At 39.7% G+C, this 59,689-nt stretch overlaps 1 protein-coding gene across 1 annotated transcript; it reads left to right on the forward strand.

The window, feature by feature from the left end:
* Positions 1-20,049: 20,049 nt before the first annotated feature.
* Positions 20,050-27,815, forward strand: PLAU (plasminogen activator, urokinase). The gene is made up of 10 exons (XM_082308171.1): positions 20,050-20,139; positions 21,288-21,342; positions 21,521-21,625; positions 22,187-22,352; positions 22,704-22,789; positions 22,902-23,091; positions 23,731-23,885; positions 25,018-25,158; positions 25,741-25,889; positions 26,755-27,815. The coding sequence occupies exons 1-10, from the start codon at positions 20,080-20,082 to the stop codon at positions 26,947-26,949; spliced, it is 1,302 nt and encodes a 433-aa protein (XP_082164297.1). The 5' UTR covers positions 20,050-20,079; the 3' UTR covers positions 26,950-27,815.
* The last annotated feature ends 31,874 nt before the right edge of the window (positions 27,816-59,689 follow it).

A 59,689-nucleotide genomic window follows, 5' to 3' on the forward strand; every position in this document is an offset into this window, starting at 1 on the left:
TTGAAGTGGACTACAATTTTACAGTGTGAAACTCATTCCTGCCTGATCACCTCCAAAGCTGAAGAGGTTTCAGGATGTCTGGCACCTTCTAGTTCTCGTAAAGTCAAAACTATCAACTCTTTGCCCCATGTTTTGAAACTGGATGTTTGTAAGCATTTATAAATGGAACCTGGAAACAGAGCTCAATTCTGCCAAGTTAGAGAAAACAGAGAAAAAGAGTCAAAATTGGACTTTAATTTCTAACGTTTTGTTTTGAAACAATGACAATGAAAAGGAACTACATTTCTATCAAGTTCCATTAGAGACAATGAACTTGTCTTAACTTCTAATATCATCCATTCTAAATGGTTTGACTTTTTATCCATGAAACACGGACAATCGAAGGATTATGAACTCTTCAGGAATATCCTGATCAAGTGAAATCACGCCTCAATATGGAGCTTGCCCTACACTTAGTTTCTTTCATAGCTGCTGTCACATGCCTACCTCTCATTCACATTCATGACCTCCCTAGCAACCCATGGGAACTCATAGCAACCCACAGGAAAGTGCAGCATGGGATATGAATAAATGTCTGTAATGCTAAAGATATGGTTGTTTCCAGCAGCTTCAAGAAAATTAATGCTCCCTGTCTTTGCTATCTATGGTACTCCTTATAATTGCTGATGGGTACATATACCCAGTGGGCCTGAAAATTACTTATTCTCCCCTGAAGTCTGAGGAAAAGGTGGAGGGGAGATGGTTGACCTTTGCTTCCATTTCTTTGGCTTCTCTGTATGTGTTCACATTGCAAGGTGTCAACGGTTTTCAGGTTTTTTTGAGGCAGCTGGAAACAACAGAATGAGGACCTGTACTAAATAATAACCCAGCCCTTCTTCAGGCAGCAGTTTGGGAAACCTCTGGCTTAAAATTCATACACTAAAATAAAAGGCAGGTCTCTGTCCTACTCTTCACCCTGACTGCTTATGACCTTGAAAAACTTACTTTCCCCCTGCATTTATAGATAAGAAGTTAAGGCAAATAAACGTGTGAGGCAGAGTCAGGTAAGACGCTCCTATATGACCGCCTTCAGCTAGATGACAAGTAATATGCATGACAGAGGTCTACATCTGGTGGCTATGCCTACTGCCACATACTTCAGAAAGAAATCTCACGGCTAGAAAGGGAACTGTGAAAATGTAATGATGTTACCCTGCACCTGCGAACAACATCAATTAGCTGCTTTCAGAGAAGAGCTGACAATCATTTCTCACCAGGGTGAACCACTGGGGAAGAATCTGCTAGCAGAGCTTTGTTTGCTACAGGAAAGAAAGAATGAAGAGAAGTTCTTTCCCAGGAAGTAAAAAAACCAGAAACTTCTGGCTGCCACTAAGCCTGATGTTCTTGTTTATGTATCTGAAGGAAACGGGGAAGTTGCCCTGATAGACCTAAAAAGACGTTTGGGTAAAAGACATGCTTCTCCTCAATATTTGACCTTCAGTCTCTCTGAATCTTAGAACAGAATCATAAAATCATTTAGGTTGGAAAAGACCTTTAAGATCATTAAGTCCAACCATTAACCTAGCACTGCCAAGTCCACCACTAAGCCATTTCCCTAAGCGTCACATCTACGTGTTTTTTAAATACCTCCAGGGATGGAGACTCAACCACTTCCCTGGGCAGCCTGTTCCAATGCTTATAACCCTTTCAGTGAAGAAATTTTTCCTAATATCCAATCTAAACTTCCCCTGGAGCAACTTAAGGCTGTTTCCTCTTGTCCTATCACTTGTTACTTGGGAGAAAAGACCGACCCCCACCTCGCTACAACCTCCTTTCAGGTAGTTGTAGAGAGCGATAAGGTCTCCCCTCAGCCTCCTCTTCTCCAGGCTAAACAACCCCAGTTCCCTCAGCCGCTCCTCACAAGACTTGTGCTCTAGACCCTTCACCAGCTTTGTTGCCCTTCATCCCACAGAGCTGTGTGTACCCTGGCTAAAACTCTTACAGTTAGGTGAGACAGCATCTACTTTTTGCTTGCTGATCAGGCTGCATAAAGCAAAGAGGTCCACTGTAAGCAAGTGAGTTGTATAAGAGCAACGTAAGCAGACATCAAGGAGTGACGCCAGATACTCATCTCCTTGCAAAACTCAGTGAATGCTCACCAACCGTAAGCACTGACACATGCTTGAATTCTCAAGCAGTAAAAAGCCCTGTCTTAGGCATTTTATCTTCAACCTGCAGTTCCAAGGACAGGGTGAAATAAGCCTGCCCTTTCAATTCTTAATCAGATACATGACAGTTTTGCCTGTTCACGATCCCATGAGGCTCAGAAATAGCAGAGTGCAGGAAGTGGCAACAAATCCTATTCATGAACCAGGTTTAGTACAGGAAGGGACAATGCCTTTTGTTTGCTCAATGATTTTTCACTGATAACCCGTAAAAAATCTCCCTAAAGCTAAAGTTAGAAGGGATTTGAGCTGCCTAGTTACTTGGCAATGTAAGACCTTTCCAGTAAGTCTTCAACCACTAACCCTTCCCCATGACCTGAAATGAATAACTGCTTCAGCATGATATCTGTATCTTCACAGTTCTGCAAAGGCTAGGAAAGATGTAGTGAAGTCATAAAATCTCAAAATGTTACTATTTTTTTCAGTTGTCTTTTGCTAGTCCCTAAGAGCAGAATTTGTCAGGAAGCTGGAGTGCTTGCAGAGGGACTCCACTGTCCATGATCCCACAGCTCTCACCAACTAGCCCAACTCATCATCTGTACTCTGTGAGCTTCCACACTATGGCAATACAGGTATAAAATACCAGCATTTCTGACTGAAGAGCTTTTTAAAGTTTTTAATTTTCTGCACTGTGTAAGTCTTTTCAGCATTATGAAGTAAGAAAGAGCAATACGCCTACAAAAACCCAACGTGCTCACAAACAGGTTGCTTGGCTTCTGTAGTTGTTCACAGAACTACTGGTAGAAAATGTGCTAGTTGAAGAAATACCCTAAAAGCAACACTTAAAACAAGCAAAATTTGAAAAATTAAATGAAAAACTGCTTAACTTAGGATGGGCTAACATGAAATAGATTAACTTATGTTTGCACAGTACAAAGACCAACAATTATTTGATTTTTTAAATAAGCAGATGCTAATATACACATGCAATGTACACCAATATGGTAACTGGATATGACACAATCCATTTCTTTTGTTCTTGTATGTTTTTTAAACTGTCAGAATGTAGGCAGCCTAAATCATCATACCTGAGGGGGAGAGAGAAGCCACAAAGAAAGGTGCTGCAAACAGGCAGGATATGACAGATGAAGGCATCAGTAAGGATTCTGATCAAAATGGAGTTATGGTCAACTAGTGAGCTTCAGCATGGGCAGGCTGGTATGTGGGTGGACTGCAGGGTGAAGGGATACCAGGAATTCCATAACAACTGGCATTTCTGATTAATACATAGTGAGAACTGGCACTCTATATTATGTTGCTGGCACTTGGTCTCACACAAGGCCACAGACTTTGAAAGCCCCTGTTACTAATGGCATACAATTAAATTGCTTTGCCTATATTATCCCCTTTCCTCATTTCTTTAGAAGTGTTTCAACATATTTCTAGTGCAAAGCCCTGTATTTAGAACCTCGTTTTTCATGGACCATTTCCTTCTCCTCCCCTTTGCTTGACTAAGTGACCCAGCCCTTCCTCTAGCTTTCTCTCCTGATGTAGCATCCAGGCTCCCTCACTTCCTTCATGATCAAGTGGAAAATTTTGTTTTGGAGGGTGAAGGGAAGATAAAGGAAGGGGAAGGAGAGAAACCAGGGTTAATTGGTGTGCTGCGCATGATCAAAGCGTTCTTTATATAACACCAAGAGAACTTCTTGATCATGTTTCACATTGAGTAATATCCTATTCCTCACTCTGATGGAATTATTTACTCCTTTAAGAACAAAGGGGCTTGGACCTGCAAGCCTAGTTCCAGCAGGTGCTCAAAGTTGGTACTATTGTGCCCAGGGAACTGCATTTTGCATGCTTATGTTCCTTTCTCTGCTGTGGAAGCTACTGCATCACCCTTGATGAACCACATCTTCTTGCTAAGATGATACATCTAATGTTTAAACACATTCTCAATATTAATGGAGGTACTCACATGTTGACAAATTCCACATATATCCACCTGCTAAATGAGCTACCTAAAGTTTAATATGTTCCATAACTCCAGAAATAAGTTAACCATTACATAAAGAATACAATGGTTAACTAAATGGTCCAAAACACATCTTCCTGCTACAAAATTTGAACCATTTATATGTAGCTAGTAATGATTTTAACAATAATGCTAGCAGATCTAAAACAAGCATTACTAAGAGTCCTACTAAAATTTCTCTAAAATTAAGTCAAATGCAGGTAGGTATTATTTCATAATTACAAAAAATGAAAATCAGGAAAATGATAAAAAGATTTCTGTGAACAATTAAACATGGAAAATATTTACAATTCTAACCACTATGTCATCAACTACATGCAGGATCACAGCACCTACACTGCCTGTTGGACAACTTCGAATTTGAAGGTGTGATCTTTCACAGCAGCTTCTGGCATTACTTTGCAAATCTGGGTACCAAAATTTGCTGTCACAAACCTTCACATAAATTAGTGTGTGGACGAAAGACATTAGACATTTGTTTTGAGAATTTATTTTTAAATTGTTAAGTTGGGATTTTTTTTTCTATATAACAATGGGATTTAAAAAAAAAAACAGAAAACCTATTGAGTAGAGAACAATTCTGTACTGGACATGTGAAAGCCAGTAGGAAAGATCACATGTGCAGAGCATCTTCAGTTTAAACTTTGCTGAGGTTTATTCAATTCCTATCTATAAATTAAGACTTTGTTTAGAAAAGGCTGTTCTGAGTCATTGTGCACATCTACTGGGTCACGAGTCCTGAGAGGAAATGTACTGCAAATGCCTCAGTGCATCCCTTCAGCTGCAAAATTGAACCAGCTGAAAAAGCTCAGGTTATAGTGATGGTGTCTCCCAGAAAGACAGTCTCCAAGAGGGATAAGTCATGGGATTGCAAAACTGCAGGTGCAAAGCCTGGCACTTCCAGCCATGCCCACAGAAAGACAGACTGCATGTCTGAGCTGTGGCACTCATCCTTCCAACATGCCTAGAGGACGGTGACCAGCTAAGTGCAGGAAAAAGGTACCAGCTTAGAGGAAAGGAGAAGAATAATTCTCCCAATGAAGTATGTGGGGGAAAGTTGTAATTATCCCCGTCTGGAATCTGGGATGTTGCGGTTAATATCCCTGTTCTCGTCAATCTCGTCAGTTCGATGAATTTCCCAGTGGCCACAAACAGTCAGGACTTTAGTTTTATATTCCACACTCTAGAAACACATTCGGACACTGGCTCAACACTGACTCAGTGGGCAAGGTGCCGTCTACTGAATCACAAATACCACTTCCTGCAGGACTGTTTCTGCCTGTAGTATTTCGAAGGAGTGCTTGGCTGGTTAGCTGAGAATCGGCCTCACAACTTAAGACAACAAAGTTGCAGAACATATGCAGTTTGTGTAGCGTTTGAACAAAATACACTATTCCGTCCCACAGACTTTGAATGAGGTTATTCAAATGCAGTAGCATTTCGTATGTGTTGTACGATATTCATTTTTCTCAGGAAGATAAATTAAGTTTTTTCAAATGAAAAAGCAGAAAGCAGGTCTATCTTTATGCTTCCCTTGCTTTGTGTCCTTCTTCAATGGTACTGCAAAACGCTTCATTATAACAGAACGGATATCTTATTGAATAGGATGATTTTCCCTTGTCAGGAAGTCAAGATAGCTAAAACTTTCTGAGAGAGTTGGATTTCCATATCTTAGGCTTTACAACACTTTTAGAAACAGACAAAACCAAACCAAGCAACTCTTAGATCACTGTAATATTACACATTTCAAAAACAAATAAAGTACTAGTGGGGGAATTTTACATGGTACTATTATCAGAAATTACACATATAATATCATGTGCACATATTGCACGTGACTGTCCCAGCTCATAAATTCATTGCTAAGTCTCTGGTCAATAATGCTGGTAAATGTACTTGTCCTTATGACATGCAAAAGAAAGACAGCAGTCTCTTCCTCTTGGTGATAGACTGTTGGCTGCAAGTAGTTAAATGGTTAATTCCTAGTGAGGATCAGTGAGTTTATCATGAGGTCATGCTTGCATGCCAGCACTAACCACTTCAGCTGTACATGGGACAGCAGAGCTGTTTCTGCAACCCAGCCAAGCCTAGGCACTCTCCTACAGTTTTGTGACTCTCCTGCTATGATTTCCATTAGCAAAAGTTTTGGCAAGTTGTGCTTATAAAAATGTTTGTCAAGTACTAGGAATATGCATGAAATAAAGCTGTATCAGAAGTAATGGATGCTTCTGTTTACATTTCTTACTGTTAGCTCAGCTGTAACTATTCTCATTTAAGAGCTTATTTAAAATACATTTGACTACTTACACGCCTGCCAAAGAAGCCAATATTTCACATCAAGTATCTGCTTTAATTGGTAGTAAGCAGTAAGTCACTTTTCATTCTGAGAGTGACCAAAGATTTAATTAGTCTACAGACTCAATTAACCAGGTTTCTGGAGAAGAATGTCCAAAAAGACAGTAGTAGTATGAGAAAACAACAGTATAAGCCTAGCCTTGAACTGCTAACACATTCAAATTTCCTTCCTAAGGTTTGTGCACAAGGAACTGGGACATTATTTTGCTGATAGAGTAACAGCACTGACCTCTCATTCTATCCCTGAATGATGAAGACAAGAACCACTGGGAAACTTGAAAATTCAAATCAGAAATTCTCAGATGACAAAAGCGGGGGCTGCGTATGTGCCAGGCACTAAGATCTGAACCAAATCTTTTGCAGTGGGTATCATTTTTAGCTTATACAGGCAGCCCAAATAGATCCACAGCATTCAGAATATTCCTATACACCCAAAACTTCAGCTTCTAAGTACATTATTGTGGAATTTCCCATAGCCACAATGTTGCTGTACAGGAATCTTAAGAAACCAACAGGATGCTGCAGAAGATTGACCTGCTGTTGGAATACAAGTTTCAGGAGAGATGAGATGGCAATAGTACTATACAAGAACTCATGAGTTCACCGTTTCCTTTGGTTGTTGCATAAGATCTACCATTCTGAGGCTTTGGGATAGAGTATCAGATAAGGACACACTCCTATTGTTAATCACCTGCTTATAAGCAGTGCTTATAAGCAATAAACACTTTTATGTTGTCAAGAAGTAAAACAAAAATACGATGTTGACTTCCAGCTGCTAAGCTTTCTGGCTCCTTCTCTTCCTAGAAAGACTTCTTTAAAAGAAGCATTACTATTGCTTCGAAAGGTAAATCTCATGTCAGGGTTCAGAGAACTACCTGTCACATCAAAGGTGCCTCAGAGCTCCTGATGAGTCACAGCTCCTGGGACTCTACTGGCTCTAACAGCATTCGTCTGTCTAACATCAGAAGAAAGCCTCTCATAACATAAAAGTCAAAACAGGTATTCAGGTATCTATTCTTAGTTTCACTTTTATTAAATTGCTGGAAAATTTCCATGTCATTTATTGATAACCAAACCATAGTTTATAATATTTCTTTTGCCTTTCAAAGTGTCTGTAGATATGTATTACTCAGAGTTTGTTTTTTTTTTTTTTTTTAATAGTTTTTTGAGGATCCTTAAGGCCAAGTTTGCCTGTGTGGCTAGTCTGAAGCTACACAAACTGTTTCAAGTTATAATACTTGATATATATGCTCACACAGACTTGAATGTCACATGCTCAAACTGTGGTTTTCTTATGTTCCTTAAATGATTTTGTCTTCCTCTTTTTCTGCATTTTCTCACTCATTTTTGAGGAATCAGTCTTCTCAGTATATATCACAGCTAGGGAAAAAATGTCAAACATGCCTATAGAAGGCAATGTGGAGAAACACAGAGGTCCAAGTGTGCCAAATTATCTAGCTCCAGAACTGAGAGCTGTGAAACCATAACTGCGGCACTGTCATTTTAATGAACCTCACTTTCCAGAATTATCTCATGTTAATGTAGTGACATGCTTTGAGGATCTGAGGCACTGAATACTATTGTGGAATCACCTACTAATATATCACCAGACTGTCAAAGACAAGATAAATTCCTTTTTCGATATGAATCACACAGTGGGAAGAAATGCAGGCAGAGGAATAGCATTAATCACCTAAAACTATCTGAAGCAAGCAAGTGACCTAGTAGCCTACATTGCCTTTATTGGAATTTAGCTTGAAAATCAGCTAATTTCTACACGTATCAAATTCAGGCATGGAAATATTTAAAAAAAAAAAAAAAAAAAAAGGTTCTTGGCTTGGTTCAGAAGGTAGATATTTGATGTCCTTATGTCCCATGACAGCACCCCTAAAAACATTTAACGTCCTATGGTATATGAGCTCATGCTTTTATAAAATCATTGCACAACAGACATTCAGGCACTGAATGAAACACCTTTTCCCCCCTTAAGATTCATATCAAGTTATCTTCTAAGAGCAGGAGCTTGACAAAAGAGGCAGCAGTAGCAGCACCCACTTTTTGCAGTTACCCTGAGAGGAAAAATTTGGATTGCAGGCTCTTCTCAGCCTAAGGCATGAATTTCTAACTTTTACAGTGAAGAGGGTGGACTAAGGTAGGAGTCATTCTCCACCTTTTCCTGATGAGAAGGAGGCCCTGCAGAGAGACAAACGGGAGATCTATGAGGCCCAAGAGACAATGAGTAACTAGGTAGCTTTCCAGGAAAAGCTGTTCCATGGGGACATATGTTCTACAGTGGGCTTTTGGTATAATTTTGTGGATATATGAAAACAGTAATGAGCTATTATGGGCCAAATACTGATCCCTGTTACACCAGTATAAACATGCTATGGAGTAACTGAGCCTATAGATGTGTATTTCAGAAGAGGGTTTGTGTCTCTGATTTAGTAGGTATTTTGGTACCCAGACCTATTCCATTGAAATGAACAGAAGACAAGGATCTCCCTAAGCTAGTTTTCTTTTAAATAATACTCCGTGCAGCATAAGGTAGTTTTAAGTAATATTCAGTGCAGCATCATACAGTAGCCTAGGATTTGTCCTGATGTTCCTTACTCCCACTGAGTAATGCTTATTCATAGAAGCAGTTCCATACAATGAATTGTATTACACAGACTATATTAGAAATTTCCGTTTATCTCGGGGGAATTCACATAGGCTGGCAAAAGCTTTCCTATTGGACTACAACATGAATGTTCATCACCAGATGCTGGGAGGGAATATCCAATTCTTTCCTGTAGTCTGTCTTACCTTAACAATATCCCACTCTTTACACTATTTGCAACTACTTCATACATTGATCACTTCAGAGCTCACCAAATAAAAACTTAACAGTGGAGTTTCTCCTCCAACTCCCGTTTAGAACTGCTCAGAAGCAGAGCTCTGTCCTTGTTCTCCTAGGCTTGGGACCTCCCTTTGCACATCACTGGCCACGTTCCACAGCTCTCTCCTTCACCGCCTCTCTTCATACTCTTCTAACTCAACACTTCTTGCCTTGAAATGGCTCTCTTTTGGTTCCCTTTTTTCCTTCATTTTAATCTCACTTGGAAACACAAACTAATTAGCCATCTCTATGCAGGTGATGTTACACCTCTACTGTAAACCTCCCTCACTCTGTCAAAGAGTAAATCCGCACATCTGTCTGGCATCACCTTTTGTAAGACCTTTCATAAGATCAAACTCAACTTAATTATAACAGAGCTCCATCTTTCCTGGTCCTTTTGGGTCCAAAAACACTGTCCTCCACCTTCTTTCTCTATTATTGAAAGCAATGCAACGTCTCTGCCTGCCAGAAGCCTTGACAAATGCAATTCCGCTTCTCTTGTCTGCACTCTGAAAAGCTCCTGCAAAGGCTTCTCTTATGGAATTCTCTCTGATCAAGTCATCCTCTATCATCCGCCTGTTCTTCACTGAGTCAACCATCCGTAATTTGTTTTCACTCTTGGAGCACCTCATGACCTGTGCCCTCTAGGCCTATCCTCTCACATTCATCCCTTGGATGCTGACTCCTCCTGAATAACCTGTGTGGCCAACCTCCACTGTCCACTTACTAACTTTTCTGATATTAAGTCCAGGGAGAAGCAGCTTTCAACCTTTTCCAGCACAACCTTCATTTGCTACTGTGTTCTCCTTCCATTTCTGACAACTGCTTACTTAATAACACTTCTTTCTTACCCTTCTCCTGGCTAAACCACAGCAGTTTCTGAAAGGCAAATGACACTTAACACTGCCTCTTCCCCCGCCCTGCCCCTCTGCCACCTTCCACCCTGCCTTTCTGATCATGACTACAACAGTACCAGCACGCAGCCCAAGATGCTGAGCCTTAGAGATTTATTAGCATGGACTCTGCTCTACACCTTGCCTTCTCCATCTCCCCTGCTTCACTCACTTCTTGGTCCAAAGAGGCAAGTGAGCATACTCCTGACTCCTCTTGGTGAACAAAGGGAAGAGGCACTCCAAAGCTGTTTCAAGTCCCAATGAGGGAGGCTTTGGTGTATCTCAATTTGAGATATTTTGCTCAAAAACCACATACATTTCAGAAGAAATAAAACATTGTCATTTCCAACAGTTCTAACCAAAATCACAGAATGGTACAAGTGGTCATCAGTATTGCCAAGAAAAAGCCGTGGAGACAGAGGACGAAGACAGAAAGTAAGTATTTCTGTTTTCTGGCAGGAATACCCTTGGTGGTACTAATGATCAGTCACTATATGCCAGAACCTCCCTCTGGAAGACTTTGCACAAGGATGATAAAAAGGCCTATTTTGCAAACAAAAAGTGTTTTTAAAAGTGTTGGGTTTTTTTTCTGTTGTGCTTATCATATATGAGAAGGCTCTGTAATCAGTCTTTTTTTCTTTTTTTTTTTTGTCCTCTTTGTCCATCAATAAAAGCTGTGACTGCCATAGACAGGATAGGTGTTAAAGTTCCTGCAGGACAGCAAGCACAACTTTCTTTAGAGATGTATTTACTTAAACTCTATAAAATTTAAACAATAACCAGCAAACAAAGATTAGGGAAAGTAGCAGTGTCTATACTAGAAATAAGTTACAGGAAGCTAACTAGAAAAAAAGGAAGACTGCAGCCAAAACATCCGACGGAATGGGAGGGGGAGAAAAGATAAGTACTATTATTAGGGCACCCAAGATACATGCTATTATTAGACTACCCAAGTTAATTCTGTTTCTCCTTTCTTCTCAGCACAGTTTCTTTATGAACTTATGCAGGAAGAATGCTGTTGTTCAACAGCACCCAGGAAGCAACTTATTTTTTCTTCCTTAAAACTCTTTTTCCTCTGAATTGTTCAACAGCTTGTTGAACTTGCAAGCGTATTGAGACTCTGCCTGACACGCTGGGCAGTACTGCCCTATGGGCTCCCTGCACTCCCATCTTTTTGCATTTGGTATCCTTTTCCTTCAGCTGTAAATTCACAAGGGTTTCTTTTTTCTTCAGAGCTTATTCAGTACTTCATAACAGTCCATGACTGGTGTCATCAATGTTATGATTACAGAGTTATTTTTCTGCAGCTTGTATTTATTTAGATAATTAATGCCTTAGAAATTTATACTGCTGCCCACCATTATGGTATCTGGATATTTACAGCCAAAATAATCCTGCATTTAAGGACTGTAGCACAATTCTGTGCCATGGTTGCAGGTGATCTGCATCTCTGGTGAGCAGCAAAGGATACACTCAGCCCACCTGCTACTCTTCGGGCAGACAGGGCTCCCTACCGCTGATCCTACACTCCTGGATTCTACCCGAGAGGTGCGAGACATGCACAACATGCTGTTTTCTCCCTGGAGGCCAAAATGATAAGAGCAGGCAGTGTCACACCCTACTGACAGCAGGAACAATTAATCGTCTCTCCACTAAGACACCTGTTATGGTATTAGTGCTGCTTGGCAGGGCAGCCTGTAAAATCACCACTTCCTTCCCTGTAGGTAGGAACTGTCTATGTTAGTTTAGGCATTTATCTTCCTTCATGAGTAGGAAAGCCAAACACAGAGGAGGAAGGAGTGGAATCCTAAATGATCTTCCCAGGCAGCGTCTTGCAGAGACGGGCAGTGCCAATTTTCTCACCTGGGCTGTACTGCACAGGGGGTTAGGGTACGCTGCTTCCCTGGATACACCATCACCAGGATACAGCATGCAGAACTCATCCCCCAAAATTTGCTTTCTTCCCAGTTTTTAGCAAATCTTTTTTCTCCAGAAGTCTGCCAACTGGCATGCTCTCAGTTTGTTGGTTTTCCTGTGGAATGTGAATCTGATTGACTGACGCACTGCAGAAATAATAATCCAAGCCAGCTGTTTCTGTAAATTTCCAATGTTAGATTTCAATGTGCTATTCCAGAGCAGTAAATGGCAGGCAGACGTAGGATTCCCTTGAAAAATATCCTATTTCAGAACTTAAGATCACCAAAAGAAGCACAGCTTAATCCCTAAAAACCTCTGTATTTGCCTTCTGTCTTCTAGCTTCAGACTCAGAAGTCATCTTTTCTGGGTTTCCCCCAGTGCTACCAGCAACTAGAAACTAAAGATAGGCCTAGACCTAAACACAAACATAATTTTAATCTATTTAGAATCTGGACGCAACATCTGTAGCTCAGATTAATCTTCGTTTTAGATATTAGCAGTCTCAACTGAGCAATTTCAACAAACATCAGAGATTAGTGATTTTCATAATCAATGGACTTTCATAAATGCTAAATGAGATACAAAACATAGTTTAAAAGCAGGTGCACATCAAGCTGATGAAGAAACCCTCAGATGTGATCATTGCTGTTCAAAAAAATATCCGTATCCGGACAGCTCACTGAAACAACAGAACACTGTATACAAAAAAAGAACATTCGTCAAGTAGCTGCTTTCTACGCATGAATGAAATGGGCCCAGTGACAGGGGATTTCACAGGTGCTTAGCCTGTACCTAGAGTCAACTTCTAGGACAGCCAGTTGCTTTGAAGAATGCAGCTGGAGTATCCAACAAAACTGTGCTTGAGAGGCATTATATTGTTTTAAAGCTTCAACCATGTTCTCTCCTAGTGCAATAAAATAGCTGAGCCAACAGCAGTTGGTTTCTTGTTGTGACTAAAGCAAGTTTGCAAGTTTTTGGTTACACTGGCTTAGTTCAGAGATAAAGGCTGGCTACTCCTGCTGCTTGCAAAGCAACAAGTAGTGTCAACAAGCATCCGGAGAGAGTCCAGTGGCTCTCAGCTGATACACTCTGCTACTTCTACCCACACAGATAACACAGATAAGAGAAAAACAGTAGGCAGCAAGGAAAAGGAACAAGATTTTAAATAAACAAAGAAACCTGAGTAGCTGAATTATACCTAAAGGAAATGAGATCACCATTTGCTTCAGATTCCAACCACAAACAACTGACAAGTAATCCAGAGTCATTAAAGTACAAGAATTTTTATGAATCACATTCGACTTAAAATCAGCTACTCTGGAAATTCCTGGGACTCATACAAGCTGTAATCTGAGAGAATAAGATTAAAGAGCGAGCTGTATATTTTTAACTTTATGAATGCTGATAATGTAACATTTGAAATCTATTGGTTTACATTTAAAAATCTATTGGTTTATTCAGTCATACCTGTTATCACCTCAAGAGCTAGAAGTAAACTGATTAAAAAAATTAAGTTGGCTAATATCAAAGGGAGAATACAAAATGTTTTACTGTAAAAGTGCCCGTGTTTTTAAAGGTGAAACTAGAATATTCTAAAACAGCTTTATACTGGAAAATTTCCCTTAAACTTGTAACACATTTTATGACTGCCTTGAAATCCTTTCTGCCATAATCCAAAATTTACTGTAACCCAATACTGTTTGATTTTGAAGCTGCATTCCAATACAAAAAGCAGTTGTAAATATAGCTATATTCTTTACATTCTATACCCATAGCTGGGGCTACTTAATTCAGTGACAAGCTGTTTTGTTAAAAAAACAAAACAAAACCAAAAAAAACCAACAACAAACTATTACCATTATGGAGATGACAAGTCATGTCAAAAAGATCTAGGTGTTTTCTTAGCTTTTGTATTCTTAATCACTAACTAAATACTGAATGTGAGGCTTAACCCTGCTCTTTTATGTGAGATGACAGAGGTACAGGTACACATAACTGCTCATATGCAAATTTAGACCTCCCTGTTCTTAACGCACCGTGAGTAGTGAGGACTTGCAAATGATTTTTCTATTTCATGGGAAGCCATGTTGGCAAAACAGACATAATTCTGATATTATTGATATGTGATACAAACCAGAATGTGCTCCACACAACCACCAGACTTAAGGCAATATAAAGTCTCAGGCGTATCTGAGCCCTGACTCTAAAAGCGCCTTGAGCAGAAGGGACTGCTCCCCCTGCGCTGAGCCCCATTATCTTCAGCGGTGGCTTGCAGAAGTGTCTGCTCACAGAGCCAGGATTTCAGGATTAGGGCAGATTTCAAAGCATAGTCGTAATTTTAAGCGTGTGGCGATTCCTATTAGGCTAGTGAGTTTCCCTGGTGGAGAAAACCAGCGTGGAGTGTCAGGGTACCACAGTAAGTGAAATTTTTCCTGATAGAACAGCACTTCTATTGCAGTTCTTTTACTAATATTTACAGGGTTACTTAACTCTCTGTGAATTCTATCCTCTTGGAGTTTACTGATGGACCACCAGAACCAATGTGTGGTGGATGGTATTTCTCTTTAGTTTTAATATTTTATCATCAGATGTGAAAATGAACACTGGAACTAATAATACCTCCACCCTGGCAACTTCTGCAAAACAATGCGAACCTCACAATCTCTTTCAGCGCACCACCGTTAGATAAAACCCCTGTATTTCTTTAAAAGGGTCAGTGTCCTCATCTAGTTGGAATGGAATGTTATCTTTTCTAAATTTGCTAAGTCAGGCTGGCCGATTAGCCTCAAACATTGAAGTTACTTCAACTATAAATTAAAAGAATCAGCAAGATCTTATCGGCAACTGAAAACTAAATCACAGAATCACAGTAAACCAAGAACCGCCTGACTGGGGGTCTGATCCTACTAGCTCTTCAGGGTTGGATTCACTGCATCTGACCTCTGTTTGAGAGGAGTACTATACGACTGCAAGGGGTTCACAGACTTGGATCACATAAGCAGCTCATAATAGTTGTATGTATTTTCTTTACTCTGTGTTATAATCCAGGTACAGACAAGAGAAATATATAAAGCCCTATTATTAACAGCCCTGGCTATGTAAATGAGAGAATGACTTTAAATTTTGTGAATTGTATTTGCTTGTTTAGATGCTGTACTCCTACTAAGCAGGTAAAGTGTCTTCTACAAGATCACCCATACCACTTCCTGTAGCACCTCTCTTTTCTTCAGAAGTCTTCACCCTTCCATCCTGCCCATGCCTCTGCCAAATTCAGATAAGAGACCAAAGCAATGAAACCACAGATGTGTATAAGGAAAAAGAATTAAACAGTGGAGAGCAGAAAGTGTCTCTCAAAATAGAAAACTTGTTCATGGGGCTGTACAAGAGTTTCTCTCTTAAGCCCCATGGCTTGTCATTAATCAGTATCTACTGGGCACATAAGTTCCACTGAGAGTCTTTTAGTAGGCGTTTCATTTTGTTCACTGTTCTTCCCAAACAACTTTGATTTTGAGTTATTAAGACCTTCTTTTCCTCTGTCCTATCATGATCTTGTTCTGGACAGATAACATGGCTTGTAACAGGGCCCTTCTAAACTCTCAGGACACACAGTAACAAACAAATCCTGACCCTGAAGCTGCTGAAAGTCCCTTGGTAGCAGAACTGGTCCTGTTTCACCCCTCCCTCTCCCTGGGTCTGTGCATTTCCTACCTGCGCAGGCAGGTCCAGCTCTGAGGTCAGGTGGAGGTCTTGCCGGAACTGCCAGGCTCCAGATTTTCCAAGGTTTCTGCCTTAAGGCAGGGCACATAACAAGGGTCCAAGGGTTTATTTCAGCTGCAACCTCACTTCAGATCTCATTGTGCCAGCCATCAGCCAGCTCAGTGAACTCAGGCACTGGAAATTATCTCAGCCATTTCTGCTTCCCTAAGAGTCACTTAATGCTCATGGAGATCATGAAGCCTTGTTTGCTGTGAGATTACTTGCAGTACCAAAGCAAACTCATTTGCAGCTAGCTTGGGTATCTCTCTGCTAAACCATAGTTTCAGTTCAATCATTCAACTATAATTCATTCAGCTATTTAGATGCAAATATTCAGACCAAAGGAATCTGATGGCACTAAAGTGATACTGCAAACACGGCAGAGTTTCTGATCAGTAATTGTTACCAGCCTGATTGAAATACAGCCCAGGTCACTTCTCCTGGTGGCCTTTTAGATATATTCCATCATTGACAATAAAGTAATATGGTATTTCAGTAAAACCTAAGTATATGACAAATGGTAGAAAAAGGGAGTTTTGAATGTTGCTGTATCTTGTGCCAGAGTGAAGACAACAAAAGTTTTTGGCTCTTGGACCTAGGAAACAAGTATGAACCTTCAGGTTTTAGGAGGAAAATGAGGAAAAGGGAACATCTACACAGCTTGGTCAAAGGCTCAGGGAGAAGATCATTGCTCATATTTCTACAGCACTTCTCAAGGAAAAACAAATGGGAAAGAGGAAACCTAGATGCTCTAGGATTGACTCTTTTTCCAGAAAGAGAGTTTGAGGAAGCCACCAAGGCTTAGCACCTCTTCCTTGGGAGCATGGAGTAGGAAGGAGAGGAGCTGCCCAGCCCCGAGGAGCCCTCTTCTTCCTGGTGCCTTGTCCCTTCCCTGCTGGAACAAACCATGACCCATTTCTTCATTTATTATGTGTACGGTTGGTGTATTAAAATTCACTAAGTGAGTAAATGTTCCAGACTGCTTTTCAAACCTGGATTATTTTTCGTCCTGAAATTCAGAAAGATTTGTTCCTTACCTGTGTTCATTTTTGGACTTCCAGCTTGACTTGACTCAGTTCCTGCCATTCAGTGAAGCAAAGAGGTCTGTTCTGACATAAGCTTGAAGATCTGAACAGAAAGGAATAGAGAATGTAAGTGGCTAGTACCCAAATAAAGGTATGGTTATACCACAGACTTGACACAAACAGGAGGTGGGGAGGGAAGAAGAAAGCTAACCCATACACATACTAGTGAAGTTAGATGTCAAACATACAAGGGTGGTCTCCTTAAGCTCTGAATTGTCCAGTTATGAAAACATTCATCTTGAGGGAAATTCAAGTCCACTTCTGCTCTGTCCTGACCTCTGAAGAAATCACTCTTCATCAGCACGCAGCCTATGGAGACCTGCCTCAGCTTAGTCACCTGCACTATCTGAAGCTAAACCCTATGAATATACCAACAAATACTACGTGCTGGTTTGCTGTTATTCACTGCATTGCTACAACGTCACAGCATAATGTGAAAAACCACACTGGACTGGGCTAGGAAAGACTATCTATTTTGCTAGGCCTGTATTCTTAGATAGGTGTCTGTCAGTTCACCACTCCATCCACACCTCATGAGATGACCCCACTTTGAATATTTCTTTAGAAGACAGAAATTATGGGAAAACCATGACCAATTTCTCAGGACCACAAGATTGTTTGAGGGCAAGAGAGCTGTAAGTAGCTTTGGAGATCAGTTTAGCCCCCACTATGAGCCCCGGGTCCTAATAGATTCCAGCTGGCATGAGCAATGCACCCTGCTCGTCCCAAATGTCCTGTGTTTCAGCTGGAGGGAGCTCTCTGAAAACACATTCAGTGCCTCAAGCACACATTCTGGCCCAATACCCCCTCCCAGTGGGCTGTGTTTAACCCACACCTGAATCAATTTAATCCTCTATTAATTACTAAATCATTTGTGCTTCTCTCATTAGGGATAGCACCATACGAATAAAATACACCATACTTGTTCGTATCTCTAGGCATGTTTCAAGACAAGTCATTCTTCTCATAGCTGTCACTATGTCATTTCTCTTTTGTTTTTTAACTGCCTCTAAGAAATTGCTGGCTGCCGCAGGGAAGCCAAGGAGCCCCTTACAGAAACCTAACTCGGAACACAGGTGTTCGTTCGCCCTCACCGTACTCCCCGCACCCCCCGAAACCAAAAAGCAGCATTTGAAATTTCCCCCTTGAGTCACTCCAGCAGCTTTTGTTTGCAGCGAGGCGAGCGCCGCAGCGTTTGCAGGTCCCGGGGGGGCGGGCGCGGAGCCGCCCCGGGGCGGCGGCGGCGGCAGCGGCACCGCCCCGGCTCGGCCTTTATAGCGGCCGCCCTGCGCCGCGCCGCCAGCAGCCGCCGCCGCTCTGCGCCTGCCCCGGCCGCTGCCCGCCCGCCCGCCTTTGCTCTCCCGCCCGGCACCGGCAGCCGCCGCGCCGCTCCTCGGGGCTCCTGCGCTGGTAAGTGCCATGCCTTTAAAACCGAATTTGGATTTAAGGGCAAGAATGCTAGGTATGAGTCGAGCAGGATTAACTGGTTGCTCTTTAAATTAAAAAAAACCAAACCCCAACCAAAACCGCCAAACCTCATGCAATGCGGTATTTCAGCAGTGGGGAAGATCTGTTCTGCGTGCTACAGTGCATCAGACTTTTCACAAGAACTCAGCAGTGCTGCTGGTTGCGATGCTGAGGTTGGGCCTGAGAAACTAATTATGGTAACAAATGACAAATTACTTGCATAGCTGCCAAATATGCTAAAAATAATTATCTTAATACAGATAACGTTTAAGGAAAAATGTATCTGCTGAAATCACAACTGAATCTGAAAAGTGTGCACGTCCAGGTACCTGAGGCATGATTTGCTTCCTTGCATTACGCAACCTGCTTACAAGCAAAGGGTGCATCTACATTAGCATTTTGGTTTGCATCATGTCAGCTTTTTTTCAGACAAATCCAGTGATCTTCTCTATTCCCCATGTTTTGGTTCATACCACCGAGTGGCTTTAGAGTACTTGCACTGTATTTCTTCTGAATAAAACCGAACTGGAAGATGCACTCCAAATAGCAGCAGATGTTCAGTCTGCAGGACCAAGCTAGAGCTAGTCCAACATAGAAGCCTCTGAAGCAGATACAGCGGGGAGCAGGTCCTCAGCACCAGCTCAGTTCTGCATACCCTCTCCTACTGCATTACACTACTTGCTGATGTAAATAGAACTAAGATTCCCATGGATTCTTTTAAAAATCAAGTTTTCCAGTTTTCTAGAACTAAGGACTCTTTAAAAAAAAAATCCCACGGCTTGCATTGCAATTTAAAAAAAAATTACATATTGGTACTTTATAGCTCTCTTCCCCCTTCATTTTTACAAGCTAGTTTTTTTTAACAGTTACTCTTGGGAAGATTGCTATACATGCTTGGCTGAAAGATATAAGAAATCAAGACAGAATATGGTCTAAGCCTCTCTAATAACTGTAAATAAGTGAGGTAACATCAAGACCAGACTTTCAAGAGTTGTGCAGTGGTCAGAAGCACTCAGTGAGGTGGCCAGGCTGATGTAAGTGCCTAGCATCAACAAGATGCAGTCAGAAGCTAGAGAGGTAATGAAAAAAGGAGCTTTCCCTTTCATACCCTAAATGTGGATGTTCAGTGCTTTTGTTGCAAGGTCGTAATAATCAGTTAAATAGGTATAAACAGCTGGACAGCCACTACGTACATCTGCCAATTTCTAACTGTGTTAGTCCACACTGCAGAAACTGAGTATGGGTTTTTCCAATTTCCCTTTCTTTGCTTCATTTAAACTCCAAAAAATCTGGCTGTATTGCCAAATGTACCAAAAAAGCTTCAAACAATAACCTCTAATTTGATTTATGGAAATAATAAGCAGATATTTCACAGCAAGTGAATGCTTAATTCTTCTGTCAATTGTGTTGTGACTTATTCTGAAACCAACTGAAGACAACAGAAACAAGACAGCTGATGCTGCAAGCTACAACATGACAATAAGTTCCTCTTATTTTCAGAATCAAAATAATACAGATAGAAGAGGAACAAAGTGAGAAGTTAACTAACGACATGAAGTTACTCATCTTCCTCACCGTAACGCTGGGCACGCTAGTCACGGGACTAGATTCTGTAAGTTTTGAAATTAATTGGGGGGGGGTGTGGGGGGTGTGTGTGTTCACTTGGAACTACTACTTCTGGTTTTGATTATACTTCTGCTTTGGACAGTGTAGTAGGCTTTTGACTTGAATTCTCCTTTTTGCTGCCTTTGCATGTATATATACATCTGCTGCACATGTACTTCCAAGAAACATGTTTCTGAACCCTTTGGTTTTTCTTCTGATTCTGCTTTACCCTAAGATGTCTGCTAACATTCAAATAGTGAAGACATCATGCAATAACCAAGAAATCTAGCTTTTCTTTTTTCTCTTAATGCAATTTAGACCTGGACACTGAGTACCAAGAGCTCGCTGGTCTTTCATGGAGGTGGATATTGGGCTTTAACTAAATTTCCACCTCCCCTACTTGAAAGTGTGATGCTGAAAAAGGCGCAACAGATTTGAATTTGAATTTTTTTATTATCCACTTGTATGACAGCTGATATCTATCAGCAGAGCCATTCACCAACATTATGGAATTATATTGTTACCATTACTTGTTTTAGCTCAGGCAAGCCTACTTGGCCTGTGGGAAAAGTATACTAAAAGCCTAATCTTATTTAATTCCATGGAGAAAGAAATATCCAGCCTGCAAAGCAGAGGCAGGACCTGAAGTACAGGGCAAGAATCTATTGTTGTACAAATCTACTGGCTTTTATTCCATGGCACAAACGTGAAGCACCAAGGTCACCAAAATGACAGAGGCAGCTGGAGAATATTGCATCTTTGCTGCACTGCCTGATGGCTGAGAGGTGGGGAGGGAGAAGTTTCCTTCCCTGTCTTAGGGGCACTGACCATCGAGAGCTGCCTGGGTCCTTATAGCAGAAATAACTGCAATGTTGACCTGATGCAGTGGACCAGATTGGTGGGGTTTTCCTGAGGGTTTTTATGTGGTGTGTGTATGTGGTGGCTTTTTTTTCCTTCGCTATTCTGCTTTTACTCAAGTAGAGTTCTACTTTTCATTCAGAGCCAAATTCCACAGAGCAGGTTCAGCTAGTAACTACATGCAAAAAACTAAACTGTTGAACATATGCAGTAGGGAACAGAGCTTGGGCCCATAAAAGAGAATCAAACCATATAAAAGAAACTGTTTCCTTAAAATCCTTTTTTCTTTTCCCTTAGGTTTATAGCAAGAAGTACGACAAGCTGCTACACAAACACAGATCAGATCACAAGGGTAAATATCTCTGCCTGTTCTCCTTGAACATAAAAAGAACTTGTTAACCTGCAATTACATCTTCCTAAAGAAGAAAGACTCTTAATGATACTTAAACAACTAAAACTTAGTTTGCAACTACATTTCACTTGAACATTCAATTGTTTTGCCTCTAATTAGTGATGTCTTTTACTTGCAGAATGCCATTGTTTGAATGGAGGAACCTGCATTACCTATTACCTCTTTAGCAGAATTATTCGTTGCATATGTCCAGAAGGATACACTGGGATTCACTGTGAACTAGGTAGAGTATTTCTCTTCCTTAATACTAACTAAATTGATTGAAAAGATCTCAAAAGATAGGCAAATCATGAATATGAAATGCCAAGTGAAAGTATTACCCATAAACACATGACTGGATATCCATTAGTGCTTCATACTAACAGACTAAGTGAGGAGAAACAGCTAAATATTGGTGCAAAATCAGGATCTCTATTTTTTTTTTTTTGTCCCTGCTTCACTAATGTTGCCTACCTTCTCACAAATGTTTTAGTTTGGAGGGGGGAAAAAAGTGAACTTGCTTGGGAGTGTTTGGAAGCAGCAGAAGAACTGATTATATCGTGAAGTACACTTCTACAACTATTAAAGAAGCAATAGGCATGCTTTAAAGCATAAGATACTCGATGCTCAAAATCCATATAGAACAAATTTAATAGGAATATATAATCAGTCCAGATTTTGCATCATCTGTTTTCAAGTGTAATGAATGAACTTATTTCTCATTAGAAGGATCCATGCAGATTATTTCTGTCTCAAAACAATTATAAACAAGAACATGCTGCTAACAAAATATTTATTGTCTCAGACACTGACAGCATGTGCTATACTGAGAATGGGGAGGACTATAGAGGAATGGCAACAGAAGACGAATGCCTGCCATGGGACCTTCCCTCAGTAATCAGGAGGGGTCATTACCATGCTCACTTGAAGAATGCTTTGCAGCTCGGACTGGGCAAACACAGCTACTGCAGGTAAGAAAAGCATCACTCTTCCTGGGATGACTTCTATTGTCACAGTCCCATCAGTGCCTCCAGTGATAGCACATGTTTTTAAAAACAAACAAATGAAAAAAAACCCCACACCAGAATATTACAGAGATTAATTTTGACTAAAAATATTTGGAATGTGACTCTGAAGTGTCTAGAGTTCTCACCACTGAAGCAGATTGTACTGCAAAATTCCCAATATGCAACAGTAATAGTCAGTTGTTAATTATTTTCTCTGGTATATCTCACAACAGAATACTTTTGACCTTTTCAGAACATTTAGAATTCTAAGATACTTTAAGTCTTTATGAAAAGAACACTTCCCTTATCTTCTAGAAACCCAAATGGAAGCAACAAGCCCTGGTGTTACACCAAAAAGGGATTCATCATTGAAAAAACACCCTGCAACATAGCGCAGTGTGGTAAGTAACATTAGTTTTGAGACAACTGGGTTTTTTGTTTGGTGCTTTTTTTAATAGCACAAGGTTGGTGCTTAGTTTTAAGAACATCTGAACAAAATTTCTCCTTTCATAGGCCGTTCATGTGGTCAAAGGAGCATCAGCAAGTACTTCAAGATTGTTGGTGGAAGCCAGGCAGAGGTTGAGTCTCAGCCTTGGATAGCTGGCATCTTCCAAAACATAAGGGGCGTCGACTATTTTTTGTGCGGTGGCAGCCTCATTGACCCTTGCTGGGTACTTACAGCAGCACACTGCTTTCATGCTCCGTAAGTTTACAGTTCCACATCCTTCCTATTTGCAACTTCGTTCAACTGATTTCTTTGCGTGGTGCTCACTGAGCAACCCTTCAAAACGTACCATAGTAAGAATGTTCTTTTGAGCAAAACAAGAAGAGCAGCCATAAACATTAAGCCTCTGGGAGTCCAAGTCTAGCAAAATGAGCTAGCAAGATGTGAACATTTGGGTGGATTATGCAATTTAAACAATTTTAGCCTAAAATGGAGCCAGGGTTTCATCTCACCTTAGCTGTTCCCAAAACTTAAAAGTTGTACTGAAAGGTGATGAGCTGTTGAGCAATACATTTATGGGTGTTTTTTGTTGTTTTTTCCTGTGGAAAGCTGATCCTCCTGACATCCTGCAGGAGATTCTCATCACCAATGCTTGGCATTAGTAGCAGCTAGCTAGGTGTGCATTTCAAAATGCCTGAACATAACCCCTTAATCCCTTCAAATGGAAAATCGGGATGCTTTCCTTTAGAATACTGGATCAACTTTCAAAGCTGACTAAATTTTGCTTTTTCTTGTCAGCATTAAAGTAAACACAAAACAGAACTGGGACTTGATATAAACTGTTGACCTTTCTCTCAGAAACTGGTAGCCTTCATGAATCTCTTCACTCTCACTCAGGTCAAAAAAGCCACAAGACAAATCCATCTATAAAGTCTTCCTTGGAAAGTCCATACTGAATGTTACTGATGATAAGGAACAAGTATTCATGGTCGAGGACATCATCTCTCACCCTGACTTTACAGATGACACAGGTGGCAATGAGAATGATATTGGTAAGTGGCATCTTAATATGAGCCTTTAAAATACTGAGGATAGCTGAAGGCTATGTAATTGTGGCATAAGTCTTCTAGAAGAAGTAGAACCAGAGATGAGATTAAGGGGAATAGAAACTAGGTGCATCTGAGAACTAGGCCTGTGCTGAGCAAGAGTTTTCCAGTTGTATAAACTTGATTTGTGGCACACGTCAGGTGCATCAGCTGGCATACAGTCAACTATAAGCCTGTCTTATCTCTGGACCTGTACAAGGCATGGCTTTTCCATAAGCACTGGTGGCAGCATCCTATTTCTACCATCTTCCCAACTGGAGGGGGCTGCCTGTCAGCAGAAATGTGTGCACACCAGGTCTAGCCGTCCAGAGTGGGGCAGGACATCCTATACACATGCAGTATGATTGCTCTGCCTTGAGCACAGAAGGCCCAGAACTTTGTGGCATAGAGATTATGTTATTCTATGTCTAGAGAGATAACACTATGTATAGTAAATGATGAAAAAATGCATGCACAGTAGGTTTCAGCATATAGTAGGGGAATGCTATATCAGGTACCACATAAGCTGAAGGTTATCCTGAATTAATCCAGACTTTCATAAGCCTATCCCTAAATCAACAAAGTCAGAGATGGGCTTTTGCAATTCGCACAGAACAGACTTGCTACTCTTGAATTTGACACTTAAAACTCTACCGCCCATTCCAAATTCCTGCTGCTAAGGAAAAAGACTCAAAGAATAGCTTCGTAAGCCCTTCTGGTGAGAAGTACAGTACAAACTGCCCCTTCTTCAGCAGGGCAGTGGGTGCCACCTTCTACAGCCAGGCAGGAAGCTGAGGTTTTAAAACATCTGAAGATACACTTGCAGAGTCTGTCACTGAGCTATGACACCCTGTCCTTCCAGGAAGGAAGTTCAAGTTGGAAAGCTTGCCAGTTTTAGTACTGTGAAATTAATTTTGTTGTTGCTTTTGGAATGCCACTGGGTCATTATTTAGTAATGAGAAGAACGATATGTAACCAGAACTAAATGTCATTGCAACTATTCCTGTTAACTGTACCTGATACTCCTATTCTTGGAGAATTTGAGGAGGAAAATCTTGCTTTACAAATCTAACTGTATCTTCCCTGGCTTGTTTCTTAGCTTTGATAAGGATAAGAACAACTTCTGGACAGTGTGCAGTAGAATCCAAATATGTCAGAACAGTCTGCTTGCCAGAGAAGGACCTTCACTTACAAGACAATACCCGGTGTGAAATAGCTGGCTATGGCAAACAAGATTTTTGTAAGTGAATGACTTCTCTTTCTAAAGTTCTACTTGCCCAGTGTGGGAAGTGGATGTTTTGTATACCATGATCTGCAAAGGATTAGAAAAAGATTCCTTTCTATTTTATGTAATCTACATGCATCTCAAAGATGATCATTGCTATCATCTTCTCTAGTTGTTCATGGCATTTCCTATTTGATGCTTCTCACACTTGTCAACCATATGAAGTAAGCCAAGCTGTAAAACACAGCAATATTTTTATTCCTGATGTGGTGAGGAGTAGAAAAAATTAAAGCTGTGTTAGAGGATTAAGAAAGGATTGCATTTGTGCAGAACTTCCTTCAAAAACTATCAAACTCTTTCTCTCTAAAAACCAAGCTTTATAGTTTGCATTTGGAACACTTTTTTTTCTCTTTAAAACTTATTCATTAACAGTAAAACTAAACCAATACTGCATAAGCTGGAAATAAGAGCCTCAAATCAGAACTGGAATATTATACTAATTTATTTTAAGTGCTGAAAGTGTGTGTGTTACGGGGTGGTTTTTTTGTTTGTTTTGTCTTGGATAGTGAAAATAGTTAAATAATGTTTTGTTTGCAGATGACATTTACTATGCTCAAAGACTGATGTCAGCCACTGTAAACTTAATATCACAGACAAATTGTAAATATCAATACTATGATGATATCAGAGTTACTGACAACATGGTCTGTGCTGGAGATCCCACATGGATGACTGATGCATGCAAGGTAAAACTGTTTTATCTTATAAACTTTAAAAAAATGCATGTATACTATATGGATCAGTTGGTGGCATCTTGTAATTCTACTAGTCAGAACAGTCTCTTTATGTAGCAGGAATTTAGTACATTCAGTGGAGTTGACCTGTAGTGTGGTCAAACATATGGAAGAAGGTTGGAACCTAGAGTTAGGTGTTACCCCAGTTCAGACCCTCTTTTGGAGGAGCAAGAACTGCAGTATCTTAGCCATTGTTATTCCTCAAGACCTTATCTACAATCTATTCAAGCAATGGCTGGTAGATATGCATCAGAAGATACAGTAGCTATTCCAATCTCAGCTTGCACTTTCTTAACGTTAACTATAGCTCTGCAAAGGGATAAAAGGTGAACTACTGGAGGGCACCGAGCCCCTCCACAGATTCCTCAAAACTAGATTTGCTTCCTTGCACCCTCCCTGGGCAGAGTGGCCATATGAGCCACTAAAAAGAACAAGTATTGTCCTTAAATGTAAAACTACCTTATGGACAGGGAGACAATTGATTCTGATGAAAATTGGGTATGTTGACTTTGACCTTATAATCACACATATTAGGCTAGTAACATAAACTTAGGATGGAGTGTTGTATGCAAGGCAACTATTCTCTCCATGCCCTGCTAGAGGGGAACTGGAGAACTCCTTACCTTACAGACTGTGTTCAAGTCACAGCAGATGCTGAGCCTTCTGTTCCATCTATGCAGTGTTCCCAAAAATCGAAACTTTAGCTCATAGGTATTTACTAGCTTGTTTCACTCTAGAAAAACGATAATCACAGGCTGCCTGTTATAAAGGCTTTATCTGTAGAAAATGGCCTAATATGTTCTCTTTCCATTGTCAGGGAGACTCTGGTGGTCCCATGGTCTGTGAGCACAATGGCAGGATGACGCTTTATGGGATTGTCAGCTGGGGAGATGGCTGTGCAAAAGAAAACAAGCCTGGCGTTTACACCAGAGTTACTCGATACCTTAACTGGATTGACTCCAATATGAATGCAGTCATCACGAAGAGTCATTTTCTCCCTGAACCAAAATGACCTTTTTTTTTTTAACATCTGGACTCAAATGAACAAGATCAAGCCTATACTGATGCCAGGACACCAAAGTCCTGAATGTCATGAGAGGCTTTCCTTTTAAATGCTCGTGTGGTCTGCCAGTCACATCAGTGTTCCTGAGGCAGAGAGATGGTTGATATATTATCTTAATACTCTGAATTACCTGAAAACCACTCCATGGGAAGCTAAAATATTTAACATTTAAATGAGTATTCCCATGCACGATACTATGCATATCAGGTTATCTGTCCACTTAATTTATGAACCAGCATTTGGTCTGGAAGTATTTGTAAAGTTTTAACTTATTTAACTCAGGTATTCATTTTATATGTGGCCTGAGTCTAAAATCTTTCCTCATCACACTGAGCAATGCTAAGTCTCAAGTCCTAGAAACCTAATCTGTTAAGACCAGTACTGAGAGGGTGATCACGCTTTGCGTCACAAAGTGAAAGAAACTGCATCAGTATTATCACTAATGCATGAAGAAGGACCAAAGTCTACTTCGGCTGAGGCAATGCTTGGTGTACAGGGTTCATTGCTATAGACCCAACAGGTAATAAAATCTAGGGATGGCACCTGTGGCTGTGTCAGTATTACAAACTTCCACTTAAGAACTGTGCTGCAAGAAGGCAAATTGGAAACTTGACTGGACTTCCAGGTCACAGCTGAAGGTGTCTGGGTCCCCTGAAAAGTCTGATTATGCAACCTCTCTACATGTACCTGTGCACCCAGGAGAGGATTTAAGGACTTGGCACTCCTTGAATGCTGCAGATGTCAAAAGTCAGAACTTTATTTCTATTCATTTAACTGATCTTATATGGAAACTACTTCTTTTTCCCCAAGACTTATGCTGGTTTTATTTTTAAACTTGTCTTTGTTTTACAGATTTGAATTATTTGTATGAGGGCTGGAACCTCAAGCTTTATTTAATTATTTTTTACTGTGTTTAACTTATTGTTTGTATTATGGATGTTAAAATATCATTAAAAAATCCTGTTATTCTTATGTGTCTGTTCCTCCTCTCTTGAAAGGGGAAGGGTATGATTTGAAGAGAAATACCATTATTAGGTTCTAATCTGAACCATGAAGTCCCTTGGCAAACATAAATGTTTGAACTTCCTGTTTACTAAAGCATTTCATATGAGAAACGAATGTCTTCTGCTCTGGGCTAGAATGCTAGAAAACTATGTGTGCACTAGCAAGACATAGAGCATGGAATGAACAACAGTGCTGAGGATCCAGTGTACATGCTGCATGTGCTTTAGGTGGGGTTGTTTAGCCTGGAGAAGAGGAGGCTGAGGGGAGACCTTATCACTCTCTACAGCTACCTGAAAGGAGGTTGTAGCGAGGTGGGGGTCGGTCTCTTCTCTCAAGTAATGAGTGATAGGACAAGAGGAAATGGTCTCAAGTTGCGCTAGGGGAAGTTTAGGTTGGATATTAGAAAAAAATCTCTTCACTGAAAGGGTGATAAGCACTGGAACAGGCTGCCCAGGGAAGTGGTTGAGTCCCCATCCCTGGAGGTACTTAAACAGTTAGATGTAGTGCTTAGGGACATGGTTTAGTGGTGGACTTGGCAGTGCTAGGTTAACGGTTGGACTTAATGATCTTAAAGGTCTTTTCCAACCTAAACAATTCTATGGTCTAGCTCTGTGGACTAGCCATTCTCAAGTGGTTGTGGAACATTAGGTGAACTTGTAAAGCAAAACATCCTGTCTGGGCTTCACCTTAAGGGAATACAGTTCTCATGCTCCAGAACTGCTCTACAATAAGATCCAAATCACTTGGGGGGTAGGGGATCAAGAAATTAGTTCCAAAAGTTGACTCGTATTAACTTAGCTAAAATGCTACTGCATGTGGAAGAATGCAATGCAGCAGTATCATAGAAAGGTGCTAAAAGGACAGTGATAGTTTTGGCTTTCCTCAGTACTACCATGTGGACACTAATTTTCAAAGAAAAGCATTTGAAGTTGACCTCAAGTACTGCTAAGCAAAAGCTTAGATAGTAGAAATTATATTTGAACAGCAAGATTTATTTATATTTCAGTTAATTTTCTTTTTCAAGAAAGAAGTTTAGCTAGAACAGAATTCATAGTAGAGAGTGCTAAGAACAAAGAAATACTTGAAGCCAACTGCATTTCTAATTCTGGACAAAATGTCACAATTAAACTCAAAGGAAGTTCTTGCTGAAGATACATTCTTCTGTTTGGTCAGACACCAAAGGCAGATAATATTCTCAAGGTCTTCTCTTTTGGGTGATTAAGTGAACGTAGTGAGATCCTAGCATTATTTCAACATTCTAAAGAGCATGCACTGTCTGCTTTGATTTTGTTTCTTTTAAGGAAGCTATAAGATGAGACAGACTGGAGACACTGCTATAAAAAATGTTTATAGCAAATTCACAGAAAAGAGTTTGTATCATAGCATCAAGACGCCATATATTTGTGTGATGTTTGTGATTGTGAAAGTAAAAGGCTTGCACATACCAAAACAATATCCTGCCAAGCATTAAATGACTTCCTACACTGAAATGGCCGTCATGGAACAAATTAGCAGCCTAATTAGCAGGCTAATTTCTGAAGTTTGCAGTCCCATCCATCCTAACTGGGTAAGACAGTGAGCCAGCAAGACTCCAGTAGTTACTGGTCAAAAGATCTCAGACTAGCAATTTGGCTTGCCATATTTTGGTCTATTTTTTAAAAAGTTAGTATCCAAATGTTTTGTAGTTATTCACTTCCTCTCACAAATGCAGAATTTGGGGTCAAATTACAGGACTGCTAGCAAAATTTAACTGATTTTTGTAGATGAGACCATATTAACATTTGCTTTGTCATTATAGTTCATTTAAGAATTCAGGGAAAAAAAAAATCAAATGTCTATGTGCAATCATTCCTTATGGAGCTCTCATACAAACCTTTTGGTCTCGGTCACTAGCTGCTTAATGATGAATGACCACAGATTTCAGAAACATTTTGGAAAAGTCTTGAGCAAGAAATTTGTTGTGATCTACAAGCAGTGCTCTGACTACAAATGAGCAGACTTGTCTCTTTTGAAAAAGTACTCATGATAACATTTTGGTCAAATGTTTGTCATGTTATACATACCAAAGAATGCAAAAAACCTCTGAAGAGAGAAAAACTTATTTTTCCTTTTTTTTTTTTTTTTTAATCAAATAGAGATGAGCTAGATAGATAAACTCAACTCATTGTTAGACTAATTGATGTCTTCGCTTCATAGCAAGGCAATCATGAATTCAGAGTTGCTCAGATATACAAATTCGATTACAGCAATCCCTTCAAAAATCAAGGGAAAATGCATAAACTACATTTTCTCTTTCCAAAAAGCACACTGGGATTTGTGAGAAGCATGCTACATCTTGTAGTTTATTGTAATCTGGGTACATGAACCTTGCACATTGGTGATGGAATGATAGGAATAATAATCTTAATGAAGTCTTGTCCTTTAGACTCAAGACTGAAGCCTGTAACACCTGGATTATTTCCAGCTCTGTTATTGTTAAGTCACATGTCTTTATACTTCAATTTGCCTTCTATAAAATGGGTGGGACAGTACTTCCTTTCTCCCACAGATCTGCCTGGGTATGATTTGTCAGGAGGAGGGGGAGTTGACAACCGTGTGAATGTACTGTGAGTAACATGCCAACAGCCCAGTCTCGTACAGGGACAGCAAGCACTACTTAAACACAAAATGAGTACCAACAATACTGGAACACGAAATGATTACCAACAATACTGGATTGTGAACTATTTGGCAATACAATTTGTGGTTGGGATCTGCAAACAGAAATTTATTAGTAGAGGTTACCACTGTGTGTGGTAGCGTTATTCGGCAAAAGCATGCAGTTTGTGGACTGCTGATTAAAGTTTGTGCAGGGAGTTTAAATTGCATTGTTTCTAGAGAACAAGTTGGAGATCTCCTGCAAGAGACTGAGAGACTGGAGACTGTGCAAGAAGAGAAGGAAGGTACCTCTTCACTGCCTTTCTAGACAGTAACTAACAAACAGGACAGCCTGACCAGTGTTGGCAGAGAATACTTTGGGCACAAAGTAAGCAATGGTAATATAATTTTAGACAAAAATATACTATGTCTTAATCATGTCTTTTGGGATGCTACAGCTTACTCACTTCAGCATTTCTTTCATTTAAACATTTATCAAAGTACTGAAGTCAGCAGATTTTCAACAGGTGGAGAATACAAATATCTTCAGGGCGACTGGGTATTATTATCATTGTAACGAACGGCACACTTATCAACTTCTATGGGCTTTTTCTATGAATAAAGTCAATACAATTTAAATTTCAACTTCTTCCCATCATTATGAATATAAGTACAAAAGAAAAAGGAGCGATAAACAAAATTTGCATTCAGGTCTCTTTCATTTTGAAATTTAGGAAGCTCTGGAGAAAGTATCAACAAAAGACAGTCTTGAGACGAGAGGAAATTTAGATGCTGTTTTGGGTGTGCAATCTTATTTGTTCTTCCCAACAGAAATGAAATCTTTAAACAAACATACAGCTTACATACATCTCTGCTTTGTCTGCTACAATGCTTCATATACTCTCTTTCAATGGTCTCTGCCTGACTTCGGCCCCACAACTACAGTATCATCTGGCTGGCTAGTTATCAGAGCCTGGGAAAAAGAAGGGCAGAAGATGAGAGCACTGTTTTGCAAAACTTTCTCTTCCTGCAACAGAATCCTAAGGAAACATTTTCTTTCCCTCCTTACAGAGAGCGAGCAGAGGACAATCCAGGTTGTGGTGCTGGTGAGGAGGAAGAGATGCAGCCTAGAGAACTGTGCATCGAGCTTGGCAAACACCACTACAAAATGACAAAGGAAATACTAGAGAGGGAACCTTTTTGGAAGATATATATATCTGGTGGGTACTAACATACATGCAAGACAAATCCTGATATCATAAATCTGCTCTTGCTTAAGCATATCTTTCTTGATTTCAGATATGTGGCAGGCAACAGAAAGGAGTAGAATGGGAGTCCAACAAGCATTTAGAAACAGCTGAGGGATGGGCAACAGCCAAAGAGAAGGGATCATAGTCTCAGAAGCCTTAGGACCATAACTAATATGAACTCGAGGCTCTACTTATCTTCAATACTGCCACAGAAGAAACATATTAAGCAATGAGGATAAAGCAGCGTCTGATGTGTCCAGAGCATAGGAAGCTGGTTTAACCTGTCAGCTCTTAAAAGGAAGTGATGCATTCTGAATGGACAGACCACTTTTTACCTTATATAGCTGAAGCTTTCTTCCTGGAAATGAAACTGAAATGTGACTCAAAGCACTTAAAAATAAAATCTGTTTTAAATAAACTAAGTTATGGTGAAACATCATATATAGTCACCTATTTGTTGCATATGTTACACCACTTTTATGTGGAATTGTATGCATGAGAGGATTGTGTTTGTGCATATTGAAACCTGATCTAATGAAGAGCAATGTGACTATTTGGTCACCAAGCCTTTGGCTCACTTCTGACACTTAACCAGAGTGTTTGCTTTGGGGCAAATGAGAACAGAGCTTATCCATGAAAAGAGAATCAAACCTTTCTGCATTCATCAAGCTTGTAATCTGAAGTTTCAGATACCTCCACCTCAAGCCAAAGTAAAAAAAGTAAGTAAGTGACATACTTGAAACAATGCATATTCATTAATGAGCAAATCTGGGTTTAAACTTGGTCTGGCATACCCCTTCCACATCCATCGCATCCCATGCAATTATACAAACGGGCAATCTGAGCAGAATTTGGGTTGTGTTGTTTAACCTTTTGGCAAGTGAAAGAAGTGGAACTTTAAGAAGTGAAAATGTAATAAATTTATGGAACAAGTGCTATGTACTTCATGAACAGTAAAATGAGATGTACCCCCACAAGTCAAGCAAGAATACATATGCAGACCCACGTGAGCAGTATGCTCAGTTCCTGTGTCCTGTTCCATGGCTACAGCCAACGAGTTGACTCATTCAGATTTAGGCTGCATCTGTCTGGTAGGATACACTGATGATATTTGAAGCTGGGAAGGACTACAGGTATACCAGCATCCAAACAGAATTCAGAGTGAACTTAGCAAACCAGAGTTATCAGAAATGAACAAGCTAATAAAGACAAACAGGAATAACCAAACGCACAGATGTAGGTGAGTGACGACTGGTATTAAAGCCGATCCAGAAGGCATAGCAGACCACAAGCTGGATTTAAGTCAACAGTACTGAGTAAAAAAATGTAAACATACTGACACATACATACACCAGAGCACAGTTTGTAAACCTAGAGACTAGGCAGACACTCAGCTGTGTCTTGTTTTGAGCATCATTCTTCTTGATGAGAACACATCAAAAATGATCAATGTCTAGAAAGTGACAAGGAGAAAAGACTGAAAAAATCTGGTTTATTTTATCCAGAGAAGCAAAATCTACAAGGGACATTTTCTTCAAAGGGGAAAAGGCTGCAGGAGAGAAGGGAATGAACTGTCCTCTGTGTCTACGGGAGATCAGGTGAGAAGTAATAAGCCTGGCTGCAGGAAGGGAAACTCAATCAAAGTATTATGAAATTACTCTACTGGTAAGCGTAGTGAAGCATGACAATAAATGGCATTCAGTGGTGGTGAACCTCCTTCACTGAAATTTTTCAGAATAATTTAGACAGAGATAAACCAGTTGTTTTGGGCTCTTGCAATGAAACTGGAAGAGATTTTGAGAAATCATCTAATCTCAGGTTCCCTGTTTTATTATGAAATAAATGAACATCTCAGAGACTGAGATGACTACATGAAAATACAGACACCACAGGGAAGTTTAGAAATAGTATTACACAATTTAACTGTCTTTTTAAAAAGTGGCTTTAAAAAAATGGCTCCTGTGAGAGAAAATGGTCTGGATTTCTGAATTAACAATTAAAAAGGCAAACCTCTTAATGGTAGACTAATAACTATAAAAAGTTTTGAGCAAACTTTTCAGTGACTCTTAACAAATTCATATTCCAGACAGAACTAGAATCAAATTAATTGCTTCCATGTCCCACTGGGCAAAATATTTTCGATGAATAACATGTGCAACTGGCAAGAGAGTAAAATTATTATCCCCCATTGGATAGTGGAAACGTTATTTCTCTACTGAATAACTGGAAAGTGTTTTGTACGTAATGCTATGACTTGGCATCATACGCATGAATTACCTCAGTATGTTTCAAGCTGGAGGCCTCTGGGTGTCATAAAACCTTCCAAAGCACAGTATTATCATAAGGAGGCAATCACGAAAGAAGCCGAAAATCACAGGCAACCACCAGACTTTGCCAGTCGCGGGCTTATGCATTTTAGGATCTGATGCCTGTTTGGTGACAGTATAATTCCAGAAAACCAGATGGACACATTTACAAATAAAAAACATCCACTGGCGGTTTCATCATTTATTAGAAATAAAGCAAAGTATAACTGCTAGTCACAGCTCAGATGTTCTAAATTAAGTATATATATAACTTCAGCAGCAGTAATTAACAATCACCACTTACTAATTCTTCCCTAAATTTTCTTGTGTTGTGGCACAAAACTTTAGCCCAAGTTAAAACAAAACATCCCTAAGTGACATAAATCAGAACATCACTACAGCTGTTGAAATTGCAGCTGTTCCATGAAGATCACAGCATGTACTTGGCATTACTACAGCACATCAGCACCCATGATAAAAAAATCTTCACTAATGTTCCAATTCCTTCATCTTCAAATGCACCTGCAAAGTCTGACATACTGCAAATCGGTGTGGTTGGGTAACTTCTATTTTTAAACATGCTTGCATGCTACATTAATAGCAGCCCCAGCCACATGAAGAACTGCCTTGAACAGGTACCCCGACCATCTCAGTCATATTTCGCTCTAGAACTTGCTGGCCAGAACCTGAGCCAACATTGCAGGACAACAAGCAGCTTTAAGTAGCTGCCGTTCAAAAATTAATTGATTTGCCTCAGAAACAATTCTGACTAATAATCTTCCAGAAAAACGAGAGAAACTATCAGACTTAAATCAGCGACAGAATTCAAGTGCCATCACTTAAGTGGGAAGACTTTTTTACCTCCTTGTGTGGTTAACAGCTTCTGCTTTATTTCTGGAAGGATCTTAGCTGTCATTTTACAATTGTGATTCTTCACAAGTGTGTCCTAGGCATCCTTATTTGGGTGTTTGATTTGGCTTTGAATGTCAAGTGGGGCATGGGGGCAGAAACTGAGGTGGAAGAATCCCTCAAAAATGTGGGGCAGAAATTCTCATTCAGTCTATTACATGAAGACTGGGCACAACAGAAATATTTAAAGTATTCAGTTTTATAGAGGGTCACTGGAGAGACTGAATCTAAGCTTGGCTGCTTCATTTCCCTTAGACACCTTGCATTCAGGATCAAGTGTATTTGACCGCAGACATCACATTTTATGTATCATCTTTAAGAACAAACAATTGCTAATTTCATTTCAAACTAGACATAAACAGACAATCTTTTTCCAGAACAATTTCATCTAAAATAACTGCAACTAGGTTTATCCTACATATTAAATCTTTTGGCATCTAAGGACACTTCTGTCTTATGTTAACTGCATCCTTTATTTACAACAGGCTTGTTTTAAGACATGTAGTATCAAGAGCTCTTTTGTTTATTACCTGGGGATGAAAATCAGATAAATTTATCATATTCTGTAGCTGAAACCAGGCTATGGAAATATTTTTAGATGATCAACTTGACTCAGCCTTAGAACTACACTAAAGGGACTTTTAGAACATTTAGGGGGGAAATTATACAAGCTACTAGCTTTGCTCTAAAAATTTTTGGAACAATTTTTGTTTTTACAGTCATATTCTAGTCTTAAAATACATGTATGTCCTCCTGAAGCATGAAAACAACCACATGGACAGGAAAAATACTGACCGTTCAGAGGCAACAGAGTTGTCAAACATATAAACTGACAAACGGTGGGAAGGAGACGAAGAGACCGTGGATTCCAGCCTCCCAAGGCTGCTAGCTTATGAGTGCTTTGAATGGCAAAACTTAAAAATGAAGTTTGTCACCTGACTGTGATCTATGTCACCAGTCTTTTAACTCAATAAACTTGCAATAATAACAAAAAGTTTTATTATTAATTGCAGCATTGAAAATGTCAGGAGGCAGCAATGTTTAAAGACCTCTCAGGAACTAGATACAGTATCTCAATGAAAATATACCAGAGTAAAATGCCAGGCTATACATACCTATGTTGGCATTTATGCTGATAGACCTTGTGTCAGTATAAGAAAAGGGAAAAGTATACAGGTATAAAGAAATTTCAGTTTTCACTACATTAGTTTTGTAATTTTGACTATGTCGGTTTAAATAAGTTAATCATCTTTCCCTGTTTGACAATTTTACAGCTAAAAAGACTGTGTGGTAACAAGGTCTGAGTTTCACAACTACATGAGCTTTCCTGCTACATTTTTTGTTACCAACCATTTGTGACAAAGGCTGAAGTTTTTACATATATATATATGATGGATTTCACCAACTTAACATCAAAGGACCTGCAAATCTCCAGCATTTGAGCTCCTACATTCAACAGCCTGAGAAGGTAGATATATCTGCTGGTATATCCTAGTTTCTGTAGAGTCAATCAAGACCAGATGCTATTTAATTATTGTTTTTTCATTGTCTGGGTATCTGTTACACTTGTCCAGCCACTACAACTAAAATGACAGTCTGTGGGCTCTTCAAATGGCAAAGAGCATTTCTGTATGAGCTTTCTTACACAGAAGGTTACCAGTACTCCAGCAATGCTCTTGGTATCACTGCACAGGAGCCAATGCCTCATTTTTCCTATTAACAAAACCACTGCCAAACAGAACTGTTAAGTCTTGTATTTTTAGTTACAGAATCTTGCTATGAAAACAAGGATGCATCAAGACAGTCTTTATACAGATTCAGCAACAGAAATGAAATTTAAAAGCCCTCAGATCAAAGATATGGGTAATCAGATCAATTTGGAGATTTGTGAGCTATCAGAGAAATAATATTTTAAAGGAAGAATGTAAATATAGCACTGAGGAAAGCCTCCGCCCTCCAAAAGACACCTTTATTACTGAATGATCTACAAAAGCAATTGAATTCTTATTTCCAGATTTAGTCGTACTTGTTTGGGCCAACTTCATCTCTCGTTTTACAGGGAACAATCTCACACCTACAAAGCTCCCAGCAGATAGGGCAGCTTCCCTGTCTTTACCTGTCACTATTCTCTGTTAAAACTTTTATGAACACCTGAAGAAAAACTAATTATGTCTTTCATTGATTGGCCTACATACACTCAAACTTTGATGAGTCGCACTTGCTTTTGTTCAAATCTATTTTTAAGTTATGTGCCTGCAATCCATAACCCAGGCTGTGAGGAGCGAGCATCTCGTTCCCTCTCACGGTGCCCTAGGTACAGAACTGCCACTAGATGGGGCAGCAGCCTCAGAAAAGGAGATGCTGTCGCTCGCCGCCGATGCACCGACAATTTACCGAGCCTATGCACGTAAACCACACTGAAGTGCTTTTATTTATAGCATAACCTTTGCTCCCCTTCCACCCCAGTACTTATGAAAAGGTGAGCAAGGGATAAACTAGGTACTCAGCCCCGCACGTATACAACCCCGCACCTCTTACTGTGACCCTGCCAAACAAGACTGTGATTCCGCATTGACATTTATAATCTTGCATCTTCCTGGCGTGTCTAGATTTCAGGCAACGCTAGCACACTTCACGGCAGCAGCAGAGCCAGAATGCTGCCCTTATGAGAACCCCTTGTCACAGCAAAGCCTTCGTGAACAAAAAAGGCCAGTTATTTCATATCATGCTCACAGGAAGGCATGGAAAGAGCGGGAAGAGCGTTTAAGAAGACATTGCAAAAGCGCAGTACATTACTGTTTTCCTCCAACAATGCATGAGTTCGACTAAAATGGCATAGGCAAAGATAAACTGGCACATAAAATAGGAGCAAACACGACGACACTAAATCTTACCTAAGAAGAGCAACAGTTATAATTGTTTTAAGTGGGAGCGATGACAGGGATCTTCCCCTGAGCCGCTCTAAAGCGCTAGATCATTAAAACGCGCCCGCCAACCGCGTCCGCTTCAGAGCATTTGCTGGGATCACCCCCCTCCGCCCCCTGCTCGGCCGCGGCGGCTCCGCTGGGGGCGCCCGCGCTTCGCGGCGCCGGGGCCGGGGCCGGGGCCGGGGCCGGGGCCGGGGCCGGGGCCGGGGCGGCGACGAAGGGAAGCCCCCGGTCGGCTGGGCCTGCGAGGACAGAGGCGGGCAGCCCAGGCTGGGCAGGCTAGCCGGGCGTGCGTGTTGTAAAACAAAACCCACGGGGAGGGAAAGGTGCCTTTCCTCAGGGAGGGAAAGGTGCCTTTCCTCCGGGACACCCCAGACACCCGCAGTGATGCGACGTGCGGCCACGTCTACGTATGAGCCAGCTCAGTGCTCTGGCCTGAGAGCTGCGAAGTGTTACTGCTCCTCGGATGGAGATACTGGTGAGGGTAGAGGTGGCATCCCAAACATGGCACCGGGGTCTTCCTGGCACTAACGCTCGGGCAGTTTTCTCCAGACCACTTCTTGTTACATGCTACACACAAACAGGGACAAGTACTTTGTTGCACCCAGGCTACAACAACATACTGCAACTTGCTTTGAGTTGGTTTCATCTCTCAGATTTTGGATGCTGAAAGTTTTAACTTCAAGACTACACCCATGAAGTTTCTACAGGTGCTTGGGGAACTCAGTCCTTGACTGCTTTCTGATGGTAATGCAGACACACTCAAGTAATAGCCAAAACTTTTTTTATAATTTATGTTTCATGGGTCTTCGCATCTGACATGTTCGGGCAGGGAAGCAAAGTACTGTCAAATGACTTTTGACAGTGCACTTCCATCAGAAGATGTATGAACATTTCAGAACACAACTGATTTTACACTGAGTAATTATTGTAATCTATTCAGGCAACAGTACATAGCTAAAAAGACAAATCTTACCAGTTTGCTCAAGAAGTTGTCCTATCCTGAGAGTAAAAATGGCATTACAATAGCAAAATAGGGGTAACACAAAGATTAACAGAACATCCAGCCAGAAAGCATTTGCATATGTTTAACAAATAAGTCTGCACACCCCTTTGCTACAGGTGTCTGATCTGTGTTGTCATTTGTTGCCAAATTTTATGAAGCTCATGACCCAAACATTAAGAATCCTTATCATTCTGGATGTGGGAAATATGAAGCTGTTAAAACATCTGTCACTGGAAAACACACATTGTAAGGTCAAGAAGTTTTTTTCAGGCTCTAATTTATCAAATTTACATAAATAATTTTTTTTCAAAGACATTGCTATAAGAGAAATGTAAGATATATGGCAAAGATAAAAAAATCCTGGTACATCATTCCAGTAAAGAGCACTTTAAAGATTATTTTCTCCCTGACATATGAACAGAACTCAACATTGCTTAGAGAAGCAAATGCTACTTTTTCAGATCAAAACAGAACACTTACTTCATCTCATTCTGCAGATGTCAAACATGACATCAGTCAGAATGCCTGAGATATTCTGCATTTCTCTTCCAGTACCTACCCCCATTAGAAACTGGTCTTGTAACATTTAAATAGGTTTGTTACATGCTCAGTTAGATTGTTACAAGAGCACAGCACACAAAAATTACCCAGTTTCTAGGTTACTATTGATCATCATATGGATCTGTTACATTCTAAAACGATGCCAAATCACTCATTCCTTTTATAGTCATTTCTGCCACAAGTATATGATATACCATGTCTTGAAAGTAAATGAGATTAAGCTGTGGCAATCAGCATGGAATCAGAAGTTAAGGGAGGAGGTAGACAATTTTCATAATCTTCAGTAATTTTCAAAATTATTTCTAGAATTGATATCTTTTGCAAAAATTGGTGGTTCAGATGCCAAGGATAAGTAAGTAGATTTTTTTTGCTTAAAGGATAAATTCTGACAGAAAATGTGAAGACAGTTTAGCATAGCATAGAAGAAATTTTTCTAAAGCATTCAGTTACAAATTAAATGAAAGGTAACAGTCAAGCAGTTAATTTTCTCAACAAGATGCATTTGACCTATTAACATATGGTACATAAACTCAGGATGGCATTACACAGGAAAAATCTCTTTCATGCAAAAGATGAGGATTAAATAGCTGTCATTTCCAGGCCCTGCTGGAGAATGAAGTTTAATGAAGAAGCTCCTACTGTTGCTGCCCAGGCTGCACTCTGCGGGGCAGCCTTCCAGTATCAGTGGGAAGGTTATTAAAGCCGCAGCAATGGGGGATATTTAACACGTATCACTGGGGCACTGTGAATAGGGTCCAGAGAAGTGGCATCTTCTAGTATACATATGAAAAGAGAATTCTGCACCTTAGTGCAAACACACACTTATTGTCTCCCATAAATTAATTCATCTATCAGCAAGTGTCTTTCATCATGGATAACTCCTGATTTTCCAACTCTCTGTGGTCCAAGCTTATTGTGCCTTTCATAACAGTTACATAGCTGATAACCTTCTTCAGATCTTTTGCAAGACAGTGCAGATACATCACTATTCAGCTATCAAACATTCAGTTCTCACACCTCAGTATCAGCTGGTCAGTCTAAGAGTAGTTACAGACGCTGCAAGAGCCAGGGATGTATCTCCTGTACACTTTGGATGTACTCCTGATCTGTTCAGCAAGGAACCTACTCTAACTTGTGTGTCTCCTTTCTGCTTCTGTGTTTGTCCATCTCTAAAAATAGGTTTAAAGGTTGCAACATTTCACTGTTTACTGGATAAGTATTTCTACCTTTACACATAAAAGGCACATCATGCAAATATATACAGAATAGATTTCCTTACTATACAGAAGTGCAGAATTCCGTTAGAGGAAAAGGTACTACGTGCCACGAAGAGCAGATTTTTAAAAAAATCTGGTTCTTCACTGTCTTGTCTTTTGTCAAAAACCCCCAACTATCTTCTTATTACAATCCTTTCTCAAGTAATCAGAGAATTGTAACAACTAATTTCTTTCAGCTGTTGTGAATGTACGTTGATAAAAACATCATCTTGCTGGAAAAGAAACAACTCAGTTCAGGGTTTTTTATTTGTTTAAATAAAGACTCAGTAAAGCAACAAACCCAACATTAATAAAAGTAAAGCCAGCCTTAAAAGCATTAGTCAATTTGTCTCAGGTCTTAAATTTTAATTTCCAGTTCCTTGTTGTTTCCTTAGAATCACCTCTTTGGTTAATAAGGAATTTTATGAGCTCCTGTAATCACACGTAAAAGCTGTTATTGCCATCAGTTAAAAGACAGGTAAGTGAAGATAAACTGCAGGTAAGCAAACAGCCTTCAAGGAGAAAGGCAAATGTCTATCGCTTATTTAGCATACAGTTCAAGTGTGTCCATACGCCAGTGTCTGGTCTGGCATACAGTCCAAGAAATAAAGAAATTAAATGGGAATGCTATCACCCCCCCAGACCTGAGATACTGAAACCACTTTGTAAAGTAACTGGACAGACAATATAAGAAAAAGGAGGGGGGACTCAGAGGCAGCAAATTAGGCGAGAGTTACACATTGGCATTAACCTTTCAAGAATGCATGCAAGTTTTGCTCTGCCAACGATCTGTGAAACAGCGATGTGCTCCAAATAGCCTCTTTCATAGGAAGGATGTGATATGCAAACCTGGATTTCTGACCAAGATTTACAGAGAAGCTCCTTATTTTATGGCTATTGTAGATAATTTTTAAATACAGGAAGGAATCTATAATCTATGGATGTTTCTTTTCTTTTCCTGAAGCTCTGCAGAGCTAGGTTACAAGGCAAGGATGACTTTCCAAAAATTTTATTAGGACCTCTGAGTGGTTGGGTAGCTGGAGAACGTTGGGACCCTACTTCTAAAGCAGGTATAGACTAGCACAAACTTGTAGAAACCAACTGCTAGTTCTAATACTGTATTTCAGTATTCACAAGTCAGACTGTCTTGGTTAGCTAAGGAAGAAAATGTTTTTAGGGACAGAAATTAATATCCCAAGCTATGAAGCTAACCAATACAGGATGGTGGCTGAATATTCACAATGCACAGGCCCAGTTCCCTAAAGATCAAAATGTATTTGTTGAAGGAGAAGTTTTTACATATGCAACAACAACAACAAAAAATCAGTGTGTTCACAGAAAAGTGGTGATTTTTTGTCATATTTTACTTTTGATGCAAATTATTCCCACTGTTCTAACAAGGTGTAGACCTATGTCTAAGCCAACTATTTACTACCCTACAGGACATTTTCAGATTAGGTCCATAAAAAATACAACTACGTCCGTTAAAAAAGCACATAGAAAACACTTGCATTTTGTCATGAAACATGTCACAGCTTTATCTTAGCTGTTGTAAAGCGGTTAAACTCTGCTAAGGAGGAAAGCAGTGCTTCAGCAAATGGACCCCATTTTCTTTCCTAACTTTACAAACTGTTGCATATATTTTCCCCTCTAGCAATCTCATTTTCATTGTTTCACACTACCACCCTGAATAGTAATTTGGCTTTGAATAATTCCCCTCATCATCATGCAGGTGTCAACACCAAATGATACAGGCACAAGCTACAGTGTATGCAGCAGCTCTGGTTTAAAATGCAGACTCTTGTATGCAGAGCCAGTGGAGCATGTGTTTTTTATTTTTCAGCTGTTTCCAACAGATTGAAAATTCCACAGGCTACAGAGTCTTGAATAATTTAAAATGCTGCTTGGAATACTCCTTAGCTAGAAAAATATATAAAGGGGGGGGGAAATTACTTCATTTTACTTCACTGGATAGATTCGATCCCTAAATAGTAGTGTCTTCCTAGGAAGCAAAGACTAGGCTCATAAAACATGCCAGGTCAGGAGAACATATTGATTCATTATATTAATGAGACTCAAGAGCAATTTCATCATTGAACAAGACTAGCAGCAGGGCTATTTCTCTGCCTCTGTGACAGGAGAGGAATAAAACTAAGCTGTAGGACTTGCTTGACTACTTGGAACTGACAAAACTCAGGTAGGTGTAGAATAGATTAGCCTGCAATTGCTTTAACAGCATGGTGTTGGGGAAACAAACATCATGGCAGTTGTTAGTTGGAAAGGAATGGCTAAACATATTTATTCAAATGCATTGGTGATTTAAGTTAAATGTTTAAAAAAATCTATTATTTATGGGCCTCTCTTGAGTAAAAGTGCATGCAGCCAGCAAGGGAGTAAGTTAAGGTCAGATTTCTCATTATGCATCTTTTTCCATCTCCTCTGCATGTGTCTTCCCTCAGCTGGAACCAAATTCAAAATGGTATTCATGTTGCACATCATTTTTCAAACAGCTATTTTTACCAAAAATGAAATACATTCTGAAGAGTCCCACACTAAAAAAAAAAATCCTCTGCAAATCCTGTTTGTCTAGATTATGTTCTAATGAATAAAACAGCAGGACTTTAAACTTTTTTCAGGATCAAACCCAAATATTTAGGCCTGTCCTCCTCAGTGCCAGCAGCTCCCATTGAATCTCACAGGCACCAAGTATGCCTTCCAGAGGCAGAATCTGGCAACTTTCTCTTACCCTGACGTCCAGATTGTCATGAAATAGAAATACACCTCAGTGAGATCAAATGCCTGCAAAGACAACTCTCAGTCAAGACATTCAAGACACTGCAAAATGCCCAAGTATGAACTTCCTACGCAGTTCATATTTTGGAAACATTTGCAAGTTACAGTTCAAGGCTAGGCTGCAGGTCTAGCAAGAGGCTGAGAAGGAACTGAACTGCTGTAGCAATAGTGCTTTTTGTCCGAAGAGGCCCCTCTGGGGCTTTCCTCACTTAGACCTGTCAAGTCTCATTGCTCTGAGCATATGACTCACTCAATTAGACCTCAGCTTATGCACTTTCCCACTTCTGCCACAAGAGTCTGCATTTCATGTATTTGCAGTGCCAGGATTTTCCTCTAGCTCTTTGCTGTGCCTCGTTCATGGGGTTTCAGAAGGAGCAGACGGGGCAGCAATGCACATTTTCTGGGCAGCTGCCTAGCAGCTCTGCACTTTCCCACAAACATGTGAATCCATGACACGACCTTGAGCATGCCAGATGCACAACCTTCTCCCTCATCAGCTAGCGTTCCATGAATCAGCATCAATATCTGTTAAAAGATTCATGCTCCAAGCATTGATTGAGTGAGCAAAGGGAATATAATTCAACAAATCTCTCCATGTCTAATTAGATAGGGCTTGCACTCAAGTGAAGCCTACCAGAAACAAACAGCCAACAGTGCCAGCTTCATGTGGACTGGTAACCAGCCACCAAATTGGCCGCAACTTTCCCCTGCTCCAAGTGGTGGATGGAGCTGAATCACTGACTGAGGAAGGAATGCCTGCGGTCCCAGCTTTGCTTCTCAAACTGATGTGCGCTGAGAGTGGAAGCCCTGCACATCATGCAAAAGCCAGACAACTTGTCTCCTCTGTTTCTCAAAGCCATGATGGAAGCAAAGGGCTACATTTTGTGTAGGTTCTTGGTTTTAGTAGTGACTCCCATTTCAAAGCATAGTGGAAGACTATTCAATAAGAACTAATCATACTTACAAAATCACATCCTCTATTGACTGTAATTAGACAACTTAAGCATTAACGTTTTGCATTAGACTTCCATGCTTTTAGTAGTTTTACTTCATTTTGTGACACATTCCTAGGACTAATGAAAATACAAAATAAAAAAAGCTGAAAACCGTAAACTCAAGGAAGCCACATTAATTTATGTATCTGTCTGGCAAGCACTGTTATTCTTTCTTGCATAGTACTTAGCAGAAGATAGTTATTTTCTATGACACACACCACTTCATTGTTTCATTAGCACTTATACTGATTAATTAAAATGACATGTGAAAAACCATCAAAGCATAACTTCCATTAAATGGGGAATTTATTATCATCAGCATAGCCTAAAATTGATGCCTTAATTGAATTTGCTGCAAAAGTTTCACTACCAAGCCAGGTGAACAACATTGAAATGTCATGTATTCTGTGCCTAGATGGTTGCTTGTATATTCAGAAGGAAAATAAGTCTAGTGGTGTATGAAGACATAAAATTCTTCACACATTTAGACTAAAAAAAGCAGGTAATTCCGACACAAAGGAACTGGGCATGGAGATAAGTCTCCATTTGGAATCTGTAAGGGCAGTTAATGCGTTAAAAAATGGCATATTGGTTGTGAAGATAGATGTTCATATAAAAACATTTTGACACTCCCAGTTAGCCATTATCAATATTTTTTAAATTAAGAAACAAGAAAAAAGCTATATAAACCAAAAGGAACGAGGAATTAGATTTTATGAGTGGTCATTCCCATGTGGGACTACAAGCCTTTAGTACACTGCTTGATGACTGGTTGCAAATACCAACAATCAAAGCAATCTCCCACTGTGAAAGCTATCTTCAACTCTTCCTTTAGCTGATGTTGATCTCAGTGGAATCAGAAGGAGAATAATGGCAGCTTTGAGAAATGGCTACGCATGCTTACAGAACAGGTAAGTGTTGATGTCAGAAGATGATTTGCAGCAAATATGTGTTTTTTTTTTTTTTCTATTATCTGTGTACAAAGAGGCCAATGGGTGCTTCTGCATCCCTGATACTGACAAATAAAACCACAGAGTGCTTCCTAAGATAACTTTATCCCAGTGTTACCAAGCCACTAAATGCTTATTATCGTACTGGGAAAGATCATGGCACAGCAATTAAATCAACTGCAATTATGTTTCTCAGCTGGGGCTGGTGTGTCAAGTATAGAAAATAACTTCAAAATTAGCTCCCCATTTCACTTGCTATTCTCTGGATGCAAAGATATGAAGCTTCAACCTGCAATGTTGTTGTCTTCCCTCACCTCAGCATCTCTCTTATGGTCACAGATAAGACTTGGTTTAAAGCAAACAGCCTAGGCAATAAGAACCCTGTACTGCAGAACAAGCTAAATAGTTTTCTGTGAGTTTCTAGCACTAAAGGAAGCACCAATGGCATTTAACAGTGTGCTTAGTTAGAAATAGTACCATTCATGCTAAAGTGGGATAACAAAAGCTATGAGAAATTGTAACAGTAATTGGTGTTTTGCTTAAAGCCCAGAGTCAAGGGATTTAAGTTTTCATTTACAAGAAAAATTGTATTCCTCATGGTTCCAGAGAAAAAAGTAAAATCATGACTCAGGTCTTTCCTTAAACAAAACAAAGACATTAAAAAAATCCCGTGAATCACAGAGAAAAGCCCATGATTTTACAGGAGGATGGGGGAGAGGAGAGAAGAGAATGGATACAGAAGTCTGCACAATATTAATACTTGAACTCTGTATAACTGTATTTGTGATGTAATGTATTTTAAAGATCATCCACAGGGAAGCCTAAGCAAACAGAGGACAAATCTGAGTGGTTATAATATTGCTGACATTTGCATTTACACTTTCACATGCTGCACGACAATAACAAGAACACAGAACTAGACCAGCATATCTTAATTCTGTCCTGCAGAATCTTTCAAGCTCCCAAAATTAGTGTTATTTTCCCTTTGCAGTGAAAGCAGGCAAAGCTTTTCAATACTTTGGTAATAACACAAGGGTTCAGGACAATCTGATACAAGTCCCTGCTCTACTATTTGAATATGGGTTATGGGTATTTACTGTAGATTTTCATCCCACATCACTCTAAATCAGACAGATCATGGTTTTAAATGGGCTTTTCCACACACCATGTCAGTAGCCCTACTTTTCAAGCTGTGGTCAGCCAGCAGTCTGTAACTCAGTCTTTAAATTTCTCCTTCTGCCTATTTCTCAGAATTTTCACATTACCCAATAATTTTACCGAAGACCTAATTTCCACAAACTAGGTCTACATATTACCCAGCAATATCACTGCTGTCTGTTAAGAACCTTTTTCTTCATGTGCAAGCAATTTTAAGTCTTAGATGAAACCCTTGTTTTATAGGCCTGCGTGTAGCAAGAAGGATGGAGCAGACTTCCACATCACTGGTTTCTTCTTCATTGAAAAGCCAGCTTGCAAGGACCCAATACCAACAACCAGAATCCAGCAGAATAACACATCAAAATATGAGAGAGTAACGTTTGGGTTTTTTTTCCCTCTTGTTTGCTAGGCAGCATTTCACTCTACTGACACTCTATTCAGCATGACCAGGCCAAACACACACACGATCATATAACTGTACTGCTTCCAGCAGCCAAGCTAAATTGCCCAGACTTAGCAGGGCACCTCCATGCTGCATTGCACAGTATTGGGTATGCATTGACTAACCACCAGTGTAGAGGGAAGAAAGACACTTAAACAAATCATCCTCTTACAACAACCTCACTTGCTCAGGAGAGAGTGACTGAAATAGCCTTTGAAGTTTGATGGGGCAGGATGAACGTCTTTGGGCATATATTCAAAGTGTTCTGAAAATGTAGCGAACGTGGAAAGGTTACCTTGGAAGCAAACAGAAGGAGCCAGTCCACTACTAAGCCTCAAAAGCACAGCCATTAAGGATCTTGTAATGTCTTATTTGGGAAAGCTGGTAAGTGCCAAATCAATGAAGATATAATTTTGGATCACTGATTTCTAAGTAAGAATGCAGCAAAGATATTCTGCTCATTTTCAAAAAACAGACCGACTCATAGAAGTAGGAAAAAAGTGCTGTCTGCTGTTTTATATCGAGATGCTACTTTTTGAATAATCTATATACAGCATCAGGTCACAGAGGATTTCACAATTCTACAATGAAGATGAAGGAGAAGCTGAAAGCATGGATATTAGATACAACTGCATGTCACAGCATGAAAGTAATATATATATACATGAGGGGTCTTTTCTCTTTCATGGTCCTGCTGAAGAAAGCAAGAACACTAGGCATCACTAGCATCCAAAAGCCTCCCCCAGAGATGAGAACCCCAATGGATTTCACAGAACCATCATCTGCCTGTGCTCTTTTCTTCAAGCCAGAAGACTGTTCTTAGCTAAGGTAAAGCAGATCAGGTCCTCTGGCACAACTGAAACGACTGAGAGATAGATCTTTGTTATTTCCTGACCTCCGTCCTGATTTTCCCATCATTACATGGCACAGCTTTAGGGTTACTCTGACTGGCGTTACGTGAGAAAGCCCTAGATGGTTTTTACAGCTTCCAGATAAGCTCTTTGCCTTATCCTGGCACAGCCATTGTGCCAGTATCTGAGAAAGCTGAGACGTAGAGCTGACTGTTGTTTTTTGCTGCAACAACATTTGCCAATATTTACTCAAAGAAGAGGAGTGGCAGATGGTTACAAATGACTCATTGGTAAATCATGCAAGAACATTTTTTAGCTAACCCTGAAGCAATCCTTTGGGATTGCTGAAGATCCCTATGAGACATATGACATTGATTCCATGGACTTAGCTTTAAGGAGAGCCTAGTTACAAACACGGAGGTGGAATGTTGATTTGAAGTAAATTTTATAGTGCTCCTTTGTCTCATCTCCTTCTATGCTTCCAAATAATTTTTTATTAATTACGTTTGCAAATGTTTGTAGTCCTTGAAGTCAGAGAGCACTCCTGGAAGCTCAAATCAGGCTCCATAGTACCATTAGCTCATAAATAATTTCCTATATGTAAGTGAGCATTATGATTTTTTTCCCTAAATTAGACATTGCAACACATGCATACTCAAAATCAGACATAATAGCAGCTGAACCACTGAGCTGAGCAAATAACTTGTGTCAATGTGGTGTGACTCATTCCTTAAATAAGAAAATTCTCATAATTTTGAGTAGTAAGAGGCCAGCATTCTTATCTATTGAAGTACATTCATTTTCTCTCCTCCAGTGCCGTTGTGTAGCTATTGCTTACAGCTCCAGGCTTAAGACAGCATAAGCAAAAAATCAGGAAGGTTAAAACAAATACATGTGAGTCAACAGTAAGGGAGTGGATTTTACTGGGAACCCCCATTCATTGTTGCAGAAAGATTTCAAAATGAAGGCAAGTGAAGGCAAGGTCAGACAAACAAAATGTCAATTATGATTCCTTTTTAGAAATAGAGTATATCTCATGAACATCCCTTCATTCTGTTTCCTTCAGTGGATTGACACATACTGTCCTCCTTGACTGGGAAGCCCCAGCCACAATGGGCTCATCAGTATGCTATATTTCCGTAAATTCAAATTCACCCAGTACCATCTTTAACCACAGCAATCAACTAGCCACAATGTGGCTTAGTTGTTTCCTTATAAGTTTATATCTCATCAACAGTATAGATCCACATAACAGAAGCATATGTGGAAATTTTCAGAACCAACACAAACACAATTTTAGCTAATTGATCATTTAAGGAGGCAGTGAAAGTTTCTCAGAAACTGAAACATTCCCCTTTTTGGACTTCCACTCCTCACTTGTTCTTTGGTCAGTGCAGGTCTAGATCTGAAGCACGTACACAAGGCAGCAACAAAAAGGAGTTATACTGATGCCTAGAAAGCCCCAGCTCAGCGTAAAGTTATTGTAAACTTAGCTAAATGAGCTAGCATTGCTCATCAGTCATCCAGAATTAGTATTATACTGCTGAGCAGCTGAAGAACACAATGGCCCATTACCAGGCAAAATATAAAATCAGAGCTGAATATTAGAGCCTTGCCTTTTTCCTACAACCAGAAGTGAAGCATTATATTCTACAGATGATAAGATGCACCAGAACTCTGAGAACACCCAACAACTAAAGAGCTATAGAAACTCTATTCTCTTTTGCCAGGACTAACACCTCACAGAGCAAGAAATCTTTAACCATTGATTAACAACAAAAATCATGAGGAAAAACCACAAACTACAGCTCTGTTTCACTGTTAATTTTTTTCATTAGTCATCTTTCCCGTCCTTAACCACCTACTTTAATTTGACCTCTGTGTACAGGCACATATCTCTTGTGCAGATCCCACTCGCACTTACATGCTGTCTGATGCTTGGCTTCCTGTATGAAATGGAAGCAGAGATTCTTCTACAAGCATCAAATGTCTACTCAGACGATGAGCACATCATAACTTGATTCTGAGGATCTGGAAGACAACGTCACTTCTTAGAGTTATTGTGCCATCTCACAAATGGAAAAAACTATATCTCCTAATCAAGGTAAAAATGTATTTCCTGAAGCTGGGCTATGAACATTATTTTAAAATTTTTCAGCTTACAATGTCCAAGCACACTCAGATTTCTCCCCCTAGAATCACTCTCCCTATTGATAATTGCATCTTTCTCCAGATGACTAGGAAATTACAGCTTAGTGGGTGCAGAAGCAAATTACTATACAGATAGTGCTCTGGTTGAAGAGACAGAAATAGTGATGTATTCACTTTATAATTGGCTGGCACTTGCTGTCGACCATGTAAATCCTCCACCATGACATGCTGATTAGTGTGCACTGTAATTTATCAGCCAGCTGTTCCAGGCTGGAATTCTGTGCCTTGTACTCCATGCTCTAAAAATGCTGTATTTAAGTGCTGTTGCTACCTGCCAGACTATAGTTTGAGAGTTTAAAGTGCAGAAAGCTCCTAAATCATCAAGAGGAAGAAAAGAAGATACCATTAATTTAAAAATACCTCTATTTAAAAATACTTTCCTAAAGAGCAAAATGTAGTCAGATGGATTGCTAAAATGCTAGATATTAATAGTCATAAAGCCATGTGTACTACACCCTATATGTGGAGACTCCTGCAATAGATGCTCGTTATGAAGTGTCCCTGAGAGCCCAGCAGCATTAACAGAACAATTACAAAGGCATTAGATTAGAGAAAGCTACAATTTAGGGCAAGCAAGGGCAACAGAATGAAGCCAGCTCCACAGCACTGCAGTAAACCTACCCAATTTCAGCAGTGCTTGTCAAAATAAGGATCCTGAATATGACTTTGAACAGAAACCTAAGAAATTTAGGCTAGTCTGTATCCTGCCCATTCTCTTTTTCCTTCTGTTTAATTGGTTGTGAGATGGAAACAAGCAGCAACACTGTGGCCTGCGACAGTAACTAAAGCAAGAGTTGCACTTCTGATGCAAGTAATTTTATAGTAAAATGACAATAGCCATGTACAAGACAGTAGTCTTGCGTAGACAATATTTAGTAATTTTGGCCTTTTTGGTTTGCTTTCCAGCAGTGCTCCAGCTTGCATGTTTCTCTATACAACTCTAACTCTCTAATACTTTGGCATCAATAATCAGATTTTGCATCCTCACTGACTTCAGGTCAGATATTGTGAGATACTATGCAAAGAGAAATGATGTTAGTGAAAAAGGTTAGGAAAAGGATATGGCCAGAGTTCTATGAAGAACAGAATCGTTCAAGTAAAACCAAAATAAAAAAAAAAGGAAAAGAAAAGAATGTTATGTTCTGTTACAGTCTGGCCACTAGGAACCACCACATATATGAGAGACAGAAGTGAGAAAGGCCAATGCACCAAAATTTTGCTTGTGGCTAGTTCAGGCTTTCTACGATTGATTTCTAGGACTTCTCTCTTGCTCTGACATAACAGATAGGCTCTTTAATTTCAAGTTTATAAGCTTAAACATGTATTTCAAAGCCATCCATCACTATGGCATTTGGATGGCTTTTGAGAAATACACCGGTAAAGCAAAATCATCGCCCTGGCCTCTGCCTTCCTGGCGTGTTCAAAGCTGTCACAGCCATCAGCAGAGAACATTCAGGGTCTAAAGCAGCAGAAAGTTTGTTCTTACGAAGGAAAAAGGTACACCTGAACAGACCATACATAATACCACACAGCCAAGACCTTGCAATCTGCTGAATACTGTCTTCAGGGCAGAAGAAAGTTAATTGAAGACAAAACATTTAAAGTAACAATTAAAAAAACACAAAACTAGTCATAATTAGATGGTTGGCTATTTGATAGATCTGCAGTAATTAAAATATGGAAGAGTTTGAACTCTAAGCTGCTAACAGTGGGAAAACAGAAGACTCACGTTCCTGGGAGGGCCAACCACTGAAATTTAAAATATATGGTAATTTCATTGAAACATTACTACAGGTTTGGGTAAAAAAAAATCAATCCTGGAAAAGCCTTTTCTTCACTAGAAAAGACAGAAATAACATTTCAGTGTAGTATTTACCAAAGGAACCACTACTTCCCTGCCATCCTTCCCCTGGATACATTTTGTTTTCTAAGATTAAAGATTAAAGATAAAGATTAAAAAAAAGAAAGAGGAACCTGAACAACTAAAAGCAACTTTGCGGTTGGTTACTATCTAAAATATCAGTATGTCTAGATCCATTAATTCAGAATGGCCTCAGACCTAACGGACTGGTTCTTGTTCCTGTACTTCATGTTTACGAAACATGAAGACTTCCCAGTTGTATCACAACAATTTCTAGGTAGGATTACACCAAAGAGTCCTTTGATTCTTGACTCTGCAACTGCATCATAATAAAGCATCTCATCTGTCCTCCACAAAACCATGTTTTCGGAGTTCTGCGCTAACTGGAGTTTGGAATAAAGTAAACAAGACATGATAAATAATTCTGTGCATTTAAGTAACTCTGTCAGGACAGCAAACAACTGAGCTTGTACATCTTTGCAATCTGAGCCTGAGACTGCTGCTTTGGATACCGGGAGTGAGGAGGCACAGTGACTCACTCTCTATAGCTGATGTAGAGACATTGCTTGCTGCCCCAGTGTATGCATTCAGAGTGTCTTAGTGGCTTCCCCTGAGTTCAGTCTTATGTTTGAGACACTGAAAAATCTACCATATCCTTTGCTTTGAGCAAGTCACCTACCAGTGTACCTCAAAACTTTTTCACTTCTCTCCGTGCCTTGTACTAAGCAATACCCTGTCTTTCTACGCGGGGTAAGTATTGTGCCTGCTCTGACACAATGCCAGTCTGAAGGCAACAGAAAGCACTGGCATTGGCCGGGTGTCCCTAATCAGCTCAAACCTTCTGCCTCTTGTTTCCAAGTCACCAACCCTTCTATTTCTGTACCAGCTGCATGATGTCTGATGGCATAACGTCGTTGTGGTTCCTTGCTTCCTTGGGTCTCCGGACGCTTTACATCTGTGGTCTGCCTGGTACGCTGACTAAAACCCATTTCTTCCTGTAGCTTAGGGTAACCTGATAAAAATGCACATATTTGGGGATAGTCACAGTTTCATTATGTGCCCACACTGGAATTTGCCCTCTTCTGATGATATAGATCCTGAACTTTAGAAGAGCATTGTATTTTACTTGAATAGTACATTTCATAAGTTTGTCATCATAAAGAGTGGTGTTTGATAGGTGCTTCTCATTTGCAAAATGAAACATGAAATACTACATTTAGAATTAAATGCATAGTAGTAGTTAAAAGCAATGCAAAACTCAAACCCTGCCATAAGTATTATTGGCACTCAGCAACCTTATGTAAGTTTAAATGAGCAATATTATTTATATAACATAATTGCGGAGGCACTAAACTGTGCAAATGCAAGAAGAGGTGTATGCTATTTTATCCCACAGTCAGTCACAAGAAGTGGAGAAAAACACTTACAATCCTCCTTGTTTAGAACTTAAAGCATCCTTCAAGTATTACCACAGAAGTCTCTACTAGCCAATGTGTGCTGCAGAAGGTTATTCTACAGCACCAAAGAGTAGATTTATTTGCCTATGCTGTTATGGTAGGCATCCAAAAACCCCGCACAGGAGCACCCCGCATACTCTCTTTTACAGAAAATGGATTTTTTTGTCTGCTTTAGTAGTGACACACAGAAGAGGACAAATATATTTTCTGGTTGAGATTCCCTGATCAATGCTGCCTGCATTCATACGACACTGTACTTGCACAGTAAAGCCACCTGCTTTTAGGACATGACAGAATTACTGTGTATGCATAGCTGTTTTACTCAACACTTTCCAGAATGCCTGTAACAGTGAGCATGCCCAGGATTTCTGGAAGTGCAAACCCGGATCAGAGCTGTTGGCCCCTTACAGCAGTGTCCAGTTCAGGAATTTTGTATATTCTTTGGTATATTTGCATTTTGCTTATTCAGAAAAAGTGAAATAGAAGTATAGGGTCATTGTTATGTTTTTAATTGTTTGTTACTTTCAGCCAAAACCAGAATTACCATCTTTATTTATATATTTCATCCTCACACAAAGAAGCTCAGAGTTTAACATGCAGTCAGACCCATTGCATACAGGTGACATTATTCTCAATGCTGGAATATTTATTTACAGGTAGGCCTGCTTGCTTACATTAGTTTCAAAGCAGCTGAACAAAAAGCAAATTAAGAGAAAATAGAGAAAAGTGTAAGTAGAAGAAAACCAAGAGAAACGTTGAAGAAACTTCTTCCAGGACACATAGCAAGACAGTGTTGATGCTGGAGCCCTAAGACTTGGCAGTTCTTGGATTTGGAGCTCCAAGCTCAAGCAGAATATACTTTTCTCTCTCAGCTCAAAAAAATTGTACATTCAATTCAAAATAATTTATATTATCCTCTACCTAATGTCAGGCTTCCCACTGTATGAGTTGTTCAAAGATTTGGGATAACCTAGCTGTCTTAGCAGTGATTCATATAAACAACAAGAAAAATCATAAATAGCAACAATTACGGTTGATATCATTTGGCGCCGGTGCCAGGAGGAGGCTGCCTGCCAAGGGGAACATTCCTCGCAAGTTAGTCCTACAACGTGCTGGCAGCCAGCAGCGCCTGGAACGAATCTGATGTTCCGCTCAGTCGGGCTGCTCCCAGGGTGCCAGCAAGACAGGGCAACACAGGGGTGATTCAGGGAGCCCCCCAGGGTGCACAGAAACGGGGGCATTCCCTCTTCATCCGTACAAGGAAGGCTTTGTGATAAGTGGAAGCATTTTGCTAAAGTTTCTGGTATAAGGCACAGGAAGAAAAAAGCACACTAGGGAGGTCAGCCTCTGCTTCTCAGACATTTGTTTTCATCTGTTAGCATGCCTTAAATGGAACTATTCTCTTTAATTTAAAATATTGTTTTTCACAGTGAGGAATGTGTCAAGATTCTTAGCATCAATCTCCATGATAGAGTCGACGGCTAGCACAGATGATTGTTTCAGGATATAAAGAACATTGTAGCTTTTGGACTTGTAAGCATCAGATTTTGCATAGTGTAGTAGGAGGGGCACTTGTAAGAGAAGGGATTTAAAACTAAAGCAAGTCCATGTTCAGTGCAGTTCTTTCTCGAGTCTCCCAAAGGTTAAGGGTAATTCCTTTAAATTCTTGACTTCCACCAGAGAAAAATGCAAGCCTACCCTGTTGAAGGCTGAACTGCCTCTCCATTTTTGAATCATAGAATCATAGAATCATTTATGTTGGAAAAGACCTTTAAGATCATCGAGTCCAACCATTAACCTATCACTGCCAAGTCTACCACTAAACCATGTCCCTAAGCGCCACATCTACCCGTCTTTTAAATACCTCCAGGGATGAGGACTCAACCACTTCCCTGGGCAGCCTGTTCCAATGGTTGATAACCCTTTCAGTGAAGAAATTTTTCCTAATATCCAATCTAAACCTCCCCTGGCGCAACCTGAGGCCATTTCCAATTGAGTATAGCATTTCCTGATACCTTTTTAATATATGGTAAGAGGTAAGGATATGCTTGCCTAGTAACTTAATATCAGATTAGGACAGTCGATGCTACTGCCATGTCACCTTACCAGATGAGTACAGCACTTACATGAGCGTCTGTTAAAACACTTCTTGAAGTTCAGAAAAAATTAAGTATCTTTCATCTCCTACTGCACATAGTAGCTGTGAACATTTTTATTTCACACTAAACATAAGTTCCCTATGCTGACAAGTTCAGACAATTTCAGATTCTCTGTGTCTGCATGGCTCCATTTTCCAGGATGATTCATTACATTTGACTCTCTGTGACCTTAAAAGAGTATTCTAAGAACAATTTCTGTGAGTAGCTAGAAGTTGTAATTTGTTCAGTAAAAGATGGCAACTTCTGCTGTTGAGAATTTAATGGAAACATATACTATGTTCTGTGATGTGCTTGATTTTAACTAAAAACAAGAAAAGAAAAAAAAACAGGAAAAAAGCCCTTTTCTGTCACATCTATCTTTGTTAAAATTTACCTGACTTAACGATCACCATCTCGATTCAAGTCATAAATTTAAAGATAAAGATGGGGAAATCTTTTGTCAGAAGATACTATCACTGAAACTCTGTAGAATTTACCAGATTTAATAACCACTAGGTTATTGATTTCATACTTACACTTTTTTACTTATACTTTTTTTGGCTGTTAAAATCATCGAAGGTCTTAGTTTCAACCTGACACTAAATAAGAACAGAAAATAGAAAAAAAAAAAATTCATAAACAGGGAAGTAATTTTTCAGAAGTTTAGATACTTTAGAGCTTGAAGTAGCTTGGTTAGGGGAATTTGCACTTCTCTCCAATGTGATAGCGCAACAATGGTGACCCTTCCAAGTGCCCAGGTTTGGAAAGAAGGCTGCAGTGTCAAAACGTGCTCAACATGTGAGAGCTAATGACATGAAACTTTCTTCTACTTCTGTCTCAAAGACTATTTATATGAAGCATTGACTATTCTGAACTCAGGCATGCTATTCCATTTCATTGCTGTTGTCTTGTATTCCAACCTCTCGTTATGTCACCTTGAAAATCATGACATGATTTGCTGACTCCCTTCTTAAAAGGAGATTATTTGATGTTTTATTGGTGGAGAATTTTTTTAAGCCAGACATCAGATAACCTGACTACATGCTTCATATGTCTTTTCCTAGAAAAGATGATTTTAAAATATGAAAGCAACGTATTTTAGTTAATTAAGCACATCTATACCGCAATAAAGAGAATATTTTATGCTGGTTGATGTTGCAAACATCTTTGCTAAAAAGATTTCTTTGCAGTTATCAGTATCATCTTAAATAGAGGAAGAGCCTTGAAATGTGTTTTTAAGGCCTGAAAGCAGAACATTGAAAGTGTCTGGATAGAGATGTAGCCTTTTTAAGCCTAAAAAGAAGAGGATTTAAAAGGACTGAATAGCTCAAAGGATTAGCAATGAAAGACAGACACTTTCACATATAAACTTGTCTGAGTTCATCCAAATTCAACAGCAACTTAGGTCATCAAATTAAAAGAAGCTTTGGTGGTTCACTGGAAGCAAGTCTGTGGCTCTCAGCCCAGTTTCTAGAGAAAAGACACTCATCAAAAACATGCCTCTATTTGGCGTTCATTCTGGGTGTTTCAGAAAAGACCAAGAAATGAAAATACACAGAGCAGTTCTCTTAAAATATCTGATATTAGTGGCCTAGCTAGAATAACATGTGCTATGATAGCTATATAATAGCTATGAGCACAATCTCCCTTTTTTCAGTTGTGGATATGCGGATGCAATCCATGAATAACGGCAGATTTTTATAGTATTACTAATGCAGAATTTTCTAAAAACATGTAATATATTCAGTAAGTGGGAAGGAGAGTTCAGGTGATTCACTACTGAATTCCTCATTCCTAAACTTAAAGCTCTGTTTATAGCATAATGTGACTTATCATTTTACATTGTTGTCGTGGGCTTTCTTTTGTACAGTCCTTCCCCATAAAACTGGACCCAGATAAAGCTGGACTCCTTTCTGTCAGGAACACTGTAGGAATGTATCATGCTTTTATAAGACACCACTATCCTACACACACAAGGGACACTGGTGGGCCTCAAGTGCTTGAGCAGACAGTGGTGTCAAAGGCACTGAAGTCGCTGTGATGAGCCACGACCAGAGCTGCCAGGGTGGGGGGAGCATGCGGGTCACTGCCCATCCACTCGGGCTGAGACAGCGGGAATTCCACGAGTGATCAGGTCTCATTCTTGCTCAGCAGAGCAGCCAGCAGATAAGACTATTGCATCCAGTTACCAGCTCGTCTTTCTGCATAAAAATTCTTCAGTTTCATGGGCATGCATGTTTCTCCAAGTGTAAAAGACAAAGCTAGACACTGAGAAAAAGGCACAGATTTTCTGAGAAGCTACAAATTAATATTACCCAAGCAAAAAAGTGGTGGAGGGAGAAAAATGATTTTTCCCTTAGATATCTTCTCATATATAAGCGTATTAAAATTCTAGATATGTTCATGTGGCTCTAAGTTTATTGAGATCAGCAACCCCACAAAGACAAGCAGTATTTTCATGAAAAATAATTTTGTACACTTCTTTTCATCAAAGCACCCATGCACTTGGTATTGGGTGTCCTTTATTCATGATCCAGTTCTCTCAGTCTCCGTGATTGAATTAATTCTGTGCCTAGAAATCAAATAATCTCCTTATGTAGGTGTTATGAATACACAAATGCACACACTTTATCAGACTGTTTGCCTCTTCTGCATTAAAAACGGAGGAGGGACAGGTCCAGAGCACTCTAGCTATAAATGCTTTCTGTATATCATTGCATGGTACACTTGCACTCACTACATTCAGGCTGGTGGTAAAAATAACCCTCTCTTGAAGAGCAGACGTTAATTTATCTACTAGGGTTTCCACCTGTTAACATTTTTCAGAGAGGGGCCCTGTCTGGAAATAACTCTCTATTTCATGATGAACTCTATGTGCTTTACTGGATACAACCAAGATGTGACTCATTGCTCTGAGATGTGTAAATATTAAACCTGTTTCAGCCGTGGAGGCTTAGACTTGTCTGATAATAGACAGACATCAGTGGCAGAGCTGCAAAGAGATCACAAAAATCTGGACTCTGAGATTTTTATTTTACCTGAAAGAAATGTTGTCACTCTGAGTGTAATCTCAAGAAATAAGTCTGTGTGAGGAAGACATCACTAAATAGGAGCAGCAAGCTCTGCTTTCTAGAAGACAGGAAAATATTTGCATCAGTCTATATGACATCTTAGTGATCTTTAAGCCATGCTTCTCTCTCCTGCTGGTCATAAGGTCATAATAATGATTACTGGGAGAGTCACATTTTTTGATCAGTGTGGGATTTACTCATGTGTCCTTGCATTACAAGTTTTGCTCTCAGGCTATTCTCAAGCTACCTGCAATAGTTTTGTGAAAGATTTCAAAGGGTAGGGGGGAGGACAGTGAGTGAACATATAGCAGGACAGTACTTATTAAAGGATATTCCTATTGCCCTAACCATCATGATACTATATCATCAAATAGCAGAAGAATAAGCAGAAGAATTATTACTGAAACAATAGTCAAAATCAGCCATTCCCTGTACTGTGCTCCCAGTTCCTGCCCATCTTTTCAAACTTTTATGCACTTAAAATTTGTAAATAGAAATTAAATAACTTTTTTTAAATTTACATAAGTTTAATATAACATTCTCTGCCTTTTCAGCATTATGTCATGACATTCTAGAATTCCTTGAGTCAAATTTGTCTGAATTTAAACATTATTTGGTTATTGGGGTCATAAAACCATGGCAGTTAAATATCAGGGAACATATTAAGGGCAGTGATTCTGGTTAATACAGAGATTGCCATTATCATTGAGAGGTAAGACAAAGTAATTGCAATATTTTGGGTAACTGTGCACTAATTGAGCACTAGTATTGCTTTGCAAGAATCAGAAAAAAGATGCAGTACAGATAAGCATCACATGATGATGTCTTGCTCCTGCCCTGATAACACTGCAGATAACTATACAGAAAAAGAGCCACGGCAATACATAACCATTCATTTAGTGAGC

The sequence above is a fragment of the Platalea leucorodia genome, assembly GCF_965183815.1.
Source record: "Platalea leucorodia genome assembly, chromosome: 4".
NCBI lineage: Eukaryota > Metazoa > Chordata > Aves > Pelecaniformes > Threskiornithidae > Platalea > Platalea leucorodia.

Excerpts from the sequence above, each read along its gene's own strand:
- PLAU (XM_082308171.1), top strand. The coding sequence starts at position 20,080 with ATGAAGTTACTCATCTTCCTCACCGTAACGCTGGGCACGCTAGTCACG. Across the intron at positions 22,790-22,901 it reads CTGCAACATAGCGCAGTGTG|GCCGTTCATGTGGTCAAAGG; the intron begins GTAAGTAACATT and ends CTCCTTTCATAG. Across the intron at positions 25,890-26,754 it reads GGATGACTGATGCATGCAAG|GGAGACTCTGGTGGTCCCAT; the intron begins GTAAAACTGTTT and ends TTCCATTGTCAG.